The sequence below is a fragment of the Clytia hemisphaerica genome, unplaced genomic scaffold (genome assembly GCF_902728285.1).
Source record: "Clytia hemisphaerica strain Z4C2 unplaced genomic scaffold, Clytia hemisphaerica genome assembly, whole genome shotgun sequence".
Taxonomy (NCBI): domain Eukaryota; kingdom Metazoa; phylum Cnidaria; class Hydrozoa; order Leptothecata; family Clytiidae; genus Clytia; species Clytia hemisphaerica.
The window spans coordinates 551,249-622,964 of NW_027103968.1; the positions used below are offsets into that span (position 1 = coordinate 551,249).

The following is a 71,716-nucleotide window of genomic DNA, read 5'->3' on the forward strand; positions in this document are numbered from 1 at the left end:
TTGGGCCAAAAAGTGCCTAAAAATGGGTTTTTTTTGGACTTTGTGTGAAATTGCTTCATTAGTTTTTTCTAATTTTTATGCATAAAGATGGAGGGAAAGGTTCTCAAAGTTTTTTATTTTTCTCGCAGAACGGAATATTTACTAATTTTCTTCACTGCAGATTGTTTTTGTTTTGTTTGCCATTCTTCAACCAATGCTTCAATCCTTTATCTATTGAGACAGAGCTCAGTAGTACACCCTTAAACAACAGATTTTAGTAGTGCATTTTAACTGAACATATATGTGAATACACCATCCGACATTGGTTGAAATGTTAAAAAGGAGGGCACAATTTCTAAACCAGAAAAGAATGACATGTTTTTTTAAAACTCATGTTTTTGTTCTTTTTCAGAAGTGCTAAATCCGAAATAAAGAAAATTTTATATATAGTTTAACTTTAGCTGTTTCCAATTTGATAAAAGATGACGATATTTCAAACCAAAAAATATGAGAACGATGCATACAGTGAGGATGAGGTAATATAAATTTAGCCTATTTTTTCAAAATCATTCAAATTTGATAACAATTAGTGCTTTTTCTCCATAAAAACAAGAAGACGATCTAAAACTGTCTAAAATTATCATCTCCTAGAGAGATCTGACTGAAGAAGATTGTTTTTGAAAATGATTGTCCTTAATATTGAAGATATATTACTGTATTCAACTTTTTAGTCAGAAAGAAGATATCTCATGGCAAAACCCACTTGTTTTGTAATATTTGGAAAGCCTGTAAGTTTTTCATATATATAATATAGCTAACGCCTTTTTATAAATCTAAAATTTAAAATTTTAGATGATATTTAGCACTTCATTAGTTTAACATTTTGTGTGTAACAAAAGTTTGTCCATTAATCTTTTTATCCCTTTAAGGTATTTTCTTTCTTTTTTTCTATTTCAGGGCAGTGGCAAAACTACGTTAGCAAAATATTTTGCCAAGTTTTGGAAATGTGTTCATGTTACAGGTAGTCCATTTTTATTTGTATTGAATATTTTCAATACTGTTTTATTTATTTTATTTTGTTTTGAAGGGAGCAGTCCTGGATTCAATTTTGAAAATGATTTCAATCTTCAATGGTGCAAACGAATGCTGATTTTTTACTTGGATTAATTCTGTTATGGGATTGACCTGTTTTAAATTTGTTAACTTTTCTATTTTCAAGTTACGACAGCTATTGAAAGATCTATACAAAATAAGACTCCAAATGGGATCAAGGTATTTTTCATTTAATAAAAAAGTTTTCCTGAGATTATTCCTAAAAGTTTTAACTCTTCAAAGTTAAATAATGTCATATATGAATCAATTAAATAAAGATTTCATCAATTATTGTTTTGCACCATGGGCTGCAGTGATGTGTCCTTAAAGCTCTAATTCTAGTTTTAGTGATTTATTTGCATATAAGACAATGAAGCCTAATTCTACCTAAAAGTTATGAAATGAAAATGTTTTAAATATGCTGTTAGCTAGATATGTTAAAAATATAAGTTACAATGGCATAAAAAGATTTGTTATATTTAAAGTCTTAAAAATATGAATTAATCATAATCACCGTCAGAGATCTATCACTTTAAGATTGAATTTTTCACTCGATTTTCTGGTTTATTCTTGATTGTAAGTTTTCCCATTCTTTATTTCATTATATTACTCCTTGCAATAGGATGGTTTCAATTTTGACTAAATTTTCTACATTGTTTTCTTTTTTTATGATCTTTAGGCTGAAGAGTTATTAACCAAAGGTGAAGAGCTAACAGAAGAAGTTATATTGGATGTTTTGAGTGAAATGTTAGTTTGCGAAGAAGTACAACATCACGGTAAGAAATGACTATTGCTCTAGTTTAAGTTTTTCTGTCTCAACTATATTCAAGTATTGTATTTCCATCTTAAAATCCAATAGGTTTTAATAACCTTAAGGTAAATTTGTTGTGTACATCGATTTTTTAAGCCAAACAATCTTAAAAGTCGAAAATCATATAAATTTTCACAAAAGGTGGAAATACTGGAGTTTTAAAATTCAATAAACACGACTCCACAGGGCTAATGGTGACCAAACCTTAAATTTGGTCAAACAGGATTATATACAAGCCTTTTGCAACCTGTGGTTGTTGATGCCATAGCTTAAATTGAGTGAATATGTTTAGAATATTATAAGTGGCTATTAAATAGGTGACACTTTGGTCAAATAGTTATATATATATAAACTTGTTATTATAAAATATCAATTACATGAATATCAATCCTTCATTTTCCCATTTAAAGGTTATGTATTGGAAGGTTTTCCATTGTTGATACAAGATTCAATTTCAGTTCAGAAGCAAATGAAATTTCTGTCTTCGTTGCAATTATCTCCTGATTACATCATTAATCTCAAGGTTTGTGGCCAACTTTGATTTTTAATATTCTAAACGTCAGTTGAGCTAGAATCTGACAATATGTGTCCGTCTGTGTGTCACAAAAACTTTAGTGCAGCCTGGAGACTTCAAAAATGGTCCGATTTGGTTGCCACGATTGAGCCTATGAATAATTTGAAGCATATCCGAAGTTAAGCCCAGTGCGTTTTACTATTATATTAATAGCGTGTACCAATTAAATAATAGGCAAGCATTCAGATCAGTTGTCTCTTTTAAAACCTTTGCTGTTTATTAGTTTACTAAGGTTATATATCAATACACATATTCATGACATTTATAACATTCTTTTTTGACACCATGAAAAAGGATATTCCCAAGATGTACAAAGTGGTTTTAATTTATCTGCAATCTATTAATAATCTTGAGTATTGGTTATTTAGAAACTAATTAAGTTTTCAAGGTGACTTTCTCTGCACACTATAAAGACAATAAGCGTCAAATTCATAAACTTTCTGGTACTAATGGTAATTATTCTTAGCCACTCATTTCCATCTTTAGTTACGAGACGTTGATGCTTGTAATCGTTTGAAAGGTCACAAATATGATCCAATCACCAATAAATTGTACGATAAACAGTTTTATGATATCGATGGTGATCGTATTGTACCGCAATTACGAGGATTGATGGATTACGAGGATCTAATGGGTGATGAGGAGGAAGGTGAAGGTGAGGGAGATGGTGAAGATGATGATGTCGACTCACTAGAAGATGACATTGAAGATTTTAATTTTGATAATGTGAGTATGAAAGAATGTGTGTCTTTCATGGATTATCAATTTATTCATCAGTGGCATTACTGTGGCTAATGACTACTAAACTTAATGCATCAAACTTGCTTTGTGTTTTGAATCATCTGTTTGAGAATACATTATTTCATTTATTTTTATAATATCATCACCTTGTCATAGGGAGTGGTGGAAGATTTCGAAGGAGACCCAGATTATAAGAAACATGTTGTTGAACGTTTAGTGACCAGGACTGAAGAATTTCCAGAGAATGTTGTCGCCAGTGTCGGTGACTTTCGGAAATACATTTTGCCAAAAGTTGAGGTAACTACTACTGTTTTTGTTCACGTACTTATGATTATCTTGGAATTTTCGTATAATTTTGTGTTAGCTTTAGCACCAGCCCAAAAGAATCAAGAATGATGCTATGAAAACGAATAAAATTTCGTGGCATTCATCTGGTTCATCTATCCTGCTTAGTTTAAGTTAGTCTAAGTTGTTTTAATACCCTAATGATCAGCTTTCTAGACTCTTCTCTTTAACCTTTGTTCAATTTTAGGATTACATTGATGTTCAAGACCAAAAGAAAGTGTTAGAGCTGGACGCTGCATTACCTGCAAAAACTGTTTTTACTGTAACTAAAATTGTGCTTGGTTAACAAATATTAATCAGTTCATTTCCAGACCTGAAAAACGTGCAGGTTTTAATTCTTTGAAGAAACACCTTACATTTGATTGACCTTTTATGCACGATGCAGGTCAATTTTTGTGATTTGAAGTAGATTCTATAGTCTTTTTAAGGGGTGAGTCTAACCGTCAAATGAAAAACCTTTGTTTTTTTTATTCTTCTGATTTCCCAATATTTCCCTTTTTCAATGTCGCCAGGAGAGGGATTAACCGAGGTACTTTTTTGCGAAGATTTGCTAACGTTTGTGATTTTTCAGATTTAATAGTTCTGAGCTTGTTTCCACAGCTTTGAATCATTTTATCTTGATATTCTAGAACCTTCGAACGCGATTAGATACGAACCTTTTACAACCTGTGGTGACGCCCATTCGTTTACAAGGAAGTGAAGAACAAGAAGAAATTACTGAAGACACGGATGTAGAGGATATGTTAAGAACCCTTGCTGCTTCTGAAATGATCGCACCCGGTAACGGATTTAATGAGGTTTTTTGTATCACGTGTTCTTAAAAGGTGTACAAGTTTTAATTGAGATTCTGAAGAAAATGTGTTTTAATGTAATATTTTTCATCTACAATTTTAAGCTAGATTTAGATTGAATTTTGATATCATGTCATTAAACAGTGATAAACTCTAGTAATAAAACTATTATCAAAACTGTAGTGAGTTTGACGCCAATTTTGTGGGCAAAAACAATCATAACGCCCATAAAAAAGCGTTATTTGTATAATAATCTATCTAATGATAAAATTCTATCTTTCCTAGAGATTCTGACGAAAAAACCGTTTTGAATTTCAGGTTTTCGTTGGAGGCGTAGTCGCTGGGGTCAATTATGCCCTGTTTCACTGGCTAATGGATCAGTTACTATAGGAAAGCCAGAGTTCTCTGTCAGGTTTGTTTTCTGCTTTATTTTTTTGTAATGCCCTTCTGTTCTAATCCCAAATGAACGGCCTGCCATATAGTTTTATTGTCATTTTCATTCATAATTTCAAAAATAGTACCTACCCAAAGAACCGTATTTCATTTTGCTCCTTGCAAGCTTTTCTATTATGTGTTATAAACGAACTTCTGAATCGCAGACCTCTAAAAATCTATCGGTAGTATATAAATAGCAAGAATCCGTTAATGGATACCGGGAGCCTACCAATGAACGAAATGAAAGCATTTAGAATTGGTAATCGTTTCAAATTGTGTTTAGAATTAAAGAGTATTATCATTAATTGTTTCAGTTTTATGGACAAACTTTTCCTAATGGCGACCGAGGAATCTATGGAGAATTTCATTGAAAATCCAAGAAAATATATTCGTCCTCCACAGCCTGCGCCACCTTGCAAACTCTTTGTCCTTGGACAATCCTTATCTGGAAAAACAACTCTCTGCAATAAATTGGCGAACAGATATCGAGCACAGGTAATCTTAATAAGAGGGGATGATGAAGGACCAAATTCTCAACAAAAAAAATAAAGAACGGTAAATTTCACCGTCCCTTTTCCCGACCATATAACTGTTTTCATTACTCTTTGTATATTGCGGAGAAAACAACTAGTGGTCTATATAATGAAAACGTACGCATGCATTTTGAAAATAAAACAATAGATGATTTTAAGATAATTGCCTTATCCCTTTAGAATGGAGCATTGTACTGGCTACATGGATTCTAGATTTAAATATATTCTTCGTATTCAAGGTGATAAACGTCGGTGAGCTTGCCACACCTGATAGTGAAGATATTCGATTGAAGAAGATTGAGAATAAAAAGGAAAGAATTTTGGAGTCGATTATCGCCAAAGTGAAAGCGACAAAAGGAGATGGTCAGTGTGTTTTTTTTTGTTTGATGTTTTAAATGTTAACTATACAATAAAGGCTTCAATCGGATTGATTCTCTCTATAAATTCTGGCAGAGAACAATGGACCAAATGAATAATGGGAGGTTTTGGAATTTAGTTCTAATAACATAAAGCTTGAACGAATTAGAGAGCAACCCGCTTTCGACAACTCTTGTGTATTTTTTCCTCGATGAGTTAGATGATTTAATCAACTCAAATCAGTTGATTGATTCGGCTGGTTCGACTGTCAATAATCATCTCTTTAATTAATTTTCCCAAAAGCATTTAACTCGATCATTGATTAAAGTTATTACTTAAAATTTCTTCTTTAGAAGAAGAAGTTGATGAAAATACGTTAGAGGTTTGTTTCATTTCTACAATTTCTCTTTTCTCTTTCCCTATAAAACATCTTTGCTCTGTTTGCTTTCAATATTTCAGACCTCAACTCGACATATATTTATGTGTGATTTCGAGGATAGGTTTTGTTAGAATCTTCTGTTAGTTTTTTTCTACTCAGCATTTTTGTTCTATCCAAATGTGTTAATAATTTTCATTGGACTCCACATTTCATAAGTAAAAATCACCAATTTGACTTTGTAACTGTTTAACTTTGTCTAACTTCAGTTTTCGACCTGAAGACTTTTGCAAGGGCTTTTCGGCTGGCCTGTCAAATGCGAAAACAGTGCCGTAGGAAGCATTTTCATATTTGGGGGGGGGCTGAAGCTTAGTGACACCGCGAGGGCCAACCATGGTTTGGCCCGAGGGGGGGATTTTGAAAATTGAGCTCTAGATTGCTTAAAATACACTCAAAACATGCACATAAAAGACAATTATGACAAATTAAAAAAGAACATTTTTGCATTTTGCAAAATAACCATTTTTAAAAAAATTATTGGGGGGGGGGCATAGCATCCTTAACCCCCCCCCCCCCCAGTTGCTACGGCACTGGAAAATGAATTCAAATAGTTTAGGATTTCGAAATAACTTCATTTGGTTTCGTCCTAAAAAAGAGTTTTGGTCCCCTGCTGAAATTCCCCTCTCTATGTACTATTAGAATATTATTTAATCACGTTATAAAATATAGATTTTATACAGACTTGAAATATCATTTACCGAGCCCCACCATTCTTCAGGTACAAGAACTATTGGCAAGTGAAAGCGAGGTTTTGACCGAAGAAGAGATGAAGTTGACCATTGACGATTACGTGGATTGCGTAGAAAGAGTTTTCTTGAAAATGTATGAAGGCACTGACAAAGGACCAAGGTAACTCAATTCTTTGCCAAGGAAGGTCACCTGATTCCCTTTTCAACCAATAAGATTTTATGATTGTGTTACATGGATAAAAATTGGAACAAAAAATTCTAAATGAAAAAAAAAACCTTTCGAGGCTTAGCATAATTCTTATAAAATTCTTAACGTTTTGTAAATTCGAGTTTTTGTGATTCGTATGAAAAGAGTTCTCTCAAAAAACTGTGTAATTCAAGAATCCATTTGTTTTATTCCGTTTTTTTAGATTTAGTTGAAATTATGACACTCTGACTGTTTCCAAGTGGCTTTTCTACTGATTTTTTAAGAGTAATATTTCATTTACTTTCTTCATTTTCGTCAAAAATAGTGCTGGTGGTTGGATAATCGACGGATTTCCAAGGACTAAAGAAGAATACAATTTGATGGTAGATCGTGGTATTGTTCCCGATGACGTCTTCGTTTTTAATGACGATTCTTCTGAAAACGAATGTCTGGTCGAAAGATGGAATAAAAAACATAGGAATGGTATGTTAGAATGATTCATTGTTACAGCTCAATGCGTATATCTGAGTTTTGGCTCTAAAGTGAAAAGAACATCCAAAATTTTCGAAGCCTTCAGATTCTCTTAACTTTTTGTTGAGTTTTAAAGCCTCAAAATGTTCTCAATTTATTCTTATTTTCACCATTTTGTGAGTATGTCCATTTTAAAGTCAGTGAAGCCTTAAAATGTTTGTAACTTGTTCTTAACATTTTGTCCATCGAAGCCCTATATTCTTATACAGTTTCTTATAAAAAACATGAAATTTTCAAGTTTATTTTCCGGCTTACACAACTTCAACAATTATTTATTCCATTCTGAACAAGGATCGCCAATGGAAGATATGAACGAGGAAGATACAGAAAAAAAGAAAGCATTCGAAGCGTCCATACAAAACTTTGAGCGTGATTGGGTGGCGCTGGCATCATCATTCAAAAAGGGCAGTGTAGATATCACCATGCTTTCGTGTCAAGATGAGGAAGCGAAAGCCTTCAATGACACAACTAAGAAAATGGAAGGTTAGATTTTTGACTTTTTACCAAACCTGTATTAGTTGATATTGGATATTTCTTCCAAATAAACGGCACTTTGCTCGGAAAGCAGCAAAATGGTGCATACAAGCACGTTGCTAGTTCGTGCTTCTTCTGTTCTGAATGTTTTTTTGTCTCCTTTTCATTAGACAACTTAGATCATTTCAATTTGAGAGTCTGCTAAATTGCGTGGGTTGCGTGGGTGCGTGGGTGCGTGGGTCGATATTTTTGCGTGGGTTATTTTTTTGCGTGGGTGCGTGGGTCAAAATATTTTTTGCGTGGGTCAAATTTTTTGCGTGGGTCAAATTTTTTGCGTGGGTCAAAATTTTTGCGTGGGTCATTATTTTTTGCGTGGGTCATATTTTTTGCGTGGGTCATTATTTTTTGCGTGGGTCAAAATTTTTGCGTGGGTCAAAATTCTCTCTGTAATTCGAAAAAATGCCTTCCTATGAAATTCGGACTGGTCACATCCAAAACGTTTTGGTTTATTTTGTTTATTTTGCATAGCTGTACAGTTCCGTACTTTCTGAATAATATAATATGGTGAATTTGTTCCAATAAACGAGGTCGGAAAGAATGTTTCCAACAAAGGAGTGTCTTTTTATAAGAGGAAGCTTTATAGAATCTTTTTAGAAGCTTTATAGCTTCTTATAGCACGCTTTAATATTTTGGGTTTCCTTTGAGTGCTAAAGAACAAAGCAAATGGCGACAAAATCTGAAAATTTTTCTGAAAATTTTTCTACAAAAGTTATATTCATTAGGCGACCGATTACTAAACAATTTAATCCTTGTCAATTATTCCCACAATTATTTCGTCCACCCTCACTTGTAATTTCTTTGATTTAAGTACATTAAAGGCGAGTCTGCTAAATTGCGTGGGTTGCGTGGGTGCGTGGGTCAATATTTTTGCGTGGGTTAATATTTTTGCGTGGGTCATTTTTTTGCGTGGGTGCGTGGGTCAAAACATTTTTTGCGTGGGTCAAATTTTTTGAGTGGGTAAAAAATTTTGCGTGGGTCATATTTTTTTGCGTGGGTCATTATTTTTTGCATGGGTCATTATTTTTTGCTTGGGTCATATTTTTTGCGTGGGTCATTATTTTTTGCGTGGGTCAAAGTTTTTGAGTGGGTCACTATTTTTTGGTGATTTTTTAGCTAACTCGATTTTTTTACCAAATTAAAACTTTCAGTTAGCTTAGACGTTTTTTTTTGTCAAATTAAAATTTTCAAGTTATCTTATACAAAAATGTGTTGTGTATACATCTACGAAAACTAAACAAAAGCACACAGTTTTTATGTAGTAACACCTTGTGGTTTATTTTACATAGCTGCACTTATTTACTATAACATTATACAGAATCAACACACACCCGTCTAATTTTTGTAGACACACTTCAGGATCACACTTTTGAATTTTAGCATGCTATATTTCAAGATTCCAGTGTCATGGAAATAAACAATATAACTTTTCTATTGCTTTGAAAAAAAGTACAGCGTCTTTATTTCGTCCAATTTTTTAAATTGACCTTTAATGTACTTAAATTAAAGAAATTACAAGTGGGATGGACAAAATAATTGACAACAATTAAATTGTTTAGTAATCGGTCGCCTAATGAATATAACTTTTGTAGAAAAATTTTCAGATTTTGTCGCCATTTGCTTTGTTCTTTAACACTCAAAGGAAACCCAAAAGATTAAAGCGTTGCTATAAGAAGCTTTAAAGCTTCTAAAAAGATTCTACACGTTTTTTTATATAAGAACAAACTATATAAGAACATAAGGCTTCGAGGCCCAAAAATTTAAGAACATTCTAAGAACATACTAAGGCCTTGGAGACTTAAAAACATGCAATTTCTTAAGAAATTACATCAAAATGCTCAAAAAATGCTGAAAATAAGAACATTTTAAGAACATTTTTAGGCTTCAAATCCAAAAAACTAAGAACATCCGAAGGCTTCGAAAATTTTTGACGTTCTTATAAAAAAAACGTGTATAAAGTTCCTCTTATAAAAAGACAGCTACAGCTATGCAAAATAAACAAAATAAACCAAAACGTGTTATGTAAAACACATCCAACATTTTGGATGTGACCAGTTCGAATTTCAAGGGAAGGTATTTTTTCGAATTACAGAGAGAATTTCGACCCACGCAAAAATTTTGACCCACGCAAAAAATATGACCCACGCAAAAAATATGACCCACGCAAAAAATAATGACCCACGCAAAAATTTTGACCCACGCAAAAAATTTGACCCACGCGAAAAATATGACCCACGCAAAAAAATTGACCCACGCAAAATTTTTGACCCACGCAAAAAATATTTTGACCCACGCACCCACGCAAAAAAATGACCCACGCAAAAATATCGACCCACGCACCCACGCACCCATGCAACCCACGCAATTTAGCAGACTCATTAAAGGCCAATTTAAAAAATTGGACGAAATAAAGACGCTGTACTTTTTTTCAAAGCAAGAGAAAAAGGGAGGAAAAAATTCCATAGAAAGAAAAGAAGCGGTCATATCTCTTTTTTTTTGCTTAAAGTTATAGTGTTTATTTCCATGACACTGGAATCCTGAAATATAGTATGCTAAAATCCAAAAGTGTGATCCTGAAGTGTGTCTACAAAAATTAGACGGGTGTGTGTTGATTCTGTATAATGTTATAGTAAATAAGTGCAGCTATGTAAAATAAACCACAAGGTGTTACTACATAAAAACTGTGTGCTTTTGTTTAGTTTTCGTAGATATAAACACAACACATTTTTGTATAAGATAACTTGAAAATTCTAATTTGACACAAAAAACGTGTTAGCTAACTCGAAAGTTTTAATTTGGTAAAAAAATCGAGTTAGCTAAAAAATCACCAAAAAAATAGTGACCCACTCAAAAACTTTGAACCACGCAAGAGATAATGACCCACGCAAAAAATATGACCCACGCAAAAAATATGACCCACGCAAAAAATATGACCCACGCAAAAAATATGACCCACGCAAAAAAATTGACCCACGCAAAAAATTTGACCCACGCAAAAAAATTTTTGACCCACGCACCCACGCAAAAAAATGACCCACGCAAAAATATTAACCCACGCAAAAATATTGACCCACGCACCCACGCAACCCACGCAATTTAGCAGACTCTCAATTTGATAATGATAACAGATTAATGGGCTATATAATATTTTAGCAATGAACGTTTATCGTTTGGAGACCGTAATGTACAAATTAAACATTAGGTACTCTATTATAAAAAGGAACTTACCAAATTTCTTTGTAAACGGAACTGACAATATATTGTCAATATACTGACTGACAAAAAATTGCTTAGTGTATGAAGCCTTTGCTAAACATCACGGCACCGTTATAGTTTTAATGCTTCTTTTTTCATTTCCGCTTTTCCCTTTTGCCTTATCCCAGTGCAATATTCCTTTACTGAATAACACAGTTATCTTGTTTTTCTCAAATAGCATCATACCAATATCGTGGTTGGGAGTACACAGGGATGGACCAGGATGAAGAAGAAGAAGATTTTGCAGCCATTGATGAAGATGAAGATGATGAAGGTGATGAAGATCCAAACAAACAAAAACCGTTCGGTGAAACTGCACACTATTGTCCTGTCATGTTGAAAGAACGAAACGTCTTATGGCCAGGCGCTGCAGATACAGCTGTCAAGTATCGAGAGAAAGTTTATTTCTTGTCTTCACCTGAAGTACAAGAGAGATTTTTAGAAGATCCAAAATCGTTTTTACCAGATGATAGGCCAGTCAAGGTTTGTATTGCTTTGGTTTTGACAGTTTTAGAATTTTTTAATTGTCTTTTTGATTGGTTTGGGTCCGTTGTTTCATGTTTTGAATTTCTCATATCTACGACCTTGTTCCCAGGTTAACAAGGTTGGAATGAGAAGCGTTTGATAAAAATTACTATGAGATAAATAAGTTAACCTGTTTGGCTCAGTACCCTTTTATTTTAAAAGAGTCAGCAAATTTATGTTAAGAATCGCCTGTTTTTATTGTTCAGAACCTTCAGTCTGGAATTATCCTTAACTTGCTCTTATTTTTAGAGCAAAAGTATAAGGTATTTTAACCATATCCTATTTTTAATACCTTCGATAATCTCGATATTTTTGTCGTTAATTAGCCTGAAGTTCTCCCAGTAAAAGAAAAAGTATATTTTAACTTTGCATTCTTTTCTTTTTATAGCCACCGCCCATCCGCCTTATCCTTCTTGGTCCTAAAGGGTCAGGAAAAACTTTACATGGACGTTTACTAGCTAAGAAGTTCGGTTTAATGCATATTTCGTTCAAAGATCGTTTGCAAGAGCTATTGTTACCGAAATTACAAAAGAAGATTGGGCCCGACTTTGAATTTGAAGAAGACCAAGATGAAGATGATGAAGAATACAAGATTATGATTGGTTCGTTCATTTCTTTATAATAATTTTTTATTCGGTAGAGGTTGCCTAGAGATCATCAATAATATACTTCTTAGATGGACCTTTTAAGACGAATGTCCCAGACAGTAATATGTTGATTAAAATTCTATCCAGGGGGGGGTACCAAGTCAGTGTACTGGACCATAGGGTACTAACTTGATTTTTGGATTTTTTTCCAAAAAATTAGACCACCACCCTTTTTAGTACACTGTACTAACTCAATTTATCCTAAAAAATACACCACCCCACCAGCTATGGGCCAGTACACTGACTCGATACCCCCCCCCTGTTCTATCATATAATAATACGGTACGATAATTGTAGCAGTATAATATTGGTTTTGATAAACTATGACAATACCTTTCAGCTTTTCTTACCTCGCCTACTCTGTTTTATATTTAGTCGTTTATCATGCTAGACTGCGATATTTTGGAACAAGACGAAATTGTCACTTGTCAATGACGCCCGGCCTATGTAACGAGACAATTTTTTTTTCGTTTTATTTTTTTTTCGTTTTATTTTTTTTCTTTCGTGGCTTAACGATGATCACACCATTGATAGTTCTCATTAGAAATCTTTAAAAATTGTTTGGTATTTGTAGAAGCATTAGAGAAGCAAGCATCAGAGGGGTTAGCGGCAGCAGAGGCAATGTTAAAGGAAGATTCAGAAGAAGAACTAAAAAAGAAGAAGAGTAACAATGAAAATGATGACGACGGTATTGGAAAATATTTTATGAGAAGTTTATTTTGCACAAATCCTGCATATATTTGATTTTTCGACTAAAAGTTTCCTCATAAAATTTTTAAAATAAAGATTTTAAATAACTTCAGAGTGTGTTTCGATCACAAACTTTCCCGTGCTATCTCTTGTATTGAAGAAAAAAAATTAATTTCTTATATAATGGGAAGATGAATTAGTTACTGTTGAAGAATCATCATCAAGCAAAGAAGACAGTACAATGGAGATAACAATGGTTGTACCAGATCTGAAACAAGAACCACCACCATCAGATTCGAACAGTAATTCAACGACAGATGTTGCAGAACCATCCGAAGAAACATTACAACCGGAAGATAGTCAAGCAGGGATAGTGGAATTGACAGAATTTGAAGAGAACATCAAGAATTATGTTATGGAAGAGGAGATGTTAATGCAAGAAACATTGGATGAAATTTTACCACATTGGTGGAATAAAGAACCATTCAAGTAAGATTTATGATTTGAAATTTTTAAATAGAATGCAAGGTAATTTAATGCACCAATCGCCAATAAATATATGTAATCACATGATAACGAGTGCAATTCGAATATAATTGCACGATAGATTTTTTTGTTATTAATTTTCCGAGTCCGAAAGGACGAGGAAAATTCGAAACAAAAACATCACGAGTGCAATTTTCGAATTGTACGAGTTATTATGTGATTACGAGCTAATCGCGCAATGGCTTTCATTACTTTTTCACAGTTAGGAAAGTAAATTACAGAAATTACACTGAGAGTTTTATATTTTTCTCTTCTCTTTATGTCTTTCTTTTATTGTTGTTTATTGATTTCCTTTTTTACAAAATAAATTTCGATTGCAATTAAAACGTTCGATGCAAAAAAAATATAAGAAAAAACATTAAAATCAATTTTGCAAACATTGGCGCGGCATTAGAGAGTGTGATTAACGATTAATTGCTCTCTTTGAGGGCGTGCCAAATAAGAAAAAATAACCCATCGTGCGATTATACTTACAACTTACGGCTTTTTTATTGTACTCGCCTCTGCAGCTTTATAGAATGTTGTCCACCGGTTGATTCAAGATTTCATCTTTCTCTTTTCTCTTTTGGCCTTCAGCTCCTCAACTTTAACGTTGACGACCTGTAACTGAGGACTTTATGTTCTTCTTTCCCGCTCTTTTCCCAGCTCCATGAGGATTAAATGTTGTTATTTTTAGGTCTACTGGTTTTATCCTGGAAGGTTTTCCACGAAATGCTGAAGAAGCGAAATACCTAGCTGCAGAGGGTTTTTTCCCTGATGGTTGCATAGCGCTGACTTGTGAAGACAAGAATATCGTTGACCGCCTCCTACCAGCAGCCTTGGCAAGATGGAAAGCACGTAGAGAAAGAACATTAGCAAAGCGAGAGAGGAAATATCAAGCTGAGACCAAATTAAGAGTAAGACGAAATTTTAACAGGAATCATTTTCATTGGTTGGAAATGACGTCAGTCTCACGTTTGACCAATAAAAAAACTTTATTTCGCTTCGAACAATCTTTATATATTAAAAGTTAGTTTTGCGCTGACAAAAAGTTAGAATGTCATTCCATACGAATTTCCTATAAGCAAGGCCGAGTCCAATAAAAATCATTTTGTGTGTTGTCTAAGGAAGAGACTAAGATACCATTTAATGAAATTTTTTATTTTTGATTTTACTGATTGGTTGTGGCCGTGGAATATGATTTTCAATATTTTGTTCACTTTTAGGAGGCCGAACGCATTCGACGAAAACGTGAAAAGATTAAAGAGAGGGAACAACGAAAGAAAGAAAATTATGTAAGTTTATGTATCATTCTGTCCATTTGATTAATAGGTATAGACATTCGGGCTGGACAACGATATCGAATTAGCTTAGCAGCTAATAGAGCGAAGGATTTTGGCGTGCCTACAGCCCCGAGGCTAAGTAATTCGGCGTGGAAAGTGCCATTACCATGTCTTTGACCATGTCAGTTTTGACCAGTACAATTGCTTAATTTTTCTTTAAGCTAAATGGAAAAACAAGAACATAACGCTTCAATGTCTAGAACATTATTTTAAGTTTTTACGGACTCTAAAGCAACCAGAGAAATATTCACAACATAGTGAATATAAGAACATTTTAAACATTTAGGCTTAAAACAAAATAAAACAAGACGACTAGGAAGTCGAACATTTCACATAATATTCAAACATTGTATGACGAAATAGAGAAAATGCTTCGAACCTTGAAAGTTTGAAAGGGATATAAAATTGAGAAATATTGACCATAAAATAACGAGGTCAAGCAGGGGGATATTTGCTATACAACGACGTGTGAAACGTGATGGTAGAGGAAATTTGTAAAATCGCTCGATTGTTTTGGTCACTTGTTATACACTTTTGGAAAGCTAAGGGGTAGGGGAATCAAAATTACTTAAATTTTTTTTCGGACACTTTGGTGTGATTTTCGGATAAATATAACGGTCTCAGGCAAAAATCATAGGGTCAAAAATTAATGAAAATTTTAGCTTGAGAAAACGGAAACCTGTTGTATATTTTTGGAAAGCTCTCAAAAATTAAGATTAGAGATATATTTGCAAGTATAATAGGTGATTTGTACCTAACTCGAGATATTAACCCTTAAAAACATTGTTTTTCAGCCAGAAACAGCTGCTTTGTCCAGTTTTTGCGCTTTTTGAAGATCAATATCTCGAGTTAGGTACTGAAGAGAACAAGATAAGAAGAATCTTACATCCTAGACTAAATTTATTCATTTTAATTTTACTATTTTTATTTATCTGCACTTTTTACTTCTTCAGAATTTATACTACTTACAAAGTATACAAGTGGAACTTATACTCAAAAAATAAATGCTCGAAAAATAATATGCCTAAAGGCTCAATCTAAGTTGAATTCTTTCATATTGAAAGATGGAAGTATCAATTAATAAACTGACTAAAATATGGCTGTTTTTAGCCCAAATGTTCCAAAAATTTGATGCAATATTAAACCAAATGAAATATGTTAAAAAAGCTCAACCAAGGCTTGGCCAAGACAGAATTATCAGGTTCGCATTGTATTAAACAATACAGTCATTGTTTGGATATCAAAATGCATGCTTATAGAAAGGCAAAGCTATGCTTATAGAAAAAAACACCTTGACCTTTGCAAATCTTCTTAGCAGCATGGGGTCAACTTCTCTCTACCCGTTAACAGCCAAATGTCATTAAAAATTGAAAATGGCTTGTTGATGGCCCCTTCAGGAATGCAATGTCAAGTTAAATACAATCAAAAACTCCAGCATCAAAACAATTATAAGAAAATATCTAGTACACTCATTTATGAATTTTTTTTTGTGTTTTGTTGTTGTGATGTTGGAACTTCATCTACCCCCGATGCACCAGACTGGCGTGCGCTTTTGTAGGATGCTGAAAAATATTATCATACTGCCAGGTGTTTGTCCAGTGTTACGTTACGCAAATTCTTAAAACACTGGACAAACAGACTCTTTTGTTTTACCCAGCAACAGAGTGATTCACATCTGGTCCCGTCTTAGGATTGTCCAGTGGTACAAAGATTTCTCGTTTGACACCAGCCATTTTGTGTCTGGAGGTTCAGTAAGGCGGCTTTGCCAGCTACAGACTAGCGAAAGGTCTATTTAACGCTCTCCCACTCATTACAATCAATAAGTTTTTCCGACAATGATCAATGGTGGATAAGATATATATTGATTTCCACCGTCACATGTTTTGGGCGTGCTTGAAATCAAAGAATTTCTGGCCGGAATGGCTCGAACATCAATAATTTAGGGCTGAAAATTATTTGGGTTTAGCCCTTTTTTTGGGTCATATGTGTGTCATGCATATGGGTCGTTGTTCCGGCCATGTTGTGGGTCGTACCAATTCTAAAGGTTTGGTAATAGATATCCAACCTACCTATTGATTATTGATTGGTCATAAATTGGAAAAAGTTATTGATTGTGTATCAAGTAGTGGGAATACCAGGATATTGAAATTATTTCTTCTAAAAATCACTTAGTAAAACAGATTGTTTGGCACAGCCAATAGACCTTTTAGCCTTCGTTGGTGTCATTTATATGCAAGTAGACATTTTTCATACAAGTCATAGATTGAAAAAAGATAAATCATTTCAAAAATGACATTTATGTGCAAAAGTATGCAAATCTGTTTCGGCAATCTATGATTTGTATGAAGAATGGCTGCTTGCATACCGTGAAGTCGGGTAACTTGCGTCAGTGGAGAGAAACTTGCATAGCCATCAAATGACTGACCAATCAAAGCAGCGAGATTTCAAAACAAATTAACTTCGTAGCTCCGCTCGCAGCTCTACCTTACAATTTTTGTTTTGATTTAACTTTGTATTTTAATGACCAGCCAGTTCATTCATTTGTGGGCTATGCAAGTTTCCTTCAAAACTGATGCAAGTTACCTTCACGGTATAAATTACATCAAAGGTGAAAAGGTCTATTGGCTGTGCCAAACAATCTGTTTTAATATTCATCTCACTATCAACACCTAAAAAAATATTATACCTGCGATTTTGTATTGAAGGGTTCTGTTGTCAGTTGTTGTGGTGTGCGGTGAAAATGAAGCCAAAAACTTTTTATTTATACTACTGACAACTGAGCACTGTAAAAGTAACTACACAAACATAAAACACTAAGTAGTAAACGAATGATAAACCTCTTTCTTTAAATACTCTATAAGGTACCAGAAAACCCAAATATATATAGCTACAGCAGCAAAAGTGTAATGTGTTCAAGCAGCCATAAAAAAGCTCTCACGAGGAATGTTTACCAACCCTTGGTTACACTCACCTTGTAGAAGAAGAGCATAGGCCTTCCCTAAAGGGAATAGGCCTCCTGAAAATAGTCAAGAGAATCACAGCGCAAATTAGCACTACGAAAACAGAAAATCGATTGTAATACTTTCGCTATGCGAAATTAATAAAGAACATTCTCAAAAATGTTTAGATTTTCTTATAAAAAAACATGTAATCGATATCTTCTTTATCTCACCCCTCTTGTCTTTTCCAGGAGAACTTCATTGCGGCTGGAGGTGAGAAAGAAGAATACGAAGAAGAAGATGAAGATGAAGATTTCGACCTCGATGAAATCATCGAAATGGAAATCATCGAAGATCTAGGTACCACCTTTTTCTCCAAATTTTTAATCAATTTATAATCAAGTTCTAACGGACGCGTTGCATAAGACAGCATAATAGCGTTGGAAATTTGGTAGTTTCTCTGCTTTAATTGAAAAAATTTGAACCCAGTTATTGTAAAATTGGTGTCAAAAGAAGCTTCGACTTTAGCCCTTTCCGTGCCATTGACCAATATACATGTCATTTTGGTTTTTCAATAAGAAACGAAAATGAAGCATTGAAATTTAGCTTGAAATTGGTACAGATCTTTTTCAAGAGATGAAAAAGATTTACAACTACTTGCTGATTTTTAAAACCATTGGTTTGAATGGTTTATTTTGTATAAAACCTTTTAGAAAACGGTTATGAAAGTGAAAAGAAAGTGAAAACAGCATAAATTAAATTTTGACACGGAAAGGGTTAGCCAGTTGATTTTCTACTCACTTTTCTTGTCGATTGTGGTCTGTTGTAGGTTAGACTGAGGAATCAAATGTTTGATGTTACAGCATGTTTTTTTAGGAAAGAGTACCAAACAAATTTCAATTTCCGCCTATATAAAATCATTTCTTTTTCTTCTTTCGTGATAAATATACTCTATTAAACCGCAGAAAACGTGCGCGAAAATAAAAGGCGTGACCACCACAAATGTGCAAGAATATACTATATCCTAATAGCGCGTCCTTTAATTCCTTTAATTATGATAATATACCTCTGAAAATTAAGGTCTGGTTGAAGTGTGTAATAAAAATGATTAAAAAGGTTTCGATTCTCATACCTTTCTCTTGCCATTTTCACGTATATATTTTTCATTACAAGATGCTCGTAAATTAAAGGGTGTGTGAATATCCTATTTCATAATGTGCGCGAAAATTAGAGGCGCGAAAATGAAAGGTGAAAATGAAAGGCGCGTGAAAATTAATGGGATTAAGGTACTATATATACCATACCCATTTTCTGTTTTCTATATCGAGGGGGTTTATCACGGGGGATTTTAGAATCCTGCATTACTAAAAATAGACAAAAAGAACGACAAATTTCATAAAAAACGACACATTTCGCCGTCCACAACCCCAACCGAAAGTGACTGTACCACCCGCTACCACCAGCGATTCATTCCCTTTCGTTTATCACGGGAATTAACTACATGTGGTCTAAAAGAACGACAAATTACGCATGCGTGTTACAATGCAGGATCTTTTAGAGGAACAGACTGATCTTCTGTACACAATGTTAGAGTGCTGAAATAATTTTTGTTACGGCTTCCTTAGGTGAGATTGAAGATGATGATATGGATGATGAAAGCGAAGAAGAAGCCATTGAACGAATCAAAGATGAATTATCTGAAAAATTCGAAGGAGAAGTCTCTCAAATAGAAGGTGTCGCGGTAAGAATAGGCCGCTTCATTTACCAAAAGGGCCCTGAAAGCCTGAAAGAGAAGAAGAATGGTTTCCAAAGCTTTAGATGCCTTTTTTCCGTCAACGGACGAAGATCTGTAAGATCTGTGGGAGGGAGAATCTGGTGCTTGCTTCAACTGGTTTTGTTTTATGCTCTTGTTTAAGAGAAGCTGCATATTAATCAGATGGTACATGCAAACACTCAAGGCGCAACCCGTTTTATATTGATATTTTTTTATGACAGGTTGACTGCCTCACTTGTTAAGTTTCCTTTTTTTCAACGTTTACCAGGAAGCACTGGAAGAACTTTTGATTCCACGACTCGATGTAGATTCTTCACGAAAAATTCACATTACGCAATACACCATCATGCAAATGTTGAAACCACAAGTGGAATTTCGTGATGCTCTTTTCGATCGTTGTCAACCAATCAATATGTCACTTGCAAAGAAATTGTTGAATGCTGGTTATAAGAAACCAAGTAGATTCGGGAGATGGGACCCTGTTAAGGTGAGCTATTGTGAAAGTTTGTAAGATCTGCAAATTTTAGAAGGAAGGTTCTCTATCATTATCTTCTTTATTTTATGTCTACAGTATTTGGTTGGAATTTTATAATTGGAAGTGTGCACTCTTCTTTGTTACCGGTGTCTTAACTCCCCTAGATTATAACTCCCTATGACTCCCCAGTTAAAATACACTAGTTTATTATGACTCCCCAGTTCTTGTAAACTAGTAAATTATGACTCCCTAGAGTTGATATTTCCTAGCAAATTTAGACTCCCCCTAGTTTATAATGACTCCCCCAACTTCAGTCGAGCTAGAATCTAGGAATGTCTGTTTGGTACTGCATATACCAGAAAAATCTAAGGCAGAGCCTGAAGACTTCCAAAGTTGTCGGATGGATGGAGTTGGGTATACTTGTTTGTCGTTTTCCTTGGGTGATCTAGATGTGCTTGATTCAAAAATTGACAGGGTAGAAATTTTCCTTATGGGTTTTTTTTTCGTTCTCTTTTACCAGTTTTTTAAGGACAAACCACAAAATAAGAATTCATTGTATTTGAAAACATTTCAATGATTCGTTTAAAGGGCTAGTTCGATGAAAAATCATACAATAACATGGTGAATTTACAACGCCATGTACAATAACGAACCATACGTTGAGAAAGGTGATGTGGTCTTGATAAACTGGTTGAAATGGAATCGCTATGTTTTTCTCTGGATTTAGGACTGATTGATAATTGTCCTTCTCACCAAGTGTTTTGCAGATGAGTTTTTGTGCAGCATCCATTACTCGGTCGAAGCATTTCTTGATTGGAGGATTTTCTGATCCTCAGTTTTAAGGAAATATTGTTCATTTCTAATCCAAAAATGGGACTCTTCAATGATTTCTGATGACTCGGTTGGTAATTTATCCTTGTTTCTTTTCTTCCAATATACTTTGCACACAAGATAAGTGGAGTGTCTTTTGTGTTCCAACAAAAGCCAAGCTGATCGCCATTTTTCATTGTTTACAGTTGAGGAAACTAGTTTTACTAGAAAATCAAAACATTCGAACGTTCGAAATGCAGTGCAATACAATGACTTCTTTTAGTGGGAGTCTTATCCAACTAGTTTATTTTAACTCCCTACCTCTTTAGAAAAAGGGTTTTGGGGTGTCATTATTTACTAAGGGGGTTATAATTTCCTGGAAAATTTCTACTCTCATAGTGTCCTCCCCCCCCCCTTTATAAAGGGGGGGATTCTGATTTTGGCCCTTTTTTTAAAGTATGGGGGAAAATGAAAAATTTGAAATTTGCTGGGGAAAATAAAGAGGGGGAAAAACCATAAATTTAGGAGATTTTGACTGGGGGAACTTCAAAGGTGATCTTGTTGCAAAACCTGTTTAAGCAATAAAATCAGCAAATCTTTTGGGATAAACCAACTTTTCAATACAATTTCATTTTTCCAGCACTTTCAAGGCTATTTTTTCAAGCTTAGCAAAATTTCAAACTTGATTTAAGGCATTTTTATGTTAACCATATGGGGAACCGCAAAATCTTCAAATAGCTGGGGGAATTCAAAAAAGAAGGGGGAACCGAAAAATTTTGAAATATGGTGGGGGAAATAAAAGAGGGGGGAATGGAGAAAATTTTTGATTTTTAGTGGGGGGAACCAACCCAGGAGGACACTATGACTCTAGGGGAGTGTTTTTTTATTAGTTTATTATGACTGGGGGAGTTATCTTTTTCAGGGAGTTAAAATAATCCGCTACACCGGATAGGAATCAGCGTAATCATAGCAATTCTCTTGAGTGTCTCTGGTCTCCACATGGTAACAATAAAGTGTACCCACTTATAGCAAATGGACTTTAGTAAACATGTTCGCACTCTAGTGTAATATTTCCAAAAGATCAAAAGTTATTTCTGATGTCCAACCTTTGTGTCTCCACCGCCATATTCAGTATAAATATACTCTTTTTCACAGCTATCTGGTCTTTGTGAGTTAGGTAACAAAAGCCATTATAAATAAAGTAACTTTCTCTTTATCAATTTTCGCTTTCGCAGCTTTTTGATGGTGATGTTCTTCCACCATACTTCTCAAGAGATAATCCATGTCATCCTGTGGTCTACAGGCAATACATCTATTTCTTGTCCCATGAAGAGAACAAAGAACGTTTCATACAGTCACCACAAAAGTTTTTACAACAGGCCTCACCGAAGCCGTTAGTTCCAATTAAAGTTGCCATTATTGGTCCACCAAAGTCCGGCAAAACAACACGTAAGATTTTTATAATAACCCGTATTATAAATCTTATTATGCACCTTATGCACCACTGACCTTGGTTTGGGGGGTGGGGCTTTTGAAAATGTAAGTTCAAAATGGCCGAAAAATGCACTCAAACTGAAATTTTATTTGCAGAAATAAATGTATGAAAAAACCGTTTCTCCGAAAAATTGGATGGTTAAACCCCCCCCCCCCGATAGCTACGGCACTGCGTCGCAATATCTTCACCTTCAGATAAAGTCCTCATTAAAACTGGGCCACTATTGTTATAAAACCCTTCATTCAACACTGATGTTCATGATACATTGATGATTAAGAAACTTGTATATTTAACTTCTATATTTTAGTCGCCAAACGTCTTGAAAAAGAATGTGGTATCGTTCGTCTGTCTATCGGTGAAGCATTACGTAATGTGATGAGCACGCATGCGCATACCAAACTGGTCAAACAAATCGAAGAATATTTGTTGAACGGATTTCCATTGCCAGACGAATTAGCAATTGAAGCATTACAACTTTATTTGATGGACCCCGTCTGCCATACAAGAGGGTATGAAAGTTTTTTCTTCCTTCGTGGAACTATTCTGTGGCACTGTTTGGCAGTGTAAACGTCATTCGTGCTAAAATACTGCAAATCTTCAAATCTTTTTTCCCTAAATATATTCTTAAAGTCGAAAAATGACAATTTGAAATTTCTAAATATGCTTTCTTACAAGGTTTGCTGGGAAGGACAACAAAACAATGGCTGGCAATAATAATTTAGCGTTTCTATAAAAAGGTTTTCTTGTATAACAAGTAAATTAAAGTTCCTTGCTGGAAGGCAGTTTAGGTATAAACACTTTCTTTTTTTTGTTCGCCAACAAAATTTAAAAAGAAATAAAGTGTTTATATCTAAACTAGCTGGAAGGTGCGAAAAGAAGAGAAATTTGAGTCGATCCAGGATTCACTTTCTGATGCAATATTTCTTATATTTGTCTCTAGTTTTGTACTGGACGGTTTCCCAGTGACATCGAAGCAAATGGAATTGTTACACACGCGAAGTATCATTCCTTATAAGGTCATTTATCTGGACACTACAGACGAAGAAATTATGCGTCGTGGAGCGGTTGACCGAAAGTCGCCTTCTAAGTATGTATTTATTCATCTCAAAAATCAGTGCCGTAGCTACAGGGATAATCCAATTAACTTTTTGAGAATTGTTTTTCTAACCAACCATTAGTTGAAATTTTTTTCTACTTAAGCTTAAAGTTTCTCACTGTGCAGTTATTAGAAAAAGACCTGTGCAATTAAACAATAAAAGAACTAGATTTGTCTTGAAAAGTATGAGATTGAGGCTGGTATTGGACGAACATTTTAACTCACAAGAGAAGTAAAACAACCTTTAGACTAATTTGAGTTTTCAAGAAAAAATCTTTTTCCTTGTCTTCCAATGTTTGTGACTTCCAAACCCTGGGTATAGTCTTTTTGAAGTAAGATACTACTTCGATATCCCTCCGTTGATTTAGACAAAACCAACTTAACTTTTTCAAATCCCTTGTGCTCTATGTGCTCCTTTTCTTCAAAGAAACTGACGTAATTCAATGTCTTTTTTCACCAGAACCCTTACACTTCACGACAGCCACACCATTTTAGCCATCAAAGTCGCTTGCTATCGACGTGAAGAGAAAGCTATTCTCGAGTTCTACAGAGAAAGTTATAAAAACCTCGTCTCATTGGATGCAGAAAAATCAAAATGGTGGCTTTTTAATCGCGTCACAAAAGAAATGCAAGAAGCTGTTGCTAACATACAGACATACATCCAGCGAGTCTCTGGAGGTAGTTTACTCTTATTTATTATTTTCTGGAGATATTTCGAGGAAGTGTTAAGATTTTAATATTTGCTTGATGTGTGCAAAGTTTCATAATCATAATGCAAATATTTCGGCTGATATCAGCCCTTAAAGTGCCCTACCCCACTAGCAAATCTTGTGTACAAAATTGATAGAGACCCCCCATTAAAGCCTGGTACGAACTTTTTATCACCTATTCAGCCTGAAAACCATCAAAAATATAAACTAGAGGTATATATGAAGCTATAAAACCATGGTTCGCAAAGTCCCATTCAAGGTGGGATTTGGCCATTTTTTCCTGGACTATAAACGTTTTTCACGTTTTTTTTTAAGTCAAACTTTCTCAGTGAATTTTTATCAGGGGAGCAAGTTAAAAGTATCAACCGCTACAAAAATGGCGACCAAAAGCGATCTTTTCTTGATGCATGTCGTTGATTCTTGTTGTTTGGATTTGAAGGTTTGGAATTCGGAAGTGGGCATAATTTATCAAAAAGCCTTCAATTCTGTATCCACCGCTAAACATGATGAACCACGATGCTGAGAAATTTCATAATCAACATTATTTCTTTAACTTTTCAGGACGGGCTGCCTGTATTCATTACATGTGTATCACACCAAGCAAACTTCAAAAACTATTAGGAGAATTCGGTGAATACTGTCCTGTAAGCTTGGCCGAGGATCTTGAACTCCATGACTGTTCGTCTCAACCTACACACGAGTTGGTGGCTGAATATCGGGGAAAATATTACCGGTTTCCTGATTCCGATAAAATGAAACGGTTTTTGAAATGTCCAAGTAAATATGTGATGCCTCTGGCACCGCATCCATTACCTGTAGAAGAAGATCTTCCGAAGAAGAAAACAGCCGCTTACCTAAAGAAGATCTTTCCGCAAGAGATTGAATTGAAAGGTTATTGTCCCGTCACATACTTTGAAGGAAACTTCAGGTAAGTTCAATTAAAGTGATTATAAGTCACTGATAAACTTTTTCAAACAGGTATAATATTTTGCCAAGTATACAAACTTGAGCCAACGTCACATAATCTTGGTTTCGTTTGAAAAAATCCTAGACAATCTAATATACACACCTGTCCCTTAAACAAATTTAATGATTTTGCGAGCTCGTGACTTTTAATAGGGATTCAGACATCAACCTAAAAATATTGTTAACCTGTCTTTAACTGTATGTTTCTTTTTTCCAGATATGAGTGCATCCTTCCTGGCGAACAAGCATACTTAGTTGAATATAAAAAACGTGCCTACTGTTTCCTCAATGAACAATGTCAAACTAAATTTCTAAGGTAAAGCCCTTAAACTTTCAAAAATGACTCCTGGCCAATCGTTTTAGTTGGGGGAAATGGGAATTCAAAAGGTTTATATTTTTATAGTATTGCAAAAATTAATGAAGAGCCTTCACTTAACAGCTAACATGAAAGAACGGTAAAATAAAGGTAGGCCAGTAGCAGATCAGAGGGGTTCTTAGTTTATAGAGTTTTAACCCCCTTCAGATCCGCCGGTGTAGGCCTACCGGCGCACGACGCTCTGGAAAGGCACTGGGCTTGATGTTAACCTGCCAATCAGTCTTCTCTATAAAATGTAAATATATAAGTTACACTGTAATGCTTGTATTGATATTGCGAGCTTTTTGTTTTCGTTCCAGATCACCAGAAAGATATTACAATTTGACATTACCAAAGAAATTACCACCGAAGAAAGATTTGATGCCTGTTTCTCAACTACCTATGCTCGGATACTTGGAACAAACAGTGGCCAGTGCTGTCATCAAATCCGTGACCAGTGTAGGATGTGCAAAACCAAAATTCCCTTTCTTATCAGCTAAACGTTCGGCACTTTTGTATTTAGCTTTCCACTTGAAAGGTATTTCGATATTGTTTTTTTTCATCTCCATTCGTTCAACTTTAATTGCTATTGTATTGAAAAGTTGACTTGCAATGTAGAACGAAGATATTAGGTGGGCGTTGATTGGACAAAATCTTCTGACTAGGTTACAACTCTTGAGTACTTATAAACTAGTGGTTGGAATAGAAAGCCAGGGTGGGAGGTGAGAGTTTGAACAAAAAGAATGATTAGCGCAGGGTTCAAATTCTGTCTAGGGTGGGCTGCTGGCATCCACTAGCATCCATACTAACGGATCCGTGCTCCCCTTACTACTTGTGGTTGTAATGACTAATGTCCAGGCTCAAAAAGGTCTTTTGGCTGTTTACAGTTACTGTATCTCAAAGCACAATGTTTTCATTCAGTTTATCTCATTCTCCTATCAAATTCCTTTCTTCCAGCGAACAATCCAAAAGCATCAGAATACGTCCGTAAAAAGTATAAACGAAAATTGGCAGAGTTTGAAAACAATTGTGAGCTGATTGCATACCTGAGCAAGTTCATGAAAGCAAGATATTTGGAACCTGAAGATCGTCCCATCGATTTTGATCACAAACTTCAAAGTTTTACTTCAATGCGATTTTCTGGTGTCGTTTGATTTGTTATGTTGTTTTGTTGTACTTAATTGCATCGGATTAAACTTCGAAATATTAGATTTCGTGAGTTTTGATGATTTTCACTTTTCTATGAAATAAGAAAATTACTTTCTTCTTTTTGCATAAAAAATGCCGAAAATAAGTCGCAAAATTCAATTTCTCGAAATTTATTCCGCTAAATTGGTAGGATGAAACGGTTCTTACCATATGTACATAAACAATTTGTCAAAAATAATCACTTCTTTGTAAATAATCTTTTATTTTCATATAATGATATTATAATATATAGTTTTAATAAGAATGGTTGCAAAAATTTCATGACTAAAATGGTGTAAATATTCGTAATATAATTCATGTTGGACGAAAAACATTCTAACTTTACGAAAAATTGTTGTACTGAATTTCGGACAAAGTTTGGTAATAAACTACTTAGACGTCTTAGTGAATCGCCCAAATTTCCAAAAATTCTTTCTTAACTTCGGATGGAAGTTTAATAGTAGCGGAAAGCTTGAAGCTTATCTTGGAGCTTGAAGTTTCGGTAAAAAGTACTATATTAGCCAAGTGCCGTTAACTGCCAAACCTGTCATTTGCTGTTTTAATTGATTTAGTTAGCACTTTAGTTGTTTGACCTTTTGTCAGCCACCATTCATGCTATGTTACTCGTGTTTTTTTTAGTGCCTTCTATCATGGAAAACAGGAGTTGAATCACAGATATCTAAGCCCGAAGGGCTAGATATGCAACTTTAAGCTTTCTCCAGCAAAAAAAAGTGAAGCAAAAATTTGACTTTTTAAATTTCGTGCCGATGGATAGGATCTAGCATTTTAATTGTTTTCGGAGCGCGAGATCAAAAAACGTAGCCGGCAAACGCTATTTCACATCTCTCAAACCGGTGAAATTGCATATTTTAGTCACGTGACTCTGGTAGGAAATCCTTCCAAAGATGAGCTTCACTTTTTGATAAAAGCCGCAAATCTAGCCCTTCGGGCTTTACAGATATCTGTGAGTTGAATGTGTCGGTAATTGGTCGTTAAAGTCTTTTGATTTCTTTTATGTATCAAAAGAAATTCTAAGCTCGCCCGATGAAATAAGTCTTTAGTAGAACTCAAGATTGCTCTGGACATTCTTACTACCATAGTATTGAAGATATTAGCCTTCTAATATACGAAAATTAAATAAAACTTCGTCCGCGAAACAAGTTTATGTTCAATTTCGTTATCCGTTAAATTTTGTTTTGAAAAGATAATATTTTCTCAAGCCAGAAAATGAAAAGTTTTTTATTAAGCACACATGATTTCAGACTCAATTTGTAGACATAAAGTCACTGGAGAATTTTGGAGGAAAGTATCAAGCAATAGAGTCCAGATATATGAGTTTATGAGCATGCATACATCGTAACTTTTTTAATCGTAGGGCGAGCTTGGTTACAATAGCATACATCTTATGTTTCTTTATACCTCCATGCTTCTATATATACACGTAAGTTTTTTTCTCATTGTTATTCCCAAGGGAATTCAGAACGCTAAAAGAAAAGAATATTTTACCATCACCAAGGGAATAATCATTGAATTCTTAAATCAATTGAGAAAAAGCTGGTGTTTAATAACATAATCCCTTGAGAATAGAAGAATTCCCTTCAGGCTCAGATGATTGTAGAAATTGATTCAACCAAACGGTATAAAAGAGGCATCAAATCATTTTACAGATCATCTCCTCCTTGTCATAAGCAAGAGAAGAGAGCTTTCGTACATCTTGGAAAAATCCTTTTCATAACTTCTTTCAATCTCTTTGAAGAAATGGCTCAATCAATTCCATCAAAGTAAGTACAAAATGTTTGATTTTCAGAACAAAATTTTTTAAAGCATATGACTTTGTTTGGTTTTCAAATTTAGTTAAGGATGCTTCAGTCTGCTCTGTTTCTTTTCTTCTTGCTCATGTTTTTTATTTGTGAAAACCACATTTTAGTAAATTCCGAACTTTCTTAACTTTTACAGTCCTGCTGGAGACAAATACGACCACCAATGGGAAGCTTTAGCTGGATGGTTTCTTGGACCACGTGCTGAAAACCGAAACATCTTCAATGATTTGATGTTGAAAGCCTTGAATTGGCATGAAGATCGACGTGAGGAGTTCTTTCCAGCCGATCCTTCTTATTTCACGGAGGAGATCAAAAATTCCGAAGCTGCCCAACACGAGTATAAAGATATGGAAAAACAAATGAAAGAAATGCATCGAGAATTGAACAAATCCATTCCTTTCTTCAGCACCAGATATCAGGTATGTTCTAATAATTATAAAAGTCCCCTCTTTCCAGGCAAAGCTTCCGAAACTTTGAAGATGTAATCTCGAAATGACTTCTCGTGAACGATTCGTTAATTGTTATGTCCTGCTGGAATGTTAACCAATGACGATTGAAAGCATGTCCATCCTCCGTTTTTAATATTTGAATTTTGTTCCCTTAAACTAAATGCATGTTAGGACGGGGACTGATTTAAATTTATGATTACATTACATACTTTCAGGGTCATATGACATGGGACGTGACAATGCCTTCGTTCTTGGGATACGTTTCCGGATTGCTTTGGAATCAAAACAACGTTGATTCAACTGCTTCACCAGTCACTACTAAGTTTGAAGTGGAAGTTGGTCAACAACTTTGCAAATTGATGCGATTTGACGACACCAAAGTCACACCATGGGGTCATTTGACAGGTTGTGGATCAGTCGCTAATATTGAATCGATGTGGGCTGCAAGAAACACCAAATTACATCCATTGGCTTTGAAAGATTCTTGTGCTGACCCTGATTTCCCCGAGTTAATTGGTATGTTATTTAAAATGAGCGTTTTTCTAATTCAACAGATGAGGCTAAAATACCTGCTTTGGGACAAGACATTTTACATAGGATATTTCGCATATTTGGAACAGTAGATTTCAATTTGGTGCTAGTTCATCGCCGTTACGTTTCGGATTGCCATGTGTTTATAAATAGTTGTCAATTTTATGTTGATAGTGCTATATTTTAAGCATTCCCCAAACTAAGGTTAATAGAATTTTAATCTTAATTTCCAGACGGTTTGGAGTGCAAAGTGTTTGTCCCTGGTCAACAAAAAGAAAAGACTTTGAAAGAATGCACCGAATGGGAATTATTAAATTTGAGAATTGATGATATTTGTTCTTTGACTGATGACGTCATCAAACGCATCGAAGAGATAAATCCAGATTTTAAAATTGACGTCAAAGCAACGATCGACAAATCTTTGGAGGTAAAAATTTGTACTTTGAATTTGGTGAAGGCTTCTTCGTAAAAGCGAAGCATGTATCTTTCGTCTTTACGAAGAAGCCACGACCTTTGAATTTCAACCCTTGATTTGATTATCATTACTTTTAAAAGGAGACCAAGTTATACACCCCTGTCTCACAGCCCCGGTGGAACATTTATCCTTAGTGAGGATAAAAATTTCTATTGAAATCCCAACAGGGGATAAAAAATCTATTGTTCAAAGGTTAAAAAAATCCAGTGGGGATGGCTTTGGATGGTAATTTTCAAATATTTAATTTCTAGTGGGTGAAGTATAAGTTAATTTCCCAGTGAGGCTAAAATTCCAGGGTATTTTTCTATCGGGACAAAATTTTTGCCAAATTTTCCAGTAGAGCTAAGGTCCTAGCGGGTGTGCGACACAGGGGTGTAGTTCCGAGATGGGTTTTTCTCTTTGTTTGTTTGAAAAACTCTGTCTTTTCCATTTCCATGATCTTATCTTCGGAAAATTTGGTAAGCCAACCTTCACTTTTTCATTCAGAAAAATTCACCAGTGCAACTTGGCTTACCAGAATTTTACCGACGACACAAGATAGGTGAACCAAGCATCAAAGATGCAACAGTGAGAACATATCCAAGAGTCTTTTCACCAGGAACAAACCATTATTCATGGCCCAAAGCATCCACCATTCTTGGTATCGGTGATTCTAATAACATTCACATTCAAGTTGACAGCAAAGCTCGTCAAGATATTGAAAGTAAGTTCATTTATCTTTCTGTAAGACGAAGCTTCTTTTTCGCAGTCGGTAAAAAATCATAAAAAGGACCTGGTGACTATTTAAATCAGCTCAGTCTGTAAGGCATTGATACTCTAACGCAGTCAAAATACCACAAAGTCTCTCTGGAGAATCTTCTAAAGTTTTACCTGACACGATTCTTCAAAGTTTATCTTCTCACCAACAGCTCTGGAGAAGGAATTGGATTATGCATTGGAACACCAGATTGCAGTGTTCATGGTAGTGGCAGTGATTGGTTCAACAGAAGAAAGTGCTGTGGATGATATCGCAAGAATCTTGACTCTCAAACCAAAATATGAAGCGAAGGTATAAATCGAGTGTTTCGATTCTCCCATGTTAAAATAGTGAAAAACATCTGCCTATCCGGATTCGGTATATTGCAACCAACGAGCCTGAATGGAGTGAAATTGAGTTGTCCTTCATTTTAAGTATCTCTACACTTTTTGCACAATAATTCAACGGTACAACGCTCAATTTCGTATTAAACTGTCATCTTTTCTAGCCTGTGACCTTTTTTAATTCATCTCAAATGTTTTTCAATCATTTTTTTCCGAATTTGACATCTATAAACTGATTTTTCCAGGGTTTGACATTTTCGGTGCACGCAGATGCAGCATGGGGTGGATATTTGAATTGTATGACCCACGAAACTGGTGACAAGGAAAGCAACGTTTATTCCAATTGTCTTCCAACAAAAGCTCATGATTTCGTTCCTGCTATTCCACTTTCTGATTTCGTCAAGAAACAATATGTCAGTTTGCAGTACGCTGATACAGGTGAGAAACGTTATTGATCGAATTTCACATTGTTTGGACTCTCAGAAGATAGAACCTAATCTGACGGGAATGCTCTAGTACTTTTCTTTATAAGTAATTTAGTTTTTTTCTAACGGAAGCACCCGAAAAAGTTTGGATTTTATCCTGGTCTGTTACTAAAAATGGAAACACAGTGGTCAACATTAAGATTTTTTAATTTTTCTATTTCCTAAAGAAATTTTAACGTCATCTTGACTAACGCATATTAAGAATTGACGAAATTGGTGCTTTACAGAAAATACGTATGGAGTTTTGATTCCTTGATTTTAAAAATTACCTCTTTAATCTCAGTGACCATCGATCCACACAAGTCTGGATTTTGTCCTTACCCTGCCGGTGCTCTTCTCTATCGAAATGGAACAATGAAAGGTTTCATCACACTTGCTGCACCAGAAGTTTTCCATAGTCCTGATGATTTGAATGTTGGAATTTATGGTTTAGAAGGATCGAAACCTGGAGCTGCAGCTTGTGGCGTTCTCTTGTCTCACCGGGTAAGGTCGAAAATCGGTAATTAGGCTAGACTTTCAATTCGTACATAGGGTTAGGCTTATTGTACTATTCTGAGAAATTTGAAGGTAACTCAATAATGGGGGGGACTAACGTATAGTCCTGATTTTTAATAAGGAGTACGACTTAAAGAAACAAGCACTCTCCGTCAATTATTTTGAACCCATTTCAGATCTGCCTGGCTTTTTATTTCCTCTCATTGGACTCCTTAAGGACTAACTGAATATCAAAGTTATCTGGCATTTACAGGTAGAAATGGCGATATAGCTATTTAAAGATAAAAAGATGATGAACAGTTTTTCACTTATTGCTCTCTTTACTAGGTCATCGGATTGGATCAAAACGGTTACGGTCGAATTCTTGGTCAATGTCAACTTGGTGCCAAACTGTTCTACTGCATGTGGGAAACAGTCGCCAGAGATGACGATCCTTTCATCTGTTGTAACTTCATTCCACTGGATTTGAAAGAATTAAAAGAAAAAGGATTCGCATTCAAAACGCAACAAGATGTCCATGACTACATCAAAAAACATATCATTGATAAACCAAATGAACAACTTGTCAAGAATGTCCACAAAGAAATTGATTTCTTAGGAATCGTTGGTCCTGACGCCTTGATTAATTCGTTCACCGTTAACTGTAAGGATCAAAGCACTGGCAAAGGTCAACAAAATATCGAGTTAGTCAACGATTTGCAAAATCTCGTCTTCAACGAATTGACTTGTAAGTGTTTCAAATCGACTTAAATTTTTTTCCATCTTGAAGAATCTGAACGTCTGAATTCGTCCTTTAATTTTTACAATTTTCACTAATAAGGCTTTTTTCGAAAGTAAAATGCTGGGATTTCTCCAAGCATATGGAGAACGAGTCAGAGTTGTAATACTTTGGAAGATAATCAACATGTTACTCAAGTTTTATCCACTGTTTCTTTTAAGCGAGTGTTGGTGAGGACACAAAACGAGTCAAAATGTTCTTGACAACTTCCAAACTGGAATACGCAAATTATGGAAAATCCGTCCAACAATTGAAGGAGAGATTGAATTTACCGACAGAAAATACCCATGATGCACTTGGATTCTTGAGAAACACTTGTATGGAACCATATCAAGCAAGCGAAGCTTATGTGGAAGTTCTTGGTGATTTATTCAGAAAGACTGTCCTCACTTGCATCGGTGCTGTAAGTATCAGATAATTAACCCTTACAAATATGTGAATTATCAAGCCGATTCCTTTAAACAGAAATTATTGAATATTCATGACGAGAATAATTTGAAAGCTTTTGAAAAATAAAACCTAATACTATTCTCGTGACATGATATTTTATAGAATTTTACTTAAAACCATACCATTCTCTTGATTTCGATCCAAAGATTACTAAACAATTTAATATGAAAAATGACTCGCAATGGCTGAAAATTAAAACATGTATTCTCTTTAAGCTTGACACATTATACGGAGAAGAATACGGAGATGCTTTGGATTATCACACGTTCACTGTTGTCAACAATCTTCGAAAAGACGGAAAAATCTTCTTGGATTTCGTCCCCACATTCACCAAGAAACAATCGCAATATCAAGCCGTCTTCAGAGTGAAAATCCTCCCGGAAGATCAAACAACATTCAGGTGGGTCGGAGTATATTTTCGATAACGTTTACAATGTACCCGTTTTCATTGTTAGTTCAGCTGCTACAGTCTTCAAATCTTTGAAACTCTGTTCCATTATACTGGGTTTACTTCCGACCTGAAACTTCTAGAACGTAAGAAACTAAAGATATTTGTCTAATTTAATTTGCAGGGAGATTCAATCGAAAGCATCCGAACCACTCTTCATGCGAACAACTGAGAAAGTCAACCTTTTCCATTTCGTCAAAAATAATTTGGATGCAACAAGAACCATGGCTCTTTACCAAGGTAAATATCAAAGGAAAATCGAATCATTATCAATCCGCATACTTACTAAAGCTCGATACCAATTTATTTTTTCTTGAAACAGCAAAGGCACGTTTGAATCAGAATTTCCAATCTTGTTTTACAATCTATCAACATTGTTTATCCTTGCTACTTTGAAACTGAATTTGACTGTTCTGCGATGAAATCTGAACTTTATCATTCAGGAGCTAAGACCTCGAACACATGTTTGGCAAGCATTCGATTTCACATTGACGAAGTTTGGAGAATGGAACGTTTCGAAGCACCACAATATGCAGAATACAACAAACTTCAAAAATATTTCTTATACGGAGATGAAGAAGAAGCCTTCATGTCGCATGTCATCACCAAACAACCTGATTTTTATCAGGTAAGACCAGTGAACTGTTATCAGATAGAATAACATCTTACTTTGGCTGCGTCATCGTCTATTCAGATTCCTTTTGTTAAAAGTGATTATTGGTCGTAAAAACATTTTCTCAAAATCTGAAGCATGGATAAAGATCTCTTTATAAGGGTATATTTTCACTAAAGTCTGTCTCGAAATAATTTGCAGCTGGAGAAAAAAATGGCTGTAACTTTTGATAGAATTCGAATCAAGTTGCGGTTTTGTGCTCGTTAAAAAGATATTCGTGAGTGGAATATTATCAAGTAAAAAAATTGAGAAAAAAAAAGGAAAATGAAAATGAAAAATGAAGAAGAAAAAAATCAACTTCTTGTAGAAATGTGGTATGATTATCATTTTCACAGGAGTGACTCTTCAATCTTAGATCATCATCACTGTGAAAAAATTTTTCAAAAATATTCATTTAATCAAAAGATATCAAACAAAGTTTATTGCTGGTTGATCGAAAAAAGGTAGTTTTTTTCGTTTTTTTTTGTCGTTTTTTACTACTTTATAGAGTCAACCAGCAATAAATTTTGTTTGATATCTTTTGAATGAATATTTTTGAGACATTTTTTGACAGTGATAATGATCTAAGATTGAAGAATCACTCCTGTGAAAATGATAATTATACCACATTTCTACAAGAAGTTGATTTTTTTCTTCTTCATTTTTCATTTTCATTTTCCTTTTTTTTCTCAATTTTTTTACTTGATAATATTCCACTCACGAATATCTTTTTAACGAGCACAAAACCGCAACTTGATTCGAATTCTATCAAAAGTTACAGCCATTTTTTTCTCCAGCTGCAAATTATTTCGAGACAGACTTTACATTTTGTCTCAGTTCAGAAAGATTTCATTTTAAAAAATGTTTGAAATAGCATACCGTCGCGATTCTAAAAATAGACATTGATTTTTTAGTTTGACTGAAATTCAATCCCATCACCCTTTGCGTTTATTACGCTTGCACGCAAATTACACTCAATTACAAAGAACAAGTAATAACTTTCATGACTTTTGAATTAAGACGAAAAGGATTGTGGGATTGAATTTCGGTCAAATGAGAGAAGCAATAATCATGACGTTTGCACGACGAAGCGCTATTCAAAAATCTATTTCAGCTTACAATCTGAAATTTAGGAGTTGAAATTCAGTGCTTTCATCAATTTTTCACTTCGTCAAAAACTATAATCTGAATTCCAATCTACATGGAAGGAATGACTAATTTAGGTGAGAACTTGACAGCTAGATTTCTTTCCTAAGACGTGCGTTTTCAAATAGTTTTCACCACTGATGAATCTATGAAAGTAACTGATTTCGAATACATAATTTTTATTTTTACTGATTGGACCGATGTGCCCTAAATTCCCATTTGAAAATAATCAAATTATGTTCATAAATTTTCGAGAATTCAAAAGAATCTGATCAAGCATTTGAAAATATGTAATTAATATACTTTAACAACAAAGAAATGAAATTATTATTACACGCGTATAATAGAATTCCCATTGCAGCTAAGGGACCCCTTACAGACATGCTTCATTTTGATGAAAAAAGCTTGTATTTATTCTATCTGATGATAGTTCTATCGTAAGACATACATGTTTATATCTCGTGTCTGTCGTCTGTCGTCCAACTTCAACAACAACAACGAATCTTTCATTGGGATAAACGATCAAAATTCATCAAGTCTCCTCCCGTGATTCTTTCGTGGACAGATGGCAAAAGTCATCTGATTTTTCTTCCGAAAGTCACCAAGAATTGTTCAGAATTAATCCTTGCATGAAGATTGGTTTTTGAGTCATCTTTCATAGTAATAAACAGGCTTTTAATTTTTCTCTGCAGGTCGTACGTCTTGGTAAATTGCCACATTCAGTGGAACCTCAATTATTGAAACTTGGTCTGATGGTTGAAATGTCAGCTATTCCTGGAACTCCATTGACAGTAGATGGTAAAATCATCGACCCTCTTCAAACGACTCGATATGGTGGTAACTACAGAGGTCGGCAATTCGCAGAATGCACAACTTCACTTTTGGTTGGTGGTGAGAATTGCAAAGTGTATTTCGATTCTGAATATTTGAACACACCTGTCACTGGAACTGATTGCTCATTGGTTTGAATCAACTGACTTATATATGTTCGTAAATCCGCAATAATCAAATCATGTTAAATATGATATTTATTTTCTGTTATGTTAATGAATTTCAATATTTTTGTAAAAATAATATAGTTACAATCAAATTAATAATTCCAAGTAAATTTAAACTGCAATTCAAACACACTGTTAAGTTTTTTCTTCACCAAATTTCCATGTGACAGTTACATTCACCCCTTTGGTTGTATACTACACCTTTTCGACCATAGCCGCCAATTGCTGCGGGCATTTTTTGTCCACTTTATCCCACTAAAACCCTCCCAGTTCCGCACCTTATAGACAATAGAAAAATGTGTCAAAAAAGGATTGGATCGAGTTTAGGAGAATAGTTAAATAATTAAGTGCCACGCACCTGACCGCGCGACTACGGTCGAAATGGTGCATTATTCCACGATTATTCTGTTCTTTTAATTATCCGTACGATATTTTTTACCAACCCTCTTAAAAACAGAACCATTAAACTTATTCTAGGATAAGTCACGGACTTTCTATCTCAATAAATGACATTTCAAAAATAACTGGTTTTCTTTTTTGCCAAGACTTGTACCTTGTCCTTATCAATATAATATTAACTATTATCAAAACTTACAATTGATTGAAAAGATAAAATGACAAGTGCACGAGTGCGGTAAAATAAAGCCTAAGATATACGAGGACGAGGTTGATAAAACATCTACTCACCACTGTTTTTCAGCAATTATCGCTGCCCGCTTAAAAAGACGTTGATGGGAGTGACATTACCCTTACTATGTACTACCATGCTACTTCCTCGGGCTTCATTACTTTGTTCGTGTATGTTTGGGTTTTTCATATTTTTCCTGACTCCTGACTTGTACTATACTCGTTTAATAAATATTATGTCGTTCCCTGCGTATTTATTATCAGCTTTCTTATACTTATACTTATTGAAAATGCTAATTAACATTCTCCAGTGACCATCAGTTACCTTATAATTGGGAGAAAAGGCTCTAAAAATAATATTCAAAATTCGAATCTCTCCGTAATTCGAACAAATAAGGTTCCAAATAATTAATAACAAATAATTCTTCGACCTTTTTATTGGCCTTTATTCCTGTCTTTGCGACAAGATTTTGGGTTTATTCTTTGCCACGGCATGACGTCACAATTGGGGAAAACATAACACTTACTAAAGTCTATTCACGATAAGTGTGCACTCTTTTTTTCATTTACCTATAACTTTTGAAGGAATTCTTCAATCTTTATAAATTTGGTATCATTGGAAAGATATTAGTGAGTGGAACAATTTGAAATAAAAAAATTTTTAAAAAAATTCTAAAAATGAAGATGAAAATGAAGAAGAAAAAAATGAAGATCTTGTAGAAGAGTGCCATAACTTTCATTTTCACTGGAGAGATTCTTTGATTTTAGGAGATAATCACTGTGAAGAAATTTTATTAAAATATTTATTCAATATAAAGTTATGATACAAAGTTCATAAGTGATTGACCCCAAAAAACAGCAAAAAACTGCAGAAAACAGCGTTTTTAGACTTCAATCAGCTTATAACTTTGTTTGATATCTTTTGACTGAATGATTATTTTAGAGAATTTTTTTCACAGTGATGACGTTCGATGATTAAGGATTCACTTCAGTGAAAATTATAGTTATAGCACTTTTCTACAAGATCTTCATTTTTTTCTTCTTCATTTTCATCTTCATTTTTAGAATTTTTTTAAATATTTTTTTATTTCAAATTGTTCCACTCATAAATATCTCTTCAATGATACCAAATTTATAAAGATTGAAGAATTCCTTCAATAGTTATAGGTAAATGAAAAAAGAGTGCACACTTATCGTGAATAGACTTTAAAGACAATTATGTGTAATCATTAAACAAAATCTTTTAGTGAATTAATTGAACCATAGTGTTTGTTTTCTCCCCTTTATTAAATCTAATTTAAATTAAAACTAAATTAAATCTTCTTGGTTGAAAAGCATCATCACATGAATGACTATTTCCGTGGCAAAGAATCCGCCTTTTTGCGACTCTTGTTTCTGGGAAATTCCCGAATAACTTTTTTTGATAAGTCAGCAATATTTCAGATGACGAAAAGGTAAAAATGGTAGAAAAAGTAGTGAGTGGTCGGAAAATAAAATTTCTTCTACTAATCTAAAAATGTGTTCACCTTTCCATGTCCATGGTTGTCAGTTGTGTTTTGATATTTGATGTCCATGGTAAGTGATGATGTTGACTACTGGAGTTGAGGCGAACATTACTAATGATAGGCCATTCTCCTCCAGAATTTGTCTGTAACAGGGGGACAAACGACACAGCATAGGATTTCTATAAGTACAAAATAAAATGAGTAAGAAGAAGAAGGGCAAAAGTTTTCACCAAAATTCAAAATTTCCAAGGTAGGGTGCGCATTTGCGCATATTTCACCAAAATGAACTTCAATGCATTATTACTTACCTTTAAAAGCCTTTATATCGTTCAAATATTTTCAATCTTTTTTTATAAACCAATCCAGAAATTATCATCACACCGCAATAATGATGCGATGGTCAGGGGCGGAAACAAATAAAAAATAATAAAAAAAACTGCATCTAATTCTCTTTTCTTTCCAAAGATATTGATGTTTTTTGACATCAAGGCTAAAACACTTAGTGCTAACTAGCCTGGGAATCCAAGCTCATAATCTTAGAAAAAACAAAAAATACCTCACCTCACATCACCACAAAGTTCTAAAATTATAGAGCTTGGTGCAGGTAGATTAGTCTGACACAGAATGTTATAAACAGTCTGTGTGTGAACCCTTGTTGACAGACTTGCTGAACTTTCGAAACCCAGGCAAACACACACATAATTAACTTACCATAAAAACTCTTTCAAAAGGCTCTAAGGGGAGCCGTCCATATTCATTTGACAACGCAAAACGTCAAATTGACGTTATGAGGGGGTGGGGGGTTTCAAAAGTTAGGTTTGACGTTATAAGAAATCAAAGGTATACCTTTTTGTGAAAATCGCGGATATTTGTAACCACAAACCACACTATTATACCGTGAGATTGGGTAACTTGCATCAGTGGAGGCTAACATGCATAGCCCTCAAATGAAAAACCTGGCTGGTCATTAAAATACAACTACGCAGCTCCGCTCGCAGCTCTACTCTACCATTTTTGTTTTGATTTAATTTTGTATTTTAATGACCAGCCAGGTCTTTCATTTGAGGGCTATGCATGTTAGGCCAAAAAAAAAAGTAGTTTTGTTTCCGGAAATGCGGGTGACGAAAAAAAATCTCACCCGGGCGGCCGGAAAATATTTTTTTTTTTCAATTTTCCTAGAAAAACTCTAATTGACGTGTACGAAAAAATAATCCAGGTTCGATGTCTCTTTACTTGAAAAAACGAAATTTTAAGAAGAAGCTGTACTCTAAGGTAATTCTATTCACAACAACATAAAACAGGAAAGTAGAAAACATTTGTGACAGAAGATTTTCTTTTTCAAAACACAAGTGACATACGTAAATCTTTGAATACAATCGTTAAATGGATCGTAAAATCGTAAAATGGAAAATAAACTCTTTATAAATCTTTGAATACAATCGTTAAATGGATCGTAAAATCGTAAAATGGAAAATAAACTCTTTATAAATCTTTTTTATTGCGACGAGCTCGCTGTTTTTTTCTGCGATTGCACAAAAAAAAAAGTTTTTTTCTATTTGCGGCCGGGTGAGATATATTTTTTTCCAAAAAAAAGTTCACCCGGCCGATTTCCGGAAACAAGACTACTTTTTTTTTTGGCCTTAGCCTCCACTGATGCAAGTTACCCAATCTCACGGTACTTTATAAGCTTTCGAAAACATATTCTTGTATGAAGTACATGAAAATTTGCTGCTTGCATAATCCCATTGGTTCGCGCTATGATATCATTACATCATATTTTCATTGCTTGCGCGATCGAGCGAACCACATCGCACGTATCGTATCAGAGGTCAAGTTTTCAAAGAGAAAATATTAAAAAAAAACTTTGTCTTCACAGCTCGAATTTATTCGCGCTGTGATACTCACGGTAATCGCACAAGTGGGCAAAAAAGGTGGTACGCTTAAAGCACGACACGGACCTAGAGCCAAGTGGAGCTTTTAAAAATTTCTTTTTAAATAAAGGTCATTAGTTAAAAGAACACATACACGTACGGGTACAACCAAGTACAGACTTTTGCGACGAAACGGGAAAACTTTGATGAAAAATGGCTACAACTTTTGGTATACATCAGTACATCGCTTGACGTTATCTGTGGGGGTTGGGGGGGTTCAGAGGATAACGTCAATTTGACGTTTTGCGTTGTCAAATGAATATGGACGGGTCCCCTAAAAGACTTACAAAACTACTAAAAACTACATCCAAACATCAGCCACGTGTATTTAGACTTCCAGCCAACAGCCATTTTGTTTTGAAATGAATCTATGTTTTCATTTTCATTTGTTTTCTTTTTTTCTGCAGAGTCAGCTTTTTCCATAAATTATGCGCGCGCATCGAAATTATCAAAATGCGCGCGAAAGTACTGCTAAGTAATACGCCGAAAGCTGGCCAATCAGGCCGAACCTGCATTGCAGGGAAAAATCTCCTTGCAGGCGAGTTACCTGCACCAAGCGTTAAACAAGCAGCAAAAATATCATAAACTAGACTGTGGAAAAAGTTTGATGCTTGGATTCCCAGGCTAAGTGCTAACTTACGGCACTGGAAAATTCTTGGCCCACATTACATGGCACGTGCGTTTGTGGTTTGGGGAGGACCCTGCCAATGCGCCGGACTGTCCGGTGGCAAAAAGTATCCTTTCGCTATCCGGTGCTGCATACAGGAAATTTTGGACGCCGGACATTTATATGAAACAAAAAATTAAAGAAACAAAGGACGCACCTGACTGGTCATGTCCGGTGTTTTGATTGTCCGGTGGTAAAAAAATTCTCATTTTATACTGGACTTTCGCGTGTCCGGTGTTCGTTAAGTCCGGTGCGTCGGCAGGGTCCTTGGTTTGGGAACGAGAATGTGAACTACCGATGTCTAAATTTTTCAATATATCTTCAGAACTAACAAACTTTTTGGAATTCTTCGAAAAGGTCCAAGTTCCTGAATAGTTTTACTATGTTCTGTGAAAAAATCATAACCATCAGTGAAATACTCGTTCATCTATCAGTTAGTCACACTAGGAAGTCTAGCTTTCTCAAAAAACAACATCAGTCATTTACAGGATGTATTTGCAACAACAAGGATGAGAGTTACCTGAATCTAGTTCGCAAGACAATTAATTAGACTTAAAAGTTTGAAACAAAATAAAACGTGCCGCAGCCAAAATCAACCAACCAAAATTTGTCATTCAATTCCCGAAACAGCGCTTCAATTTTTAAGGTCTAGTTTATACGCTAAAGTAAAAACAATTCCGCACATGTAAATGGGTCAGTGTTTAAGGTCCGGCAAAATTTCCGGGAAATAGCCTATCCGGCAGTGCGCGGATCTAGGTGGGTTCCGTCTCCTCCGTAGATCTTTTTCTTGGGAAGTTGATTTTCAAATTAGTTTGGCTCAAATTATTTCATCTATGGCTCAAATTTTAGGCAATTTCTCATAGTTTTTGAGAACATTATTTTCATTTAAAAGCGGCGGGTTATTTTTCCGTGAATCCCTTTAGAAGTTTTGCGGCGCATTTTTTGCTTGAGAGTCAGGTAAACGATATAGCGCTTTCGCAGAATTAATCTTTGATACACACTTTGGCGGGACGCTAATGTGACTACTGTAACTGTCTATTAAGATTGAAAATAAAAATTTGCAAAGAAAAATAAACTTTGAGCACAAAAATACTTTTTTAAACACTTTTTTCCACCGAAAAACAAATAACTTTTATAGACTTACCTTTCCCAAACATTGAAGAAGTCTCTACTAATTTAAGTAAATGAGATAAGATAATATAAAACCTTTAAATCAACCAGAATTTACAACCTTTCGTCCAAAGCAAAAGGCGTGCTTTTCTCGCCGCCATCTTGTTTTAGAATGACAATGAGGCTGGAACTTTGATTTTTGAGGATTACGATTTTACCAGTTTTTTAGCGATTTTTGCCTCGCTAGCCCAAATCTTGCAACCTCTTTACCTTAGGCAATTACTTTTTTATTTTCTGGTTTACAGAATCGCCGACGTTTTTTTTGCAAAAATAAAATAAAAATAAAATTGAAATTTATAGAAATTTTATTTATTTTTGCACTTCTGATTCTGTTTAATCTGCCATGAAATGGATCTTTTTAGAAAACTTCATTTTATAAGAGCAGGAAAGGAAGATAAAAGGGTACAAAAACAGTTATCTCTTTTTCCCAATATGCTTCCTCCAATGGCGCCCAACACAATTTTCCAGCTGAAAAACTTTCTTTGATTTTCTGCTGTGTATGTAAGTTTCCTCAAAACATTTTATTTTCTCCAACATTAAAGTTTTTTTTAGAAGAAAGCTGAGTAAATTCTCTTTAGTTCTAAAACAGATTTGATGATCTTAGCTACTTTCTATGGTAAGATTTTTCACCCCAAACTTTATTTTACTAAAATTTGCGAATTTGTTACTGTGTGAGGCGCGACTCTTTGGCTGATCTATCATTAGCGATAAGCCAAAGTTTAACAGTCATCGACCGCGTCAGCAAAACTCCACGCACCCCGTCAGGCAGAAGGCTAGATTTCATCCGCCATTTTTGGTGCTTTCGAAAAATTATTTCTTGCTGGCCCGGGGTAAGCAGACAATTCTTTGGAAAGGTGATTTTTTGTCTTTTTTGAATATGGAATAACTTTAAAAATACTTAACCAATTTTGATAAATAACCCCTCATTTTTCTCACAAAGGTAACGAATTTCAACTAAAATTAGTTTGGCTTTCAAGGGGAGGGGAAATTCTACCCTGTCCACCTATCCAAGGCAAGAGAAGAAAATTTATGAATTTCCACAAGGCAATTGAATTAAAAACGGCAAAAAAGAGTGGAATTTCCGAAGCATTTTGGGAAAGTACATGAATTTTCATCGGAATTTCCAACCACCATTGGAAAAAATATATTTCTGAGGCTAGAAAAAATTGAAAATGTACGTTGTCCAACAGGGGTAACAAAAGTTTTCTAGAATGGCCCAATGGATTAAATTGGTTGATATAATTTCTTTCCACAGACTGATATCGCTATTGCTGGCTAATTTATGTGTGCCACTTCTTTTTTCCGACCAGTTAAGGCCACAATGACAAATAACTTGTGTTCACGTCGCCCAGCCAAATAATCCTTCGCTTCACCATGACCGTGCCAATACCCCGGCCAGTTCGCGAACATCAGTTATTTGTGATTGTGGCCTAAATATTGTCCCAAAGTGTTGCCTAGTTTCTTAGTCTGTAAATTAATGTATAGATTTCTGATATTACGAGAAAATGATAATATTACTGGCCAGCTTTTCGGTTTGGTTTTAGAGTACCGTTAGTAACCTGCCATTCTGTAAAATATTAAGTTTTAAGGACTGCCTTCGTCTTAAAGGACTAGGAATGACTTTACGGTGCACAACAAGAATCTTGTTGTAGAATTTTTTGGGGGAGGACTATTTTCCTCAGGTGTTTAATTTTCAAGCGCCTTTAGAGGTTTACCGTGCGCTTAAGAAAATTATGAACAGCTGTTATCAGGTTAGTTGCAGGTAGTTTGTCTGATACTAAATGTTTGAAATAGTCTGTGTGTGAACCCAAGTCAGACACACATAATCAACTTACCATAAAGCCTCCTTGTTTTAACAAGCTCCTAAAACTTTCAAAACTACTAAAACAATATCAGCCAAACATCAGTCATTTTGTACAAATGAGCTTGTGTTTTCATTTTAATTTGTTTTCCTTTTTCTGGCAAGTTAGCCAATGATATTAAAAATATAAAATATCCCTCAAAAATTCTGATCAGTGCGTATTAACCAATTAGATGCACTGGCATATGCAAGTACAAATATTCCTTTGGTACTTCATTTTTCTACCTTACTTCACTGCTCAATGATGTTTTATCGATTGTATTTATTCCCTTTTATTTACTTCCTTTTAATATCTTATATAATTTAGAAAATTACAAAACAAAAATGGTGAAGCTTTTTGCTATTGAACTATTTTACAAATCAGGAAAAGTCAAGGAGTTGAAATCAGCTCATGATCTGCAATCATTTGGATATTTTCAAAGAAGCAGGTAGAAAGTCGTAGTTTTTTTCAAAAATATTGGGGTTTCTCAAAGCAATGGTAAAAAAGTAAAATTTTATGTTCGTTTTTATATCATAGCGTCAGCCTGGGTTTAGGTCCCACTCTCAGGCAAAAATTAGGTCCCCCCAAAGATTTATGAATTTTTTGTTTGCCCCCAGGACCTTTGACCCTAGACACTTTCAAAAAATTGTTCCAGTAAAAAAGGGTATTCCAATGTAAATTGCGTTCAGTTCTAAGTTTAAGATAAAATATTTTACACACTTTTTATTAAAATATTGCGCGGCAGGCGAAAATTTTCCAGATTCACGTGCTGAATTATTTTAGCCCTCACGTTAAGTGATGAGATTTTAGCTCCCCCAAATTACATAGGTCCACCCAAAAAAGTGGTGTACTTCCAGCCCCCTCCTTTTTTGGGAAAACTTTTGGGTGTACCCCCCCCCAACTAGCAGGGGGGCTGACGCTCTGTATATGTTCACCTCTTTTGCATTCATTCATTCTTAAAAGATATTTCTATTTTTTTTCATCCCCCTACCAGTGTACGAGAATTCATGGATTTTACTGGCAAAATTATTGTTGAAAGAACATCAGCTGGACAAAGAGCTTCAGTTTCAGAACAAGGTAAACTATACAATTGTGTACCCTTTTAAGGTTTTAAATTTTTTAAGATTTTTAGCTTTTTTAAGAAAATGAGGGCTTCTAATATTTAGTTATCACAAGAAACTATATTGAAAGCAATTCTCATTCAAAGGTAAAAAGTTTAGGCAATGCGCCCCAAATTTCTAAGTTTCTTTAACTTAAGAACTGAGATTCTTCGCTTTCAAAAGGTTACCAAACTCATTTTGCTGGGTCTTTACATTGAGTGGCTTTTAAGAAAGTTTGGTATCCCTCTTTTATACTTAAAGCGTTATTTTCTAACCCAGATTAAATGATAAAAGGTCAGACTTTTGGGAAAGGGTTGCATTTTGCAGTAACAGGGTCAGTCATAAGGAGTGATTGATAAATTCTTGTTTCTTGTATGTTTCAGAATACTTGTGTCATGTGTTTGTCGGAGGAGATGGTTTAAGTGGCGTGGCTATCACAGATAAAGAATACAATCAAAGAGTGGCATTCAATATGTTAAATAAAGTATACATAATTCGCTAAATTTTGGAGATAATAATCCGCATTTCTGTATATTGTGAGGTATGAGATTCGAAGATAAGACATTTCATTTACAGTATTTTCAGAAATATTAGTTTTTTTGTTTGGACTTTCGAATTCTTTTTTTACAGAATACAGTTTACAATTATTTCACTGATAATGCTCTTTTTCCTAAATTTTCAGATTTTAGAAGAATTCAAAAAACAAGTACCTTCTGCACAATATATGAACCAAGACCCAAGGTTTGAATTCTGTACATTCTAACAAGTTATATTTCAACGAGTGAATATACTAGACTATTCCTTATATTCGTTTACCTGTAACATCAAATTCTCTTGATTTTCTCACTCGTCAACGTTCAATGGCATAAAAATCTATTATTATTTCTATTTGTTTCTTTAGCACGTATAATTTCACACTATGCCAATCATATCTCGAAAAATATCAGGTGAGGTTATTTTTCTATTGAGCTGAATACCATGTCCTTTTTCGAAAAAATCGTTATTGAATTTGGACTGATGGATTCCATTGTCGATTGTCGACTGGTTTACATTATTCGATTGTATAAATTCGATTGAGATAAATTTCTGTTGAGCTTATAAAGTACCTGACTTTTTCTGAAATTTCTTTAATTGGAGATTTAACACAAGAAAATTATTTCCGCTTTTGCCTATGATATTTTATGCAAAAAATCAATTTTGAAAGATCAATGGTTTTCCTGGAATCCTCATTATTTTTTATGGAAACTTTTTTCTCAGAATCCAAGCGAAGCAGATCCAATGATGAAAGTACAAAGTGAACTGGACGACACAAAAATTATCATGGTATGGTTCACTTCACTATGGTTTAAAAAAGATTTTATCTTTACATAAGTGTTTCCGTTTCATATCAGACACATATTTCATATCAGGACAGTGTCTTGCTATTGTTATATTATGCTGATATATAAGGGAAAAAATGTTTTTCTTTTTCTCTTTCTGACCAATCTTGCTCCACATACGTGTCAATCCAATGTGAAAAAGCTTGTGAATTAAAATCGATGAGTGATCCCAATCAAAAATAAACACCTGTTTTGTGACATTTTTACTGTCAGCCACTAAATTGACCATAACTTGGAGAAATTATGTGGCTTACACTTAGGATTGTTTGATGGTTAAGCTGAGGAAATTAGCTATCCATTGCATAAAGGGCGAATTTTTGTGGCTTACTTAAAGGGGAGTTGCAAGCAAATGAAGTGTGGGCAAAAAATGTGGCTTACTGGTCATGTGGCTTACCCTACCAAGAAATTTTAAAGGCTCAGTTCTCAATAATGGAAACAGTCAGAAATATACTTTCTTTGCCAGCAAAGGGCTAATTTTTTCATTAGCTGCACTGATTTGTGGCTTACAGTTTGTTAAGTTGGCAAAAATGTGGTTTACACAAGGGAAATAGAGGTGAATAGGTGAATATGTAAAATATAGGTGAAATTTTATGTCTCACATTTTTTAAGTTTTTGGCACTCAATCATTAAAGTATAACACCAGTAGGTGCAAAAAATTACAAAAATTTTGTTGTAAGTACAATTTTGTGGTCACATTAAAAATTATGGGAAAGTAAGCCACCAAAAAGTACATTTAAAAGCTAGAAAGTAGCACATTTAACATTTTTAATTCAACCTTTCCTCTGTCAAGGTAATAAAGTCCCATTCTAAGATCTTTTATCTAATTTGTGTGGCTTACATTTCTAAAAAAGATACAAATTTTGATTTGAAGCCACATTTTTAGCCCAATTAACGGAAAAAATTATTCATAATGTCTTAGTATTTCCCACAACATTGTAAAATTTCAAGACTTATCGATTAAGACTTCATCATCTATGACAAAAAGTTGTTTTTTGGGAATTTTTCAAAATGTCACACTATTTTTTATTGGGATCTAGTAAGCAAACTATATCACTCTTATTTAAAAACAAAACCTTTAAGGGGTAGGGTAGTCACCAACTGTGACAGGTAGCACGTGATTCTTTGTCCATGACTTTCCAAAGGTATATTGTAGGAAATCTCTTTCTCCCTTGAAATTTGATCTTTACTTTACCTTTCCTTATTTTTGTTTGCTGAGGTAGAGTTCTTTAATCGGGTGAAAGTGCCATCCCATAATTCCTTGGTAAGATTGGCGAAGGATTTTTAACCCCACGATCTGCTCTTAAGACTATGAGCGCTTTTGTATAATTTGAAAGCGATTGCTTTGTTTGTCCTGTTGTCGCTTTTTGTAACATATTTACATTTTTCATTGATTTTAAGTACGAAACGATAGAAAAAGTGTTACAGAGAGGGGAGAAGATTGACGATTTGGTTGCAAAATCTGAAGGACTCAGTATGGGCTCCAAGACATTCTACAAAACGGTAATACATACTGAACTCCATTTTAATCTCCGTAATTCAAGATGGTAATATAATAAATGCGATTTCAAAATCTAGCTTTTAGCGATACTCTTATTCCTTGCTATAATATTTTTTCCCCAACGAAGAGCGGTCCTTAATTTATGTTACAAATATTTTGTAAGTGTTGTTCATATAAAAAAAGTCCCTTGTTGATTACACCAAGTAGAAAAAATTTTTAAGTTTTTTTAAACACTTCTAATAGTTTAAACATACTAGAATAACGGCTAGTATCCATAAAGATTTCAAAAGCGGGATATATCGTATCCGATAACGTAACCGCTGCCTAACCTCGACCGGGCAAAGAAAAATTCTTCAAAGATTCGAGTTAAGACCTTTAGACCTCAATTTAAAAAAAATTACTTTTTTAATGAATTTTGAGAAAATTTACTCATTCTATCTAAAATTTCATTAATACAATTTGAGAAGTCAAAAATTATTACCCCCAAATATGACCAGATCTTCAAACAAGAAGAGGTTTGAAAGTGTATATCTGTTTCCGTACCCCCGTCTTCAAAGCAGAGAAAGGCTAGGATTGCCGATCCCAGCTAAAACCCTATACAGACGGCGCTATATCATTTAGGTACGCTTTCAGATACGATATAACCTTCTCTTTTCAAAAGGCAAACTTAAGATAACTTAGAAACAAATTTATCATTGGGTTTATTTCATTTTTCAGGCAAAAAAGACAAACGCTTGTTGCAGCTGGTAGACATCGAATTACGGTTAAATTTGGATCGGTGCAAATTTTAGGCTCTTCTTTTTGTTAGAACATCAAAAGCTGAATTTTATATTGAGATAAGGATTTGAAAAAAGAATACGAAAAAAAAAATTATCATGGATTCTCGTGCCTTTTTTGCTAAAGCCTGATTCAAGATTCTTTCACAAGGTAATTTAGAAACCATACCCGAAATCGGGATAAATTATGTTGATTTTTTGTCCATTTGGTTAGTTTAATATCAGCATCAAAACAGAAAATTCTTCTTTTTCTAGAAATCATAAACGTAAAGAAAATATTGATTTATTTATCGTTTATTTTTTATGTTTGAAATTTTTATTCTTCAATATTTTTATGTTAAAATAGCGATAAATTTTTGGTAATTTGTTTTGGGCACCCTACCCAAATAGTAATATAAATTTTGATAGACGAGCTAAGACTCCTGTCGTCCCAAATAAATCAAAATGTAAAAAAATAGCTGCAAGGTTCACTTTAGGCTCACTTAAGCTTTGTCTAGGCTCCCACTTTTTTGCAAAGTAAAAATTTTTGGTTGTGCCTCCTTAGACTCTGTATTCATTGGCCCCCGCTTTCAAATTCAAGGCGTGGGACCTGTTGTCTATTCTGTTGATAACCAATAATCGGCAACTCGCGTACACCTCTACAAACAGCCAGAGGATGTCAACATGCTATAAGATGTTTTATAGCATGGTCAGTCCTTTATCCCCTTAAGTTTTAGTTCCTTTGGAATTGGGACCAATTTTGCTAGAAGGAAGGGTTAATTTAGTTACAACACAGGTATTTATATGTATTATTTTTTGATGGAATCTTTACGTTTATATACATAATTTTTTGTTTTATTATATTTTTTTTGTCAAATTATAAAATATATGAATGGTAAAAAAATCTTTATATTATTTGTTTGACAATCTGTAAATTGTAAAAGTCTGGGAATGGGATGGTTAGAGAAATATTTTCAGGGTCACCTGCAAATCCATTTGAGTTATATCCTTGAAAGGTTTTATGCGTATTGTATGATGTTGACCAATTTTTCATTTTCAAATATTAGTACTGTGGTTCGACTTATACTGATAAGATATGATTTTCCTCCAGAGGGTTGATTAAACACCAATACCAATAAATGTTTCGACCACTACGTAAATTGCATCATGTATTGTTCTATTAAAAAGTTATTCTTTTCTCGTACAATTATTGCCATTATGAGACTGTTCATCTACCATTTCCAGACCATCTAAAAAGAACGACAAACCCTAACTATCAAAGAACCATATATATTTGGCCATCCCAAACCCTGACCTTGGTCAGTGACAAGAACGATAAATTGCGCATGCGTATAAGTCTCTATTTGGGTGAACTGGAAACATTAGATGAAATAACTCTTATTTTCCAGTACCAATTCCAAATTCAATGTTATTTTATTGTCACATCTGACATTTGAGGTGGTTAATCCGTGATGTTTGTATTAGAGATAATGACGTTGGTATCGTATTGAAATAAAAGCTGTGTTTTGAATTCACGTGCTTTAAATGAGACAAGTAGCAATATCATTCACCAGTTTCATTCACCAGTTTTTCTTCTCTATTTTCACTAGACAAGTCCAGACATCTCTTAAAACGCATTACCAGACAATTACTTCGTATTGTCCATAAAGGCTAGCATCGAGGTCAGCTCGATTTCCCTTCGTGTCATGCTAAAAATGTAAATGCATCTCTGATCATTTTTGACGTAATTCTATAGATTTAGCCTAATCCTTCGCCATGGTTTGTCCTCTCTCAATTATACAAAACGTTTAGCAGTGGTTCTTCGTGACTGAGGATAACATCTAAATAAAGATAAATATAGAAATAATTGGAATTCCACATTTTACATGATATCATATATATTTATACGGACAAGAGAAGAAGTATAATGCACAACCCCAACAAAAACCAACACATTTGAAAAAAATAGGCAATTAATAAATGGTATCCATGTATTTGTGCTTGTTTAGTTTAGTTTTTAGTGAAATAATATTCTTACCGGGGTACATCATAACACACACCTTCCCCTTTTCTCACAGAACTAGTGGTTTTCAGCTAGTGGGGGTAAAAATAACGGACTGAAACTCGATAGGGATCAATATTCTCATATTTATTATGACTTGGGGAAATGAATTTCAAAAACTTCAGTTAGGATCATGGAAAAAAATATAACAATATTTTTTATATGATCATTTCAGCGGGGCAATAATTGGAGGAAATTAAGTGGGGTTTGTGAACATTTTCAGTTATTCTCATCAAAAGATTTGAATAATAAAACGGAGTATTTAATTGTTTTTCAACGAGCATGGGTTATAGAGGCAGAGGTATAAAGGGTCCCCATCGGTATGAAAAGTTTTCATTGTCTTTAGATTATTGAGACAGGGGTGTATACGTACCCTTATTTTTGTCCTTAAAGTAAACCCAATAGCATTGCATTGTAATCCAAGGTGTACTGACGAACAAAGTCAACGTGATCATAATCCACCATAAATGCTGATCAATTACTTTCTCGATGATCAAAATACTATACACAAAGTTCAGGATAACAAATAATACGGTCAAAATTAAAACTACACATGTATTCTTTGACATTACCATATATAATGTGGGTCCAAAAATTCCTTGATATTCAATCGAATGTTCAGGTGAATAAAATATTTCGATTTTCCTCCCTCTTTCAATCAATTCATTTTATAACAAATGTATACAAAATTGTTCTAGATACTGTGTTTAATCACATTTTTATGATGACATTTAAGTTTTTTTCTCAACGTGAAAGAATAAACCACAATCTGTGTGTATGTATGAATATCTTTATTGATAAATTTCATTAACTGTCATCAATTCAAAGAAATTGACTGATTGAATTCTCATGATCTACTGCCCCTCTACTGCTAAGCGTTTTTCGTAGAATATACCTATGTACTTTTGCACATCTAATTGAAATTTGTCTCTTTTGCACAAACCACTGCACATTGGTTTCTAATTAATGAATTTTAATTGCACTAAAAATCATTAATACTTCATTAGCGAATAGAATACGATTAAACAGTCCATGTTTTTTTTTTATAAGCATAACGCTTATAAGCATATGAAGGCTCAGATTTGCAGAATTCCTAAGCATAACATGAGCATATATGTCAGCCTAAAACATTTTTCAAGTGGTCATTTTTATCTGTTTAAAAAATCTCGGGTGAAACAAGGCATGTCCCAAATATATTTTGCGTGACGCGCACCGCTTCCAATTATTCCTTAACGTTCATATATAGCTCAAAAGAATCATATCAACGAGCGGATTTCCAAAAGTGCTGGGTCAAAAATTTCAACTAAGCCAATCTCAAGATATCGGTCAAAAATTGATTTTGACGTTATAAAATACATCGAAAATACACGTCATAAGTAAAATTCAAATGACGTCATTATTGAAAAACAGCGATAACTTCAATTTTATTAATGTAATCAACACCAAATTTTGACTGGAGTTGTAAATTAATGATTCTGAATTATTTGTTCAAAAATTTTCAGAAAATTTGAATGACGTCATTTGTTGTCGGGAAAAATTAAAATATGTCAAAAAATGCTGACGTCATCATGAATTTTCAAAATTTTTTTCATGAAATATTTTAGAATCGTTAATTTACATCTCCAGTCAAAATTTTGCTTTGATAATAGTAAGTTAATCGGAATTATCGCCTTTTTTCAATAATGACGTCATTTAAATTGTATTTTTGACGTGTTTTTTCGATGTATTTTATAACGTCAAAATCAGTTTGGCTTGAGATAAATTTTTGACCCAGCACTTTTCGAAATTCTCTCGTTGATACAATTCTTCTGAACTATATATGAAAGTTAATAAATAATGGGAAGCGGTGTGCGTCACGCAAAATATATTTGGGACATGCCTTGTTTCACCCGAGAAGGTTTGGTAGAGGTCAAGTAAAAAATAAGACATTCCACGGCTAGCTACATTCCATTGCTCCCAAAATCTGAACAAATTTTTACAAAATTTCTGAAATTTCATTAAAAACTTGGCTCGGGGGTGAATCATAAGCATGATTCTTAAGCATATAATAAGCATAAACTATGCCTGGATGCTTAGAGAACTTAAGCATACACGAGCCTGACCAAGGGGCATACACTTGCTTATAAAAAAAAAAAACATGTATGCTAAGCTAAAAATCCGAAAAGTATACCCCATTTCACGTTTCACCTAGCCTAGTATCACACAAAGACCAACGCAAACTTGAGAATACCCACCGTTAAAACCAATTCACCATTCCGATTTGAATTGATAAAGCGCATTCATTCGTCCCCAAGACAAATGTACCCATCTGCGTCACTGGGTTACTGAAACTATTTTATTAGCCACCGTGGCTGACTTCAAAAAGCTTCGGATATGTTTTAAAAGTTGTTGAAACCAAAACACCCCCTTCTCACAGACCCACTGGAAACCCTCCCCACTGGAAAAATTGTCTAAAATGTCGTCCCCGGTGGGAAATTATCCTCGAATTTTAGTACCCATTGATAATAATCAAATAAACCAATCCTCACTGCAAAATGTTATGCTATTTTCCCATCCCCACTGAATTTTCTGACTTGAAAACAAAAGAATTGAAATCCCCAGCCATAAATTATATGGGAATATCAATCCCCATCGAGTTTCGGTCCGTTATTTTCATCCCCACTGGATGGAAAAATCCTACCGGGTCTGTGAGAAGGGGGTGTACTAAACAAGGATCTAGGTTTGTTTTTTAACTGGTGATAAAAGGAAGGGCCGTATGAACTCAGAAGTACCAGTTCTAATTGTCACACAATTCAACTTTGAATAAACAATATTAAATCGAAAATGAAATTTTGAGGTAGAAATAACTCTGCTACTAAAAAAAACGTAAAATCTTTGTACAAAAATAATCCATTAAAACTATATATAAAATCTTTTTTTACATGAAAATATATGATACAAAAGATAAAGTATGTGTGGATTCAGGGTGTCAAAGTAAGAGAGTACTGTACAGACCAATCCAGGTTAAAATTTAAGTACTCCAAATCTGGATGGGATCTGGGAATGTATTTTTGTTTATTTCCATAAAAGATTTTCATTTCTTGGAAAGTTTCCACGTCCTGGTGCATAGCCGAAGCTGCTTGAAATATAGCTGCTCAAATTATCATAAATTGTCACATGGATAGTTTTTGCAGAATCATAGAAATTAATCAATACTTTTTTCAGTTCACGCAAGATATGTCTTCGTTTGTGCTTTTTATCATCCTTCAGGTTGACAACTGTATCCTTCTTCATTTTGATGCTTCTTTGAAATTCTTTCTATTGCTTCAGTTACTTTTGATGGTATGGTCTGCTTTGTTGTTTAACAGTGACTTTGCATCAGCAAGACTAAAAATTCAAAAATAGACGAAGTTATTACCTCAAATTTACTTATAAAGTGTTCAAGATTTTCTCAATAAAATTATTGTTTCCAGAATCCAGTGATTAAAAAATGAGCCTTTCATGTGTTATACTAGCTATTCCACACTAAATTTAGAGAGAACCACTTTGCAGTAACAAACATAATACAAGAAACCTTTTAACACATGACTTATGTTATGACACGGTAGATTGATAAAATGATTTTGAGATAACATGACAATTATAAGGACAGACAATAAAACAAAACACATAATAGTCAAGCCAGCATGAGATTAGGATGTTTTGATTTTATAATGAAATGTCAAAGTAGAGACATAGAGAAAGACACCGTGACTCGCTTTTGTAAATAGAGCTCCAATATCACCAAAGAAATATCATCTTACCTTTGGGTAGCAATAATTTTGAATAGCCTTGAAGGTCGTGAAGGTCCATCAGAAATAATTTGAAATTTTCTCTTTGCCCTTTTTGTAAAAAATATTGTGATTTTTTTACTAATGTTTTTGAGATCGTACGATTCTCGTATCACTTTCATTTTTGGTTTGTTTATATTTTACACCACCGTAGATATTTTTTATATATTGATCTGAAATAAGAGAGAGAAATACAACATGAATTATTCAACAAACGTAGGAGTCTCATGAATGACGTAATGAGCTTGCTTCACACTTTTATCTATATAAAAAAACCCGGGAATTAAAATTGATTTTTTTCAATAAACACCCTCTTCATTTAAACGCCCCTTGAATAAACGCCCCTCCTAAAAATCAAAAAAATTAATAAACGCCCGGGGCGAAGAATTCAATGGGGTTTACCATAGCAAATACTTCACTGATCATATATGTGATCGTTAAAACTGAAATATGGTTAACTTATATTTTGTTAAAAGACTTCGTATATTATCCAAGAAATAACATTAACATTAAAAATGCGAAAAAATAATTTTACCAAATAAAAAAAAAGGAAAATGAAAAAAGTGTGAATATTATAAGTTTTAAAACTATTTACAAGTAGCGAGTATAGTGTTGATTATTTGCAAAGTTTAACAAAACAGCCGAGGCTAGAATGTAGGTCAAAGGCTGGATAATAAAATCAGTTTTAAAGCTAACTGTTTAAAAGGATGTGTATAATCAAACAAAAGAAGAGGACGAGTTTTGATTGATGAATAAGACAAAATGTCTACGTATTTTCCCTTTTAAGGTAATATTAGAATTCAAGAGAGAGAGGTTGCCTAGTAATAAACTTGGACTATTATGCAACAGTCATTAGTCAAATCTGAAAAAAATAATACCGTAATCAAAATCTAATGTCTTCCTGTCCCATGTTATAATTCCCCTTGGTTATCATATTCATTGTATTTAATCCAATCGAGCGCAATCGGTGCGGAAATCATACTATCCGTCAAGCCGAAAGCTTCGCACAAATCTAAAGATTTTGGTGCAATGTTTCTACAAAGTTCATCGGAGAGGTCTTCAATCTCTTTTCCTTGCTCAATGGTCAAGATACCGTTGGTTAAATACCAAGCTAAATTACGTTTCACCACACTGACAACATACAAAGTATGCAATTCACTGAGGATTTCTTTCAGCGTTGGATCTGCAGTATTGATAGCAACCAAGACGCGATCGTTGACCAAGCGTTCGCCGAATGAACGCGCGGCCAGTTGTACTAGATCACTACATTTCAACATCCAAGTATCGTAGAGTTTTTCTTTACCAGCTTTCATCATTCGCTTGCCAAGGTTTGTAAACAAGACATCTTCACGTTTTTGAAGTAAGTAATTCAGATACTCAGTAGAGCTGAGATCCTTATTAACAGGGGCTTCACCAGTAGATGGTTTGAATAAGGATAACCTCTCTTTGGCAACTTTCTGCATCAGCACTGAGTTATCACCTTCAGCTGTGATACAAGCATGCGAGAGGTTGATGAACACACCCAATCGGTTACATGACAAGTAGCCTTGACCACCAGTACGTTCTCTTGAGATGGATGCCAAGTTCTCCAGATTCCATCCACAAAATGGTTTCATGACGCAACACATTGTGACTACCTCCTGGTGTTCCGAACCATCTTCTGCTTGGTTTGCCCATCGATCTTTCACATAATCCAAAGCGATATTCAAGCAATATGTTTCAGCTAACAAAGGCATCAATGCGTTTTGTTGGAGTTGATAACTCAATATGGGTGTATCTGATTTACCACTTTCACCAACAGTCAGACGTGTTGCGGAATATCTGGAAAAAATATAAAATAATGGAATATAAAATCGGGCTTTTGTTTAACAGGATCACGACTTTCCGTTTATTCACAGATGAAAATTTAGGGATAAAGATATAAATAATGTAAGGGCATATCCAGCTTCCCGTAAAGTTGAATTTCGTGAAAGTTTTCTCGTTATTTTTTCACTTGAAGCATGTTTCATTTGAAATCACTAAGACTCCAACGTGATGATGACAGGAGCTAAAGGTCGAGAAGTTCAAAAAATAATTTCACTAAGTACCTTAATGCAATAGCCAGTGCAGTTTTAGCGGCGCCCTGAGCCATACTAGCGATACAAATACGACCAGAAAGTAATTGATCAGCCACTGTTAAGAATCGAGCACGTGGGCTTTTAATGCTGGTTATAAAGTTTCCATTATCATCAATATCGGAGTATTTGTTCAACAGGTTCTCACGTGGTACTCGAACATCGTTGAAGGTTAATTTTGCATTATCAACGCCGTTTAACCCGATCTTGTAACCCATATCTTCGACCAAAACACCAGGCATCGTATTCAAGCCCTGGTCACGGATTGGAACTAACACACCATGAATACCATGGTTTTCACCTGAAATTGATTAAAAGAAAATATTGCATTTAGATTTGGATTTTTAAACCAAAGAAATTCTTATTCCAAACCAATATTGAGAACCGGGATAAAAATCTACTATATTTTTTGATACACAACAACTGGTGGTCCCTATTCACTGCAGAAATTGGCTCAAAATTATCTATGTGACAATAACTCCCTTAAACTTTATCCCACTTGAAAAACCACAATGAACACTCAACAACACTGGGAAAGCCACTACCATTTTAAAGAATATCTTCTCTCAACTTTTAAGTTTTAAAAATAATAGAGCTAAAAATCCACTCACTAAAAAAAAGAAATCAAATTCATACCCTTCTGAACCATTAAAGCTTAATGACCAGCATTTAGAACCTTTTTTCTTACCACGACTGGCTAGGAATAATTCGAATGGGTTCAATGAGGCATGGACGGGTTTCATATAAATTGGTCATCAACTCAACGGACTTTAAAAAAGTATTGCCATTACCTTTGACCATTAATTGAGCGAAGACAACACAATGTTTAGCATGAACGGCACCATTCGTGATCCAATATTTTTGAGCAAGGGGTGTAGTGGTGTTAACGATCAGTTCATCTGTTTTTTCGTCATAAATTGCAGTTGTCTCCATCTCTACCGCATTATTACCGTACCTATAATAAATAAGATAAATAAACGTTTAAAAAACAACTCAGAGCATAAAGTACCTTACCTGTGAGTGTAGGGGACTAATCTTGCCGAATCACAGGTAGTAAAACTTTCTATTTTAACCTTATTTAGAGCAGTTATAACATGGTAAAACTATAAATTTCAAAAGAAGAAGAAAGAATTGTCTCCCGAAATCCAAGAAAAAGTCAAATTGAATACAGAGTTAATATATCATAGGTAAACTGTGTTTTGCTGATTGAAATAATAAGACCAAAATGTTAAAGAGATATGAAACATTCTCTTTCAAAAATTACCCAAGCTCCGTCAATCCAAAACATCCAACATCATTTAAATCGTCAATACCACTCAACAATTTCGAATGATGTCTTTCAGTTCCTAACTTCAATACAGTACCACCAAACAGGTTAAATTGGACTGTCATTTTAGTGGCCATTGCAGGATCAATAATACTAGCTAGCTCATGTGCAGCAAAGATTTTGAGTGGGTTATTCTTGAAGTCCAGCACTGAAATGTAACCAGCATCACAAATCAACTTCAAACGTTGTAGGGCCACCTAAAAATAAATAATAAAGGTTACTGTTTGAAAAAAAGAGTTTATCATAAGGTAAGTGGCCCATGAATTACCCTCCACTCACCCTGGTTATTCCAACCCAATATATTTTAGGTACCTTAGTATTGTCTCAAATACAAAGAGAATAATTATTAGTATTTGAAGAATGTTACAATCATGCAATAAACAGTTGAGTACAAAAAACTCACCAAACTAAAAGACTTCGCAAACAGTCTTGGCAATTCAGTTATTTTTGCCGTGGTAAAATGCTCTTTATCAATTTTTGAGACAAAACAGCATTTCGCGGTGGCATTTTTTTGTTAATCAATTTTAAGAAACTACTATTCAAATGTTGCTATTTAACTTCGTCAATATCCTCTAGATTTAAAAATCTCACGCTATATGAATTTGAATATTGTATGGATACGAATATTTGTCAAAAATTTACCACGGCAAACAAAGAAGGACTGACAAAACAAGATCATTCTAAATAATTTTCAACCTGAAGTGAAAAAAAATTCAAACCTCTCTTTCTTCTTCCAATGAAATATTATATTTTGGCTTGAAGACAGGATCGCTCAAGAATTTCCTTAAATCTTCTCTCATTTGGTGGTTATCATGATCCAACAATTCCTGCATCTTCTTTATGTTGAAAGAAGCTTTAGGCCATTGGGAACGCAGGTTTTCAGGAACTTTCTCTGCTGTAACATCGTGCATTACATAACGTTGATTTGCAAAGTAGCTTGTGGCAACACGTGATGAATATTTACCACTGACATTCAGAATACTTCTTATCTTTGTTGATAGCATATTTATAAATGTTGTTTAGAAAAATACTGTAAGATAAGATATCATTGAAGCAATTTAGTTTATGATCGGAGTCATTATACAGCCATTTTTAATAAGCAATCGTGTCAAAAAAAATAAACTATTTGCTGATTATGGACATCTAAATATTTGAAAGGTTCACCATGGTTGGGGTGTAGTTAGAAAAATTTTAAAAAAAGTATTGACTTAAAAACATTCAAGGCAAATTAGAAAGTTCTCGGCTTGAAAACCTGACTATAAGGAATTTTATTTAAAAGTTCTGAGTTTCCAGGTTTACTCTGATCCCTAAAGCTAGTAAAAGAAACCTTGACAAGTACAAGGAAATTATCAAAATACTGATTGAAATGATTGAAAAACTGATTTCAAAAGTTTTATAAGCACTAGAGAATCAATTTTGGTTGAACATCGTGGCAGTTAATTCCAAGTAGTTTGGGAAGCTAGCCTCGACTAATTTCACGTATATAAATTCTATGATCATTTTTTCTAATTAAATAAAAAAAATAGTCCATTTCCTTTGTATTCTTTTGCAGGAAACCAAACCTTTTATAAGAAACCTCCAACTACTGTTAATCTTTTTCCATTTCCCACCTGCTATCTATCTATGTTTTTGACTTATATATACTGATGGGCATTAGTGCTAACGGATGTGATCCTAAAAAATTGCATGTCCCACCAATTTAAAACCCTCACCTGAAAGCTGATATTCCAGATCCACACAAAAAATATACCGAGTATTTCAAAAAAAGGGTGCAAGTTTGAATTAAGATTACGTGAGAAAACTAAAAATGTTATGAATTTAAACTTTTCACCATCCGAATTGTGACAAACAAAAAAACGTCTAGGGATAAAGAGTATACCTTAGAAAAATATCAAAAGCTATTTTATTGCGTCACTGAACAAGTAACTGGATAAAAAGGACACAATTATCACCCCCATTTCTAGGAATCCCTTTTATCCATTTTGTTGTTTTGCATAGGAACAAAAAATATCTAATTGGTCAAAATAACTCTTGGAAGTGTTGCAGAAAACATTCCTAAATCATATTAGGTATAATAAATCAAAAGTTTGATCTCAGAATCAAGGAAAAAGGTAAAAAGTACACATCTACCGACAAAAAATATGTCGAAACTGTATCCTTTCCGTCTATTTACTTCGATTTGGTATAAAAATATAAACACAATTAAATATATAAAAATAGACTTTATGACCTCATGATTTCATTCCACTTGGAATAAATCCTCAATTTCAAAAAATAAGGCTAAAAAGTATACACTTTATCAACATTGGTTTTGGTCTCCAGCCTAAAGAATTTTGACAAGATATCTAGGCTTATTTGAAATTATTGTTATAATTTTGGACAGAAATTGAAGTATTTTAGTTGCAATGCAACGACTTCAAGGAACTTGATTGATTTCATTGTGTCCTTTTATACTCTTTTGTTGTATAGAACTGAAGCTACTTTAATTAATCAGATAAAAAGCACATTCTATATTATTTTTGAAAGTAATTTGGTATATTGCATTGTTAACCGGTTACTTTTTCAAAGCGGGCTACGCGGCTTTTTGTGCAATGCAATTGGTTCTTTTGCATTACGACGGGCCTACACTGCCCAGAGTTGCCCGTTGTTAGGAAAATTCATTGTGAATAATGACCAGTTTTTTTTTAGGCTGTACTGATTATAATATTGCCCTCGGTTAACGCAACAACCTCGCAAGCTCGGTCGTTACTTGATCTCAGGTAATATTTCTCAGTACAGCCCTCACTAACCGGTCATTATTGTATTAATGTTTCATAGCATTTATGTAGAATGTATTGTATTTTTTTGTCCTTTTCATCAATTATTCCTATACTTTGTAATTCTGATATCTTTTCATAGAAGTACACTTTTTAACTAAGTCAAAATACTTAGTTTATGAAATTTCAATAGTGTGCTGTGTAATTTTCACATGTTTTCTTGAATTTCCGATGTTACTTTTCTTGCTCAATACGTTTTCTGTAATGGGCAGGGACCACTAAACAATTTGCAATGTTAAAAAAAAAAAAACTTTGCACCTTGCGCAATTATTTTAAATAGTAATTGGAGAATCAGTTCATTTTTTTCGGGGAAAATATAATCCCTTCTATCTTACCTAAAGAATATCCTTGAAAATTTTCATTGACCTGTGATAATTAGAAACAATGTTACAGCCAAAGTTGTATTTTTTGGAAATTTTCCATGATTGATATAGTAGTGCAATTAAAGAACACGTCACTATCATCATACTTACAAATATTTTATGACGCTTTTTTGAAAGAGAATCTTTTTTAATTTTCTCCTAGCTTTTGAACACTTGAAGCAAATTTAAAGTGTCAAAGCTCAAAATTTAAATTAGCTTTTCCCCTTTCTGATGGTGAAAAGTTTAGATTTATACCATCTCTAGTTTTCTCCCAACTTCACTTTAAAATTGTATATAAATTTTTTTTGAAACACTCTAGCGTAGCTGAAAATGAACATATTTCAGAACAAAAATAGGATAGTCCTCCACTTACTAGTGATGATAGAGTTTTCTGTTACATGAAAACATAAGAAAGAAGAAAACAGAGGCAAATTCATTTTTCAAGAAAATATGGGTGGTCATGATAATGCATGCAAACTTGTTCATGGACTCTGGTGTAATCTTTAGATGTTTTAAATGGTTTTAGATCTGTAAGGCTGTTTTTTATTAATTTATGTTTTGCTGCCCTGGGTTGGCTAGGAAAGTTTTGAAAACATGGGTTTGCACTAAAGTGCAAAAGTCTGTATTGAGTCAAAAGTGGGGAGAAAAGGCTTTATGGGCTGTCAACCTCAAAAAACGCTTCAATAATCATTTAAATCCAATTCCATAGCCTTTCTGTCTTAAAAACAAATATAATTGAGGTTAAAAAATGATTTTAAAAGAGCTTCTGGCTGTTTCCACCATAAGGCACTTTACCTTGCATTGAAATAAACGTTGTTGTCAACCTCAAAACTTGCTCAAATAACAGATATTTCCTTGGAAAAAGATTTTTAGATGGTCAATAGTGATATTTTGTAAACCAAAGTCATCATATTTATCTACCTTTGTCAAAATTATGCACAAAACTAATGTTAACCTCATTTTTGGAGCCATTTAATAAATGTCAACCTCAAATAACACCCTTCATAGCAATTTTCAACCCTTTGAGATAATTTCAGAGCTATAACATATCCAAAATCTAATTCAAAAGTCAACTTACAGGGTGTCAAAGAACCCTAACAGTGTCAACCTCAGGTCATGTTAACCTCAACTTTTGCTCCCACTTCAAAAAAACGTATCTCGAGTTAGGGTAAACCTCATAAAAAGATACTTATATGCCTAGAAAGCAAAATTATTCAGCCTAACCATACTAAAGTTTCAGTTGTCAACCTCAAACTTAGCACATTTTATAGGGCTAAATGTAAACCTCAACAAAAATGTCACAAATACCCCCTCTATTTTTGACCAGCATCCTTTCATTCTCTAGGGAGACCAAGCTCTATAATTTTAGAACTTTGTATGTTGAGGAAAATTTAGTTTTTTCTAAAATTTTGAGCTTGGATATCCAGGCTATAGCGCGAGTAGCAATAAAAGGCTCTTTTGGCATCAATATTTTGGGTGTTTTGTAAGGCTTTTGCCTGAAAACCGCAATATCGCGCTTTGTTTACCTCCCAAAAAGTGTTGCGTAGCAACAACACGAGGAGGTGGAATTTCCGATAAGGCGTCAATCACATATAAGTTGTGTTTGCGTCATTTCCAGCCCCAAAAAGTGAGTCGGTCGGTCGGCTCTAAAATAGTCGGAAAAGTGCGCTCTGAACCTTCTGCTGAACCTAGGCAGTCGGCCAGCACTAGAATCATCGGAAAAATGCGCCCTGAATATAGGTTTGTTCGCGCAGCAAGAATTATCAAGCGCACTAGCTGCATTATGATCTTTGTTACATATCACGGTTGCAAAAAACAGTCGCATAGCACTTTTTAATAGACCTTTTTTCAAAGAGGCCACCCTTTTGAATAATTTATTATGTAGTCCAGCAGAAAAACAATGATAAAACCATGCATATTGTAATAATTATGCATGGTTTTATCATTGTTTTTCTGCTGGTAATTTCTACAGTAATTATGCATAGCTCTATCATTGTTTTTACGGCTGGACTACATAATTATTCAACAGGACGTCCTCTATGAAAAAAGGTCTATGCAAACAATCTTTGAAAAATTACGGACGGAAAGCTTCTTTGAACTAACTCTGGATGATCAAATTGAAAAATATTGGTAAAAAATCAGATAGATTTCCGACTTTCCGACTGAAAAGTGTCGGATTTTTAAGATAGAAAGTGAGTCGGTCGGAAGACGCGAACACAACTTATTTGTGATCTACGCCTAAGGAGTACCCTGCCCAGTTGGCGGCCGAAATTTTTTTTATTCAAATTTTTCACTTACTTTTTACTTTTTTGAAAATCCTTTTCAACCAACGGTTAGACAACTTTTAACATGCTCTTCGTGTTTGTTTTGATTTTTTATTTGAGGCGATCTTCTTAGAATAAAAAACTTTCGAAGCGAGCGGTACTAGTGCCGAATTCTCGACCGACGTACCAGTCTGCGACCGATCGCAAGAAGGAAAAAATCAGTGCTCTACTTACAGGTAAGGTCATATTAATTGATCAGGATGATAAAAAAACTCATAAGCTTTCCCGTATTACATTTATTTACACTCGTTCTTTTGTTTTAAAATAGCTTACTTACCCCTTCGGCATGTTTTTTCAGAATTTTTCTTCAAGTCGCCATTTTTTTCTAAAGTTTGTTTTTGTTTTGTTTTGAAAGTGGCGGTCTATGGAGAGTCTTCATTTGATAAAAACGCGGGAATTTTTTATGTCTGTTTTTTTCTCTTCGCATCTGGAATGTTTTGATCGCAATGTAGAGTCTTCTTTTTCATTTTTTGAGTTTGGTCGGTCGCAGACTGGACGTCAAATTTCGAAGCTGATTGCATCAACTTTTTTATCAATATTTCAAACGAAGGAAACTGTATCAAGCTGATTTTTACAGAAATGCTTTCTAACATTTTTTGGAGTGGGAGTTGAAGCGTTTTTTCTTACGAAGCTTTTTTGTCCACAGGTAGCCATATTTTATTTTTTTCGAAAAATCCGGGTTTTTCATGTGCTTCCGTGCAAAGTTGGATCTTTCGGATTCTACTCGTTCTTTTCTAGAACTTTTTTTACACAGTACGGGAAATAGGTCAAGGCAGATTACTAACAAAAGAAATTCTCAAGAGGTTTGTTTTGCATGACTTTTCTGGGTTCAAAGACGGTCGCCAACTAGACCGGTCGCCAACTGGGCAGGGGACTCTATTGCCTCTTTTACGTCCTCTTTTGCTTTGGATAAAGTTATGTAACATAGACAGTGCGTCTCAAACCGCGATATTTCGAGAGCACGGAAGCGTGTCAAAACACCAGCTTTTTTAGAGTTTTGTCTCGTTTACCCAAACGCTGCAATCCTGCGTAGGCTTTGGGCTCAAGACTAGAACCCCCAATACGAGACATTGGCCTGACCGAAAAAAATCATCATCATCAATTTTGTTAATTGTCAGAGTTGTTTACTCACTGGAAATACGCAACTTTCTGAAGTTTCGTTTTTTTTCGGTTGTGCTTCATTTTAAAAATAACGAAGATGAAAAGTTACCATCAATCCCGCGAGTAAAAGAAAGTACTCCGACTAGTCTACGAAAAGTGCGCTCGCGCGGCGAATAGAATATCTCGCAAATAATATATGCATAAAACTGACAAAATCCTTTCTTTTTTATGCTTAGGTGACGTCAACATCGATCCTGACTCGACAATGGAGGACCAAATTTGGCAATGTATAATTATTACGAGCGGCCGAGAAAGTTTGTGTGGCGCAAAAATTGCGCGATAAACGAAGCCCTAGAAGAACGCCCACTGAAAATTGAAACCAGGAATTTATTGAATATTTCACTAATGAAGTATCAAACTTTTTGTTTTTTGTAATTATTATAAATTCATAATTTTTAAATACTATTTTTTGAATGTCAAAAGACAATTAAAGTGAATTTAAGCTGATTGGGTGGATATTGGGCGGACGGGCGTTTTGCACGTGCTGAAATTGGAAATTAAATGAGAGTAAAAGACGGGGGCGTCTTAGCAGTGTAGACCTAAAGCTCTCAAACAGCATCTAATAACATGAAAACCAGAATATGATTCTTCAATGGGAATCAAAACTATAAAGTGCACTTACAAACATCAATTTGTCAGATCTAACAAAATTAATAACCACACTGTCATCATTGACAATAAAACAAACGATTTTCTGTCAAGAGCCTTGTTAACATTCCAACAATTTCCATCGGGATGCTCTATCACAGCTCAGTTTACCATTTTTGCGAAGCGAATTTATTCGAGCGAAGCAGTTTTGCTATTTGTGTGCACGTACCTTTAACTTCTATCCCAAGCGAAAATTTACTATAAAATTTGCTATATAAATCACATCTTCAAACCGATGATTTTATCAAAATGGCCTTGAATGGTTTGGCTTGAAGCCACGAAAACTTTCTCAGTTTGGTAGCTAGGACTTCGAAAATTGCCGTTTTAAAATGGTGTACCCTAGCAGTGAACAGCAACAAAATTACTGGAAGCCGGAACACGGACTTAGAATCTGAAGTTGATCAAATTGCAGCGCAGGCGGCACTAGCATCTATCTAAGCAATCTAAGCAGTGGTTCTTCGGTTTTAAATGTTTATTTTGCTTTAATTTGTGGCTTTAGTTTGAACGGTGACAGAAAGGATCTTCATCATCCCTTGACTTTTAGCAGCAAGTATCAAGTATCAAATAAGGTCAAATAAGGTCAATCAATGAGAGTATTTGCAAGTCGCGCGGGCGGGAGGAGTGCTCTTTTATAGTGAACGAAACTTATACCTTGCAAAACCAAGTGGATATTCTATGATAAAGAAGTACGGAGGTAATGAAATTTGTCTAATTTGTCAAGAAATAAATCAAAACTGCCCAAGAACCAACAAGCCATCTTTGTACATTTTTGTTTTTGTTTTATTTTTATGTTTTGATGATTTCGACAGACGATTTGTGATTCGAATAAAAATAAAATGTTCGATCGTTCGACGAATATCGTTCGATTTTATTAAGGCACCATTTACACTAGAATAACTAGAAGGAAAAAAAGAGCGATGCGCGCGGGCGGCAGGAGGGGGGTGTTGTGCCGCCGTGGATTATGTGGTGTGTTTGGGCATTAAGGTTCTTACGACCCTGTCTCTATAACGGCTTTATTAGAGGGATTTTTAGAGTGTCTCTTATTTTGCTAGCAACTTGCGAATTGAGGTGGAGTCTGAATCGCTTCGCAACCCTTATACAATACGGCTAGTTAGCGCGGACCGAGGATTGAGCCGCACTGCTGTTCCCCTCAGGCAAAATCGTCGATTCTGTAGAGGTCACGAAATTGCCGAGTACAGACGTCAAAAAAAAAAAATTCAAAATGGCTGCCGAGCGAGCACTGACAAAAAAAAAAAATTAGGAGTTTTCAATTGCCTACTACAGCAGAATAAGACAGAGAAATGCAGTAAAATAAAAAGTAAACAAACCTTGAACCTTTTGTTTGTCAAAATAAGGAAAATATTCTAGCTGCAGTAATGTTTACATTCAGAAATAAATCCATTTTCCACCAGACCTACAACAAGGTTTCAAACCACGCTGCGGCATTACTGGCAATGAATTCTGACTTAAAAAATGTTGGTCCAGTTCCCTAGAAAGGGTATGATTACACTTCCAAATGACTTTTTTTTACAATAACATTTGTCTTCTCACAAATCCAAAAATAAAGGTTATAAAACCAACACGGGGTCAACATTCTTTACAACAAACCGTCAGATCAAACTTTATAAAGATCAACCACAAAAATGTCACTTGTTTTCCTGATATCTGAATAATATTAAAACCTTTCTGTATATATTTGGTTCTTCAAAACCATTTCCCTTTCCCGCAGCAGGCTTTAAAGTTCATGTTGACCCCCGGTTTTATTTGCGCGGTAATCTAGAAAGGCCTTTAGTGCGGTATAAACAAATGATTTCATTGGTTTAAAAAAGTCAAAACATCAAGCTATATCACGTGATCAGAATCATGATCGGACTAAACGGAAGCCGTGGTCATATGTCATATGATATTTTCGCGCGTTTTAATTCGGCAAAGTTTAGTAAACTCGACCACGTATTAATGTTTTGATTTTTCAAGCGGGGATTTCTGTAGAATGATAAAATATGGCTTGGCTGGAATCGACACCATAACAGCAGTGACCGAGAACTCTCGCATAGCGCCCGAGCTCCCGCGCGGCGCGCGCCGCGGGGATGAAAAACTTCAATCTGTCAATCATTTTCTCAAGCGAAGTATACGCGAAGTGATTCTAGCTTTACGATAGTGCCGCGGATCATCAATGGATAGTATTCAATTATCATTATCCCTATATTTTCATTCCTAGAACTTTTGCAAAAAAAAGGAAAAATAGAAAAGTTGTATTTTTTACTGCCCTATTCACATACTGAATTTGAAAGATCTTCTATGTGGCGTTTTTTTGCAAACTTCGAAAAACTGATTTTTGTCCCGCCTTTGCGGGATTTTGGCTCAAGTGCTTGAGTGCAGCATAGGGTACAAAGTCCAAATATGCGTTTCCCGTAATTTTTGTATGAAGAGTTAGTTCTATACTGCTTAGTATGTAATATTAATTCATTATTCTTTTATTTTTATTTTTCGCGAATGAAAAATGAATTTTTGATTTTTGAATTAAAGAAATATAGTATAATATATTGTATTTGATTGTCAATGCCAAAAGATACTTACGAATAATCTGCTGTGTTGCTTCGCTATTTACCCCCGGATTGTTTTAGTAGGCACTTCGGTCACGTAAATAAAAACACGTGTATATGTTGAAGCCGACTGTGGACTGACCGCAATTGCAATTACATAAATTATTGTGGAAGGGAACGCTTGAGACGAATGTTTGGGAAATCAAAAAGACAACTTTTGTGAGAATGTTGAGTTTTGTTTATATGGCTGTTTGTGACGCACTGATAGAGCCATCTGATTTAAGTCATGATAGAATGAGATGATAGAGGAAAATGAATACCAAACAACAGCTTACCACACTGAAAAATCTGGACTGAATGAACTTGTAGGTGAGGTGGAGGTGGGTGTTAAAAATAAAAGTTTTTAAAGTGCACAGGATGGCTGCCTGCTGTCTCCTTGTTTGTTTACGTTTGCGGTGCAAAGTTCACTTTCGTTATTGACGCTTACCTTATAATCTTATTTTTCGTAGTATCACGTATCGCGGGAGAAGTATTTTCGGTGTGAACTTGAAAGATATGACCGCGTACCATGCACTTAAAGAGTTATCAAAACCGCTGACCAATGCTATCTTAGCTGTGATGCCGATCTAACTTCTCAAGTAAAATATTTATTTTTATCCAGGAATTTGCGGAGTAGATTTCATTAACTTTGAGGTTTCTAAGCTAGTATAACTGACTGGGAGACCGATTTTGTAAAAATGTCTGACATCCAAAATCAGGAAATAATCAATCATCTCAAGCTCAAATTTACAGGTATACTACCAGCATCTCTTGTCTTTGGGCGTGGGTTTTCTTTAATAACTTTCTTTTTATGCTCAAATCTGATTGGAAGCAGTAAGAAAGAACAATCAAGATTTTTTTCTTATCAATGTTTGATGCCCAGACACGGTTTAAAATCCATCCATCAGCATCATAATCGAACGCCGAATCAATTGAATGCAATCTAACTCAAACAATTAATAGACCTTTTTTCAAAGAGGACGTCCTGTTGAATAATTATGTACTCCAGCCATAAAAACAATGATAGAGCCATGCATAATTACTGTATCATGCATATTGTAATAATTATGCATGGTTTTATCATTGTTTTTCTGCTGGACTACATAATTATTCAACAGGGTGGGCTCTTTGAAAAAAGGTCTATTGCCGCTCGATTATCAACACAATCAAATCGTTATCAAATATACCAGAATTTGCAGGTCCATTGATTCAACCAGGCGTACCCAATCGATATAAACATCGATTGTCGATTTAATCGATGTCAATCGATAAAAGTCGTTCGTAATCGATGATCGATCGATTACTAATCGATGGCCAATCGATAGGAACGTAAAATTTTATTATCGATTGGTATCGATTTTCATCGATTAAATTCGATTATTATCGATTAGCCATCGATTGAATTCGATTGTTATCGATAAAGATCGATTGCGATCGATTGTGCTAATTTTCTGTATGTATGATCGCTACTCTGTGTACCAGAGTGTATCTCTTAATTTCGCGGTCCAAGAGAATTTTGTCTTGATTATTGCATTTTTTTGCAAAAAAGACTCTACTTTTAGGGTTTTTTTTCAGTTGACCCAAAAAATCACATTTCCCGGCATATTAATTTCACGGTTGAGCTCCAAAATCATTTTTCGCGGCATTTTAATTTCGCGGTTTTCTGAACTCGACCGCGAAACCGCGAAATTTTCATGCAATAAAGTATTTCGTCGACGGCCGGATGACTATTCTGACGACCAATTTTCCACCGGTCGGTGGACGACTATCCACCGACCGAATAACTATCTCGATGGCCGAATTTCCCGCTATTCTAACCCTCTTGGCGACCAGGGCTTGGGTAGAATCACACAAACAAATCACTGTATTAATTAATCGGATTAATGCACAGGGGAATAGGAATGGCCAAATACCATGTACCGTGGTTTTTCTAATTTAACGCGTAGTCTAATTTAACGCGTACCCTGTTTTTGGCGAAAAATCGTAATTAATTTTACCTTAATTATTAACGCGTAGCCAAAATTCTGCATAATTAATTTCACTCTAATTATTACGCGTGATCAAGCCTTGGACAAGAAAAATTAGACAGGAAAGTTTTATTTTTGATAAACTTCTTTCTTTTAAAAACACAAATTAAAGGGATCTTCGTCATCCTCCTCTGGCTCCTCCAAATCAGCTAATGCTTGTTTAATACATTATACGATCTATATGTAATATATATTACACAAGCCTTTAACGCGTACTTAAAACACTTGAATATCGTAATTAATTGTTCTCTAGTTTTTCACGCGTAGCGTCGAAAATAATCATTTATTGCCACGCGTTAAATTAGAAAAACCATGGTAGGGTTGCGTTTTTAGCGAATATAAAGAAATCGATATTAATCGATAACAATCGAAAGCAATCAGCGATTAATCGATAGCAATCGATAACAATCGAATCCAATCGATAAGAACGTAAAGTCTTAGTATCGATTGGCTATCGATTGTTTATCGATTAGTTATCGATCACTATCGATTATTATCGATTAAGATCGATTAATATCGATTGATTTCCCGTATCGATTTCATCGATTGGGTACGCCTGGATTCAATTATAGGTTTATATTACGTTTTTAATATACAACACCGATATTAGGCCGATGGAATTTAATGTTATGTTTACCGTAAGCCGCCCGCGTGTTCAAAAACCTGCCGCATCAAGTTGTCATTATTTGCCATTTTCTCGAAAAGTTGTCATTATTTTTCTACGATGGTAGGGTGCGCACTCGTCGGGATTTTTTGCGCGGAACGAGGAAGAATTAAAAAAAATGAACTTCAAGGCATTAGTACTTACCTTTAAATCATCCAAATGTGTTCATTCTTTTTTTAAAATCAATCAGGAGTTATCAGGAAAACAAGTAAAAAAAACTGCATCAAGGTATCTATTTTCTTTCCAAATATATTACGACCCTGCCGGTGCACCCGACAGTCGGGTGCTGTTGTCGGGTGCTTGAAGTTAGAAATTTTAACACCCGACAGTCGGGTGCACTTTGTCGGGTGCTATATCTTTGACGCTCTTAACAGCACCCGACATGTAACGGGTATGTGGCGATTTCCGAAGGGCGGAAAAACGGGTTCTTTTTACTACCGCCACCCCGCCCGTAGTGGGCGCTCGGCGTTTTTGACGAAATTACTCTTTCGTCAAACCAATCTCTTTAGTTAAAAAATGTGATTTCTGATTCTCGGGTTTTGATGTTCTTGGGAGAAGTTCACGGATTAACGTTTTTTTTCTTTTTATTCATTCATGCGTAGGTTTTCCCTCTTCTGCCTACCTGAAAATCGTGTGTCATTAAACTCTTAAATGACGTTCAATTTATCTGAGCTGATTGAGTAACTTCGTCAACTGGACGCTATATATCACCTGG

General features: G+C 34.7%; 4 protein-coding genes and 1 long non-coding RNA gene across 5 annotated transcripts; 3 read left to right on the forward strand and 2 right to left on the reverse strand.

The window, feature by feature from the left end:
• The first annotated feature begins 373 nt into the window (after positions 1–373).
• LOC136810415 (adenylate kinase 9-like) lies at positions 374–27,161 on the forward strand. Its single transcript, XM_067066981.1, has 34 exons — positions 374–515; positions 711–767; positions 937–1,000; positions 1,199–1,251; positions 1,751–1,847; positions 2,293–2,405; positions 2,943–3,182; positions 3,354–3,494; positions 3,730–3,804; positions 4,172–4,322; positions 4,652–4,745; positions 5,083–5,263; positions 5,541–5,664; positions 6,012–6,040; positions 6,813–6,943; positions 7,296–7,453; positions 7,793–7,984; positions 11,466–11,770; positions 12,201–12,414; positions 13,034–13,147; positions 13,341–13,638; positions 14,372–14,591; positions 14,901–14,969; positions 18,208–18,316; positions 19,582–19,697; positions 19,999–20,217; positions 22,251–22,464; positions 22,818–23,019; positions 23,451–23,597; positions 24,067–24,284; positions 24,878–25,244; positions 25,500–25,598; positions 25,958–26,175; positions 26,595–27,161. Exons 1-34 carry the CDS (start codon positions 462–464, stop codon positions 26,789–26,791), a joined length of 5,280 nt encoding a protein of 1,759 aa, XP_066923082.1. The 5' UTR covers positions 374–461; the 3' UTR covers positions 26,792–27,161.
• Positions 27,162–28,481: 1,320 nt separating this feature from the next.
• On the forward strand, positions 28,482–36,602 carry LOC136810546 (uncharacterized). Its single transcript, XM_067067110.1, has 14 exons — positions 28,482–28,606; positions 28,782–29,064; positions 29,310–29,610; positions 29,859–30,052; positions 30,587–30,803; positions 31,009–31,148; positions 31,426–31,618; positions 31,949–32,148; positions 32,488–32,887; positions 33,100–33,341; positions 33,604–33,788; positions 33,961–34,076; positions 34,280–34,464; positions 36,327–36,602. The coding sequence occupies exons 1-14, from the start codon at positions 28,584–28,586 to the stop codon at positions 36,600–36,602; spliced, it is 2,955 nt and encodes a 984-aa protein (XP_066923211.1). The 5' UTR covers positions 28,482–28,583.
• Positions 36,603–44,700: 8,098 nt separating this feature from the next.
• LOC136810416 (synaptobrevin homolog YKT6-like) lies at positions 44,701–49,197 on the forward strand. The gene is made up of 8 exons (XM_067066982.1): positions 44,701–44,821; positions 45,368–45,450; positions 45,857–45,957; positions 46,156–46,214; positions 46,375–46,420; positions 46,731–46,796; positions 48,251–48,352; positions 49,068–49,197. The coding sequence occupies exons 1-8, from the start codon at positions 44,718–44,720 to the stop codon at positions 49,098–49,100; spliced, it is 594 nt and encodes a 197-aa protein (XP_066923083.1). The 5' UTR covers positions 44,701–44,717; the 3' UTR covers positions 49,101–49,197.
• A 4,761-nt stretch (positions 49,198–53,958) lies between these two features.
• LOC136810521 (uncharacterized) lies at positions 53,959–55,145 on the reverse strand. Its single transcript, XR_010847119.1, has 2 exons — positions 54,950–55,145; positions 53,959–54,533 (listed from the first exon to the last, which is right to left on the reverse strand). It is a non-coding gene; the product is annotated as an uncharacterized lncRNA (long non-coding RNA).
• A 258-nt stretch (positions 55,146–55,403) lies between these two features.
• LOC136810417 (uncharacterized) lies at positions 55,404–59,471 on the reverse strand. Its single transcript, XM_067066983.1, has 5 exons — positions 59,137–59,471; positions 58,355–58,614; positions 57,882–58,045; positions 57,064–57,391; positions 55,404–56,797 (listed from the first exon to the last, which is right to left on the reverse strand). The coding sequence occupies exons 1-5, from the start codon at positions 59,419–59,421 to the stop codon at positions 55,888–55,890; spliced, it is 1,947 nt and encodes a 648-aa protein (XP_066923084.1). The 5' UTR covers positions 59,422–59,471; the 3' UTR covers positions 55,404–55,887.
• Positions 59,472–71,716: the final 12,245 nt, after the last annotated feature.

Excerpts from the sequence above, each read along its gene's own strand:
- LOC136810415 (XM_067066981.1), top strand. The coding sequence starts at position 462 with ATGACGATATTTCAAACCAAAAAATATGAGAACGATGCATACAGTGAG. Across the intron at positions 2,406-2,942 it reads ATTACATCATTAATCTCAAG|TTACGAGACGTTGATGCTTG; the intron begins GTTTGTGGCCAA and ends TTCCATCTTTAG. Across the intron at positions 14,592-14,900 it reads AAGCTGAGACCAAATTAAGA|GAGGCCGAACGCATTCGACG; the intron begins GTAAGACGAAAT and ends GTTCACTTTTAG.
- LOC136810546 (XM_067067110.1), top strand. The coding sequence starts at position 28,584 with ATGGCTCAATCAATTCCATCAAA. Across the intron at positions 32,149-32,487 it reads GCGTTCTCTTGTCTCACCGG|GTCATCGGATTGGATCAAAA; the intron begins GTAAGGTCGAAA and ends TCTCTTTACTAG. Across the intron at positions 34,465-36,326 it reads AACAACCTGATTTTTATCAG|GTCGTACGTCTTGGTAAATT; the intron begins GTAAGACCAGTG and ends TTTTCTCTGCAG.
- LOC136810417 (XM_067066983.1), bottom strand. The coding sequence starts at position 59,421 with ATGCTATCAACAAAGATAAGAAGTATTCTGAATGTCAGTGGTAAATAT. Across the intron at positions 58,046-58,354 it reads TTTGGATTGACGGAGCTTGG|GTACGGTAATAATGCGGTAG; the intron begins GTAATTTTTGAA and ends TATTTATTATAG. Across the intron at positions 56,798-57,063 it reads GCACTGGCTATTGCATTAAG|ATATTCCGCAACACGTCTGA; the intron begins GTACTTAGTGAA and ends TATTTTTTCCAG.
- LOC136810416 (XM_067066982.1), top strand. The coding sequence starts at position 44,718 with ATGGTGAAGCTTTTTGCTATTGAACTATTTTACAAATCAGGAAAAGTC. Across the intron at positions 44,822-45,367 it reads GGATATTTTCAAAGAAGCAG|TGTACGAGAATTCATGGATT; the intron begins GTAGAAAGTCGT and ends TCCCCCTACCAG. Across the intron at positions 48,353-49,067 it reads CCAAGACATTCTACAAAACG|GCAAAAAAGACAAACGCTTG; the intron begins GTAATACATACT and ends TTCATTTTTCAG.